This window comes from Coffea eugenioides, chromosome 10 (assembly GCF_003713205.1).
Source record: "Coffea eugenioides isolate CCC68of chromosome 10, Ceug_1.0, whole genome shotgun sequence".
In the NCBI taxonomy this organism is placed as follows: domain Eukaryota; kingdom Viridiplantae; phylum Streptophyta; class Magnoliopsida; order Gentianales; family Rubiaceae; genus Coffea; species Coffea eugenioides.
This window is the reverse complement of record NC_040044.1, coordinates 33,812,702-33,884,790: the sequence shown is the minus strand read 5'-3', so window position 1 is coordinate 33,884,790 and position 72,089 is coordinate 33,812,702. Positions and strand designations below refer to the sequence as shown.

Genomic DNA, 72,089 nt, shown 5'->3' with positions numbered 1-72,089 from the left:
AGACCCATGTTTTTCATTTTCTTTTTAAATCAAAAATTCATTTTTCAACCAAAAATCAAATTGAAATTCACTTTTTTATAAACCATTTATCTATTTATTTATTTTATAAAAAATGGGGCGCGACAGCTACGTTGTAGAAACCAAAATTTCAATTTAATTTAATTCAATTTTAGCTTTATTTTTTTATTATTTATTCTTGTTTTATTTTATTTCATTTTCGCTGAGTAAGTTTGCCAAGATGATAGTTAGTCTTTATTTTATTTATTTTAGTAAATTAGGTTCATCATTTTCTTTTTAAAACATTTTTGCATTAAACTTTGGAAAAAGAAAATTCTTACAAAAATTCCAATCTTTTTATCTTTTCAATTTTTTGTAAAATAAAATAAAATGAATTTTTGCAAAGTAAAATCAAAAAAAGAGAAGGGGGAATGTAACATTTGTTATTTATCCTAAATTTGTTTTGAAAAACAAAAAATTAAAAAGAAAAAATATGTGGAACACATGCATAATAGATAGGTGGAGGCCATACAAACTAGCTAAGTGTGATGGATAGGCATTAGACAAGTGTCCTTATTTTTTTATTGACACCACAACACTTGCTCGATTAGGTGGCAAGACACTTGTTGATTTGAGAAAAATTTGGAGAAAAGCTGAAAACAAAAAAGGAAAACAAAAGGAAGAAGCTACGGGAAGGGGAGAAAAAGAAGGGGTTTTCGGCAGAGAGCAGGAAAAAGAAAAGAAAGGGAAAAAGAGAGACCGAGAGAGGGAAAGAGGGGAGCTTCGGGGAAAATCTAGAAGGAAAAGAGAAACCAAGAAAGAAACAAAAAAGAGGCTACGGGGCTGGGAAGAAGAAAAAGAGCAAAAAGAAAAAAAGAAGAGGAAAACCGAGAAAGGAAAGGATATTGAGAAGGGGTTTTTGGCGGCTAAGAGAAAAGAGAGCTAGGGAGGATGGAGAAGGAAAAAACTGAAGAAACAAAAGGGAATATGGAAACAAGAAACAAGAAAAGAAGGCAAAACTGCGGGCAACAAAGTAAAAAACGAAGGAAGACAAAAGAGGGACCGAGAGCAAGGGAAGAGAGGCTGCAAAGGAAGAGGGTTGGAAGGGAAAGGAGGAGAGCATTTGAGGAGAGTGAGAGAGGAAGGAGGAGACCGTGGGGAGAGTCTGAAGGAAATCTGGGAAAAAACAAAAAAAGGGAAAATAGGGTTTCGGGCAAGAAGAAAAAAGGAGAAAAAGGGGGAAGGAAAAAGAAGAAACCAACAAAGAAAAACCTGGGGAGAGTCTGGAGGGAATCAGAGGAGAAAACAGGAAAGGAAATGGTGGGCAAGAAACAAAAGAAATAGAAAAAGAGGGTTTCTGGGGATAGAAAAAGGAAGAGGAAACGGGAGAAAGAAAAGAAAGGAGAAAGAGAGAAGAGAAACCAGAAAAAGCGAGGAAAAGGTCTAAAAGAGAAAGGGGATGGCGGAGAGATCAAAGGGAAAGAAAATAGAAAGAAAAGAGAGGAGAAAGTGCAGGAAAATTTTCTGCAAAAACTCTAACCAGGCTGACGAACCAGCCTTCTTTGGGGCTAGATTTCTGCTTCGATTGTAGTTTTTTGTGAGATCTTTTGGCTTCTGCGCTTTCTTGGGAGTGACCGGAACAACTTTTGTTCAGAAATTAGTTGAAGAAAACGTCTCGAAGGTGATCTAACCAAAGCCCAAAAAAGCGCAGTCATCAGCGCTGCTCCATTTGTGGATAGTTTCTTGGCTTCGTGACCAACACTCCAGGTGGCATCTCTTCATTTTCTTCACGCAAATCCAGTTCCCAACTGCTTTCAGGTATGGTTCCACACAAAAGCTAATATCATCTGTTCTTTGTTGCTCTCTTCATCTGGATTCTCTCTGTTGGATCTGCTAAAGATAGACGATCATGCTTGGGTTATGTTAAAAATGATGAGTTGGGGTTTATGTGAGTTTGGTTGATAAAATAATGGGTTTTGTTGGAATTTTTGTATGAAATGTGTGCGTGGGATTGAGGTGCAAGTTTGCCGCAGAAAATTGCGAAGTTGTAGAAAGAAACCAGTGAATGAGGAAGAAAGCGCGAAGCTTGCATGCAAATTTTTAAAATTGTACTTTGACCCCTTAATTTTTATCTAATGCTACTATGGCAAAAAAATTGGAAAAATTAATCAATTTTATCCCTTCAAAATGTTATTTTTCTTTGGCATGTTTTAATGTATTCATGAGTTTTGGGATGAAATTCGAAGGTTTAATTTTTGATAAATTTATAGTTTTGATTTGGATTTTTAGTGAAATTTTGGGTAACTTTGCTGTTTAATTATAGCAAATGGGTTTTCATTTATTTTTTGAATTTTAGCATTTGGTTTTGGTAAGCTTCATCTTAAACCCTTAATTTCTTTTTTATTTTTAGACCCTTAATATTTGTAATAATAATAAATTAACCCCTCAAACTTCCGCAATTGTTTCAATTAGGTCCTTGCTTGTTTTAATTTCTTGAATATGGGTTGTTTACTTTCATTTAAATATTTTAATTGTTCAATTTCATGTTTATTTTCATCTCTTATGATTATTTGTTAATTAAACTGGTACCATAATCATTTTTTTTTGTTGGAGGGTAGAAAGAGAGTACCTTCATTTCATTAGGTCACCAATTCAAGGGAGGTATACTCTACTCTTTATTTTGATTTTACTTGATCCTATGTGCTCCTATGTGATTTTATGTGTGTAATTGCATGGTTTTTGAATACTTTTTATTTCATTTCATTTATTTATTTATTCACTTTATTTGTTTTAATTTTGTATATTTATTTTGTTATTTAATTCTTGATTATTTGAAAGGCATTTAAATGTTAAATTGTAATAGTTAGGTTATTATTTTATTTCATTTCATTCTTTCCCCTTTTAGATTGTAGTTAGGACCCCCAAAATGTAATAGTTAGGTCTTTATTAGCTTTTATTTGTTTATGTGTTTGCATGCCTGTGTGTTTATGTGTTTACTCGCTTTTCTAGGATATTTGCATCTAGATATCATGTTTATGTATTATGTGCTATATGTGATTTTTGTGTTTTTATTATGTTCTATATGATTTATTTGATTATAATAAATGCATGGCGTCACCACATTAGTCCAAAACTAGTTGTGGCCCATTTTTTCGATTCCACACTAGTCCGACGCTAGTTGTGACCCTCTTTTCCAATTTCTCACTAGTCCAATACTAGTGAGAATTTATAGACATGGACTAGTTCAACGCTAGACCCTTAGGGACCGTCCACGTGTTAGACTATGTTTGTGTGACAAATCACTACATTTCATGCATATTTTCTACTTTTTAGGATCCTTACCATTTTTGCATGATATTTCCCCCCATATGTATATCCCTTATCCCATATTTCCCCTATATATATATATATATATATCCCTTACCCCATGTGCGAAACATGACATTTTAGACGTGCATTCCATTTAAAAAAAATTAGAATTAGGTTAGATCATTTGCTTGATTAGCTAGGAAATACCCCTCGAATATGTGATATAGACGAGTATGACTTTTTAGCCTTAGCAACGCTCGTATTCCCTCTATAAAAGGAAAAATTGAGTCACAAATCTTAGCCCCCGTACCCGTTATGTTGCATCCCTCTCTTTTAGGTCATGTATATTTGTATATTATAATTTTGCTATTTTTTTTAAGTCTCATTGTTGCATATTCATGACTAATTAGGCGTCGCAATTAATGCGATTTGCACCAACTAAATTTCGAAGAGACATATTGAGCCTTCCGATAATCATTAGGTCTAGGGGTGCATTCATATAGTAACATCAAAATGTGATAAGTTTTTTAGGTTAAATTAAGAAAATTTTTGACTAAATCATGCAACTAGCCTTGGTTAGGTTGAAAGGGTGCTTTGGATTTTATCCTTGCCTTCCCTTTCTTCAACCGTGACTCCCGAGTCTTTTTTTTTTTTCGCAAACTTGGAGTCGTTTAAAAAGGGTTTTTCCTACTTTTTCTTTAAAATTAATTTTAGGTGACTTGGTACACCTTAACTCAATACCAAGTGGCGACTCCTATTTTTCATTAAAAATCCTTTTTAAACTATTATTTTGAGGACAAAATCGTCGCATTTTTAAAGTCCCATTTAGGCATATTTTCTTTATTTATTTTTTAAAAATCAAAAACTCATTTTTCAATAAAAAAATTAATCAAAAATTCATTTTTATAAACCTGTAATCGTAATTATTTATTTTTCATTCAAAAAATGCGGCGCGACATATGTGTTTAATTGTTTTTATGTAACTTATGTGTTCAAGTGCGTTCTAATTCATTGCAAGATTAAACCCTAGGGATATAATACTAATTAGAACAAATTAATGGGGCAATAGCGTGACCACTAAAAATTATTTGGCCATATTTGAATAATGTCTTGACACAAAATATATGCATTTGACAAATGTCAAGATTCTTGCCAAGAGTTAAAATTATTGCCAAATGACCAAATTGCCATGTGAATATACCTAACCTACCATGTAAGATATGTCAAGACAAAACCTCCCAAACACCAATTTTAGTTTCATTCTTGTCTTAACCACTTCCGAAACTGAGAGAGAAAGAGAGAGTTGAGAGACCAAGTGAAACCTGGAAGCTTCTTGTCTTGACCACTTCTAAAACCGAAAAAGAAAGAGAGAGTTGAGAGACCAAGAGAAACCTGGAAGCTTCTTGTCTTGACCACTTCTAAAACCGAAGAGAGACCGAGAGAAAACTGGAAGCTTCCATCCTTCTTCAACCGTGAAACGCTATCCAAGAAACAAGAAACAACTTCAACTTATTTAACTAAGGGAATCGAGAGAGAGAGACCAGAAATTTTTTTAGCCCAAAACCGTGAAGAAATAAGCAGTACTTTACTAAGTTCTTCTTCATTTTCCTTCTACTTTTAGTTAGTGATGTCTTGGATTGAATTAGAACCAATAAAAAGAGGTTTAGTTGGAGAAAAGTTCATCCAAAAGCTGGAAATTTCTGGGCAACTTGCTGCTTGAAAATTGAGAGGGAAGGGGGTGAAGCTGATTCTGCATTTCTAGCTTTTATTTGCAGGGTAAAAGAAGTAAAATTTGCTAACCACACCATCCATTCTCTCAATATACCTTGGTACGTGTTGCATGTTGAATTTGAGAGAAGAAAAGAGGAGTTTTGCTAGAGAAAACCTTACTTGAAGACTGATTTCTTGCTAGAAATTTCCAGCTTTGCCCGAGGGGAAAAGAGAGCTTAGTTTCACAGTTTTTCATTCGAAATTTTGGAGGAATTTTACTAGGAGTTCATGATATATGTCTTATCTCTTTCTTTATATGATATATAGTATGTTTTACCTTTGAATCTAGTGGAAAGTTTGTGACTTTGGATGAAAACTTGAAGAAACTTGTTGGAATTTTTTGTTGGAACCCGTGGGAGAGAAGCTGTGATTTTTCTAATTTTATATCTAAAACTTTGGTTGTAAATTGACATATTTTAACTCCATATATCTTAAAACACTTCAATCTTAGCAAGCATGTCAGTTTTTATGGTGAAAAGCTTGACTTTTGTGGCTCGAATTCTTGTTTGGAGGACTGCATGGCTGCTGGAAAATTTCCAGCTTAGCCAATGATGAATCTTCTAGTTTTGACCTGGGTATTTTGGTGGAAATTGACTGGAAGATCATGTTATGTACCTTGTGTATGCTGTACTTATAGTTGTATGCAAGTTTTCTTTGGTGAAAATTCGATTAATGAGGCTCAACTGAGGATAAAATGACTGATAAACTATATACTAGGTTGATAACCGGTCCGATGGAGCATCAACCGTGATTCTGGTCTAAAACTAGAATTTGATGAGAAGTTTTGCTGGATTTCGAAGCTACATAATCTTATTGCAATGTTTATGTGAATACATGTTGAATTTGGTTGATGTTTGATGCATTAAATCAAATATTGGTGAAGATATACGGTTGGAAACTTCAACTTTGAACCTAAGAATGCTGTTATGTTTTCCCAAGCTTAGATTTCATCTTGTAACCTGAAATTTATGTATATATTGATCAAAAAACATACCTACTCCTCCGTTGTACTCTGTACATTGTGATTGTCCTGATTTGGGAGGAAAAGACTAAATCTTAGAAAAGAAATGGGAGCAGGTTGAGCATGCGAAACTGTTTGGCAGATTTGGGTTGATTGAATGATTCCAATTGTATTCCTAAGTTTCTTTAGAAATTTTAACTCAATCTTAACCAAAAGCGATCTATAACTGAATGATCATAAAATATACATTTAGTTTGAGGAAGTTTAAGCAAGGAAATAGCAAACTAAAGTAAGAAACTTGATTACCCATTGCTGGAAAACTATTTCTAACCATTTTAAACAAATGCTTAGGTTTTGAGTTTAACTTTGAATTCAAAAATGGAACTTGAACCCAAAACTGACCAAAACCCCTTCAAACCATCTTATAACAGTTTTACTTGTGAAAATTCATCCAAAATATAGGACGAAATCAAGGAAGCTCATAGGAATACTAAGCTGCCAATCTCTAGAAAATTTATCAATTTAGAACTTTGATTTCTAAAATGATTCTTTTATTTCTAAATGATCCTTAGAACCTAAATCACAATCTTCATTATAAAATGTAAATTGCCATATAACCAGTATACCTTACTTTATTTTGGTAAAATATGGAACTTTAAGGCTTGAAAGATTAAAGCTACCTGAACTTTGAACCTTTGATGTAGTAGAATAAGATAAATATTAAGATCATCAGAAAACCCTCTATATAAGTATGCATTTAAACATCTCGAACTATACCTATATGCCCCTATATACATTTAGCTAAAATCATCAAGTGAACATTAACTTCACCATCGGGGAAAATAATAAATAAACTAATAAGTTCATAACTATCTCAGGAACTGAGAAAGAACCGGAGGAGGGTCCAAGCACCGAGTAGTGAACTCAAATTACTTTGGGTAAGTGTTCTACATTTGTTTGTAATGATTGAATATTTGATGAATGATAAATGTTATGTGCCTAGTTGACGGATACTTGTTGGAATATTGACGTTTGAATTGTTTAGAGTGAAAATTGACAATTGCTACTATTTTACTGAAAGGCGAGCGCATACTTTATTGCACTCGACTTAAGAAAATTGTGGAAATGATAAATGCCTAATTGTTACTGGAATTGTGCATGAATGTAAGCCGATTGTGTACTTTATCACAATGGTTGAACTGGGTCTAAACCCCACTGTTGGATAGTCTATTCGAGCTAGTAGCGGTTGGTCGAGTAGGTTGGAAGATTTTGGGCACTGAAATGTTTGGTATACTCGAGTATTACTCCCTTATTGAGGCGCCTATTGGAGTTACGAAGTGATTAATGATTGTAGGGGATTGTTTATTGTTCTGGAGGATATAAGGAGGAGATTGGTGGAGTGTGAAGTGATTGTAAGAAGTTGTAGAATGAATTACTGAATGGAGCTAAGTGCTACGTCTGGAAACAGACGGGAGCCACCTCTAGAGTCCGTATCAGTACTGTATCCTTTGATATTAATTGTGCTATATGTTGAGAATTATTTCATGAATTATCTTGTTATTAATTGATTGGTTATTCCTCTAATATTACTAAATGAGTGAAATTGTGTGTTTAAGATCACCTGTTTTCTTAGAACGTCACTGGGCATAAGTTCACTCCTTTAGTTTGTTTTCCTTAATAGGGGTTGGAAATGTGGAACTGGAGAATAGTGAAATCGAGAGTTGAAGCCTTGCTTTAAGTAAATTGCCATCCTATTTGTACTTAGTGAATTGATTGAATAACTTTACTTTTTTTTGGGATGTACTTAAGTAAGATAGATTGTTAATGGCTTTAGTTAATGAATTGTTATCTCTGAAGTTAATGTGAGTGAGTGAGTTTTGGCGAGAGCCAAGCAGATGATCCGCTAAACCCTAGGTTTCGCCCTAAGGGGTGGTAAGGTCGTCACAAAAATACTACCTTCATATCCAAAGGTCCTTTAAGGAAGATCGAGAACTTAATTAGTTCCTTTTGATATAGAGCATAGAAGCTAAAGCTATCATAATCATTATACTATGTGAAAGCTACTTGCTACATATTGAGAAACGCCAAACAACAAATGTATCTGTTGAACTTAAATTCCATCCATTTCAACACAGGCACACTTATAAAAAGGAAAGCACTGTCAATAATAAGCTTAGAAACACTCGTCAAAAAAGAAAAGCACAATAATAAATCTCAGAAAGCTAAATTAAGACTAACTAAAGCTACTTAACTAGGTTGACATGGGTAAAGCCCAAGTAATAGCCACCCCTTGAACTAGGTGAAGCGTGGCACAAGCACTTATGGTCACTATTTTTGAAGTGATTCAAATACTTAATGCAATAATAATTCCCTTGGCGACCATAATCCTTTCTACGCATGAAGTTAAAATGGCAAACCAGCTCCTCCAAAGTAGCAATGAGAAACCTACATGCTAACAAATATACCACTGCCCAGGTTTGTTAGGCTTAAGATTAAAAAAAAAAGGGACAATAAAATATGATTTTTCAAGTAAACACCCACAAACATTGAATCATGAATCATTTGAAGCAATACAAAAATAAAAGCATAAGACGCTATTAACTTGGTTCTTTTTTTACCATGTAATTTTATTTTATTAAGCTAATTTTTCTTGTATTTTATTTATTTGTTGGTTTTGTTAAAACACCTAAATTTGATTAACCTTGTCAGAAAAGCTCATAATCATCCCCAATCTAGTCCACTAAGATTGTGTCAAAGGAGACAACAAGAATGCTATTTTGGTTTACCTTAGCTACAAAAAATAAGGGAGGACTAAGGGAGATCAAAGGAAAAGGCAAAGCAAAAATGGAGAAGGAGAAACCACTGATCACTCATGTGTGTGAGTATTGCTCTCAAAATTTTTATAGCAAATCTTTTAACGTTTGTTAATTAAATCTAATTTTCTCAAAACCTCCTCAACTGTATCCTAGTGGTAGAAAACAAGTGTACAGTTCAAGTTAAATGATGAGATTCAAAAGTATCTTACCCATCCTTATATGATCAAAAGAAAAAAGAAAATTTTAGCCTTGTTTAGGAGAGAGTTTATAAGTGATTTAATGGTTATAAAATAATACTTTCGCTGGTTGAAAAAGAAGTTTTAATGAAAGGAATTGCACAAGCCAATTCAACTTACTTGACATCTATGTTCTTTTGTCAAATGCAACATTTGATATCTATGTTCTTTTGCCAAATGCAACATCTAAAGAGTATACTTTCACTATTTGACAATTTTGGTGAAATGACAATACTGGGAGTGATCATGCTCTATGGTGAATTAATTGAAAAAAATGTTTATAGGTTTAAGATTGTCGGATGACTCATTTTTAGGAATATTTCTACTCTTAACTTTTCTCTAACTGGAAAGCAAGGTTAGAGAATCCAAACTTGTCCCAACTTTTTTATAGTTTTTTTTTTAGTGTAAGTTGAAGCTCTCGAACCCGAGACCCCTCACTTATACTCCCTTCCTTCCCAACTTTTTTAAGGCCTGGGGAAAATATTTCTTAATCATTTTTTTCTTGCAGTTGGTGAATGTTTTGATGTTTCATGTGGATGAAAATATATTTGAGAGGCCAAAGAAGTATTAATGCAAAGTATTCCTTGGAGAATAGAAGATGACAATCAGATAAATGTTTGGACAAACTCATGGATCCCAGGACCTTATGATTTCAAATGATCACAAACATACTAGTCTTTTCAACTTATGGAAAAGTTTAGGATCTAATTGATCATGAAAGCATAGGTTGTTGGAAAACTAAACTGATTGGAAGTTTATTTTTAGGGCAAAATAGAGAGGCCGCCTATAGCATACCTTTCTGCCATCTTGGCTGAAGAATTGATAAGCATTTCAATTCTAATAGTAATTACTCAGTCCAATTTGAATAGTAGAGTCTAATGCAAATAAATCAACTTATAAATAGTACAACATCATTTTATTTAGGATACAGAAAAGGCTATTTTCAAAAAAAAAATCTCTAGAGTCTAAAATTTCCCCCAAAGGTTAAATTATTTCTTTGGAAAGGTTGTTAGAATATCTTGCCAAAAACGTAAATTCATACTAAATGAATGTCAAGCATCCACAATGATTGTTACAGGTGCAAAGGAATGAAGACACATAATACTCATTGCCTCCTTTATTACAAATTTGCAAGGACTACATGAGAGTTATTTGACAGTTTGATAATATTTGAGAGATTTTTTTTCAATTGTTTGAAAATATGATCCATAGCATTTTTTAACAAAAATGTTAAGATGGTATAACTCAAAAAAAGATTTGCTTGTAGCTTCTAAACTATAGAAAAAAAAAAGCTACTTTTGAGGGTTTTCTCATAAAGCCACCAAGACTCATATTAGGACCTATTTAGATTAAACTTTATGAAACTCAATATAAATATAAAATTCCTCTTTCTAAGAGTTATTGCAATGAAGTATGGCATCCACCTCTTTCTAAGAGTACAAAAATTCTCTAAGTTAATGTGGATGGTTTTTTTTCTTGCTAAACATGATTTTTATTGTTTAGAGCCTATTATTTAACTAGAAGAGGCTCATTTTGATGTAATGCCTACTATTATAGCATATTTTCCATAATAAATTTACTCTCTTTTCCTCAAAAATTTCTAATCACATATTCTATAGCTTTAGAAACTTTATGATTAGATTAGGGAAAAAATAAATCTTCTTAGCAAATGGAATTTGAATTTGATGAATAAAAGTTGAAAAACATTAAAAAGTCTAATTCCTACTGTTACTATCTTGGCATCCAAGGATTGACTAAATCCTTGTATTTATGGGATTATGTTTACACGAATCCAAACTTGTAAATTAAAATTTGCAAGGAATGAAAATTTTTATACACTTTACAAAAAATAAAGATTCATAATTCAAGAGACTAATTTTAAGTGTATGGTATTTGTAGAGCCACATTGTTAATGGAGTTAATAACTATTTGACAACATATTTTTGCTTGTTACAAAAGAATATATAATTATTAGGTCTAACTTGAAAGGGTTAGATATAAATGTCACATGCAAGGATCAAATTGTAAATTCTCAAACATTAAAGATTGTAAACTATATATATCTCAAACTAGAGGCACAAATATAATATTGCTAAATTTGAGGAGAGGAGAGTACAAATACAACCTCATAATTAAAAAGGTTACTATTCTTTAGACTAGAGGCACAAATATAATATTACTAAATTTGAGGAGAGGGGAGTACAAGTACAACCTGCCGTTAAAAAGGTTATCATTCTTTGTGTGTATCAGACAAATGGTTTTGAAGTTGATATCCAAAATATTCCACTTTAAAAAAGGTATCATAAAATAATTTCCTTGTTTCTTCTACAAATTCTCTAAAAAAGAATAATTTCCAAGAAAAAAGAACTCTTGTTGTTACTATTATTGCCACAGATCCATTAAACCGCTCAACTATCGATGGACTCCTTTTGTTAGGAAATTATGTTTACATAGATCTAATTCTATAAACTAAATTGCTTTAAATATTTATATTATTTTATATAGTACAAGTAATTTTATACATGTTACAAAAAAATTTATTTGTGATATGAGAGTCCAAATTTCACCATTTATTGTTTGTGGAGTTAATAACTACATGACAATAATTTTGAAGAAAAAGAAAAGAAAAAAAAGATTATATAAACATCAGGTCGTCTCGACATCCTTTAATTTGTTAAAAAAATGGATATTTAACACAATTGTGTTAAAGTGAAAATAAACCATTCAAGTGTGACATATGATTGCGTGCTAAAGTAAGATAGTATGGCACCAAATCGAAAGCAGTTTATGGTTAAAATGATATTATGTTGAGTCTAGTTACAAAACTAGTGAAAAAATGGAAGAAGTATTGTAAGGACCAAATGAAAAGTTGGTATTCTAAATTGCCAAAACTATAGCACAAGCAGGAGTGGGCGTGGGTTAGGTACCCGCCCCCCGTCCATCATTTGGCTGACTCAACCTCCATCTTGCGGGTCAATCATTTTCTGACCCTCACCTGCCCTACATATCAGTGAGTACCCGATTATAGGGTACCCGCTGAAATAGGGTCGGGTCAACGGGTATCCACTCCACTTCACTTATCATTTAAATTTTTTTTAAAAATAATTTATACTAATTTAATTTTATATTTTACACATTCATCTAGGATTTAATAAAGATTTTTTCTCAAAAAAGGTCTCTGACGAAGAAACAAGCATGCGAAGAGAATACAAGAAAAGAAAAAAATTAAAGAATTCAAAATCAATAAAAGTTTGAAATAAGTAGCATATTTTTTTAAATATATGTTCCGCATTAATTAAATTCTTTTCTACAAAACATAAGATCATGATTTCTACAAATGAATTTTGTAAATAAACTATAGTTTCGTATTTGTAATGCAATTTATTTAATGAAATTACTTATTTAGCTCTAAAAATATTATTTTACAGTATACGTATAAAAATAAAAAAATATATATCTGGGGACGAGTCAAGTATCCGCATTTTTAATTATGTGACCCAAACCCGCCCCACATCTTAGCGGGTACTCGACCCTCTTTTGACCTAATTGACTAATACATATTGGATATCCTAATTTTCAGATCGGATTGAATCGAATATGGCGGGTTTTCATATTAGTGGATAATTTTGCCCACCCCTAGGAATTAGACATATAAAGTTAATGAAAAAGTATAACAGAAAGGAGTTTAAAGTGTGGGAAGAAGAAAAGGAAAGTAAATGATGTAATAGTTATGTAGTTTAACAAGAATGTGATTAATCTCAACAACACACTTTTTTTTATTTTAATTTTTCATTAGTAGAAGAATAGTGGAATTTAAGAAGTAGAAAAAAAGAAAGGGAAAATTAAACCCGACATCAACTTTAGTCACCTTAACAACACACTTGACTGGTAATGTAATTAGAGGTAAAGAATTGAAAAAGACCTAAAAGAAACTAATATCTACACTCAACTTCTATTTGACCCAATCAAAGAGTAAGCTTAATGTGACGATCCCACCTCCCTCTAAGGCGAACCCAAGAGTTTGGCGGACCGCCTGTCAAACTCTTGTCAGGACTCACTACATTCACTACAATCAATTCTCAATATCACCGTTCAAACCTTCATATGAATACTGGAGTTCTACAATTCAACTAATAATTCAAGTTTAATTACAAACCAAAAGTAAAATGTAAAATACAACATCAAATATCCAAAATACATTCTATTTACCAAAAGTACAAGTACAAGAGGGCTATACACACTAGTTCAAGCTTATTCGCTCCGGATCTCCACTCCTGTAAGGAAAACAAACAAACAAAATGAGCTAAAAGCCCAGTGAGGTTCCCAAACAAGCAGGCATGTAGGTAAAGCACGGAAATATTATATTTAATACTTCACACATTTTGCATAGTAATAAGCAGTCATTCAAAAATTCAATCATTGAAAGGATACATGCTCACTTGGAGCCATTCATTCATTCAGTCATTCAGTCATTCAGTCGCCGTCCATTTCTCCTTATACCTCCGACATTTGAAAACATTTGAAAGTGAAAACTCTTTCAGTGATCATTTCATTCAGTCATTACATTTCATTCACTGGCTAGTACTTCATGGTCGTACTCGAGTATACCTAACACTGTCCCAAGGTCACCAGCCGTCCGACCGAGTCCGCTTCTGGCTCGAGTCAACTGGCAATGAAGGGCAAGGGCCCAGTTCAGCCAAAGACTTACATTCATGCACAAGAAACATTCAATCATTTGATCATTGAAAATTCACATTCACTTAGGTTGAGTGTAATAAAGTACACACTCGCCCATTAAAAATCCATTTAACAATCATTGAAAAGCGTTTAACATTCAAGCAAACATTCACAACATTCCATATAGTCATTGAAAGCACAACATGCAAGGAACACTCACCACTTAATCGCAATCGTTTCACTTCAACCCTGGTTCGTCCTCTTGGACAGGCTCAAATCCTATGATCATGTAATCCATCAAGAATCTAGCTACTCAAAGCCAAGATGATGAGAAAATACGAAATTCGAAGCTTCACTTAGCAATTACAGAAGCTACAGGTTTAACCCTAATATTAGAAGATCAAAAAAGCCACGGTTTCTTGTTTAAATCAAGTTCTTATCAAGTTCAAATCAAGAGAAACATTCATGTATGCTAAGGTTAACATACATTAAGTATTTCAATTCAAAATATGCAGGATTTAACCAAAGAAAGTTAGGTTTAAAACCCAGAAAAGCTTTCTAAAGTTTTCCAAGTCCCACTCAATCCATTTGATAAAATTCCCAGTTTTTGTGATATTCTTTGAAAGGTATAACTTGAGTTTCGTAGGTCGAAAAAGCACAAAACTTACACCGTTAGAAAATAGACTCGAATCACTAAGAGGTTTTAGAAGACATCTTCATGAAATTCAGTTCATAGATTAGTCAAATTTTAGTTCAAAACTCACTTCTATCACAAGTAAAGAAACAGAATAGTCATGATTTTCAAGAAACTTTGCAGATTTGTCGGTATTTATAAAAATTGAACTAAACCCTGAATTTTATACCATTGAAAGCTCTATGAGTCTAGTTTCAAACGCAACAAACGGAACGCAATTCTAACTTTTCTATACGAAGTTATAGCAAATTTTCCAAAATTGCTCAGAGCCTCCTGCGAAAATTTCCAGCAAGCAAATAGTTTGGAAAACTAGGTTTTTTCCCTCTTAAACCTCTTTGTTTTAGCTCAAAATCAAATGTCTTGAACAAGATTATGTCAAAATCACCACAAAATTTCTAAAAAGAAAGCTAAAATTCCTTCTCTCCCTCTCGGCCAGCCATAACAGAAATTTTCCAGCAAAATCTCCATCAAAAATTTCAACTTTCTTACTTAATTCCTGGCAAATGCACTATATCATATAACTAATATTAACTAATATGTCATGAGACATATTACATATATTCTTGGCAAGCAAATCCATCACAACTCCACATATATATAAAGTTTCAAGTAACTATATCAAGGTTGGAATTTTGCCTCTCAAAGCTGAAAATTGCATACCAATACTATAAATCTCCTATTACAGCTGGAAATTTACCACTAAAGCTGAAAAATCATATATAGAAGCTAGAAAACCTCATATCAAAGCTAAAAATTTCATATCCAACCTCATATCAAAACTAAAACATTCATATCAAGGCTGACCAATACATTCCAAAGTTGAAAATTGCAACCTACTAAGCAAAACCATGAATCTCCCATGAAATCCATCACAATCAAGTCATATGTTGCTTAAATTTCAAGATAAGAAGGAAAAGAGATACGTGTTAGTGATACCTCAAACTCTAAGAGAAATGGCAAGACAAGAGCTATTCTTCCTCCTAAAAAACTCCACCAAGGCTCACCTCTAAGCTTCCCTCAAGATTGATCGGAGTGGATTAGGGTTTCACGTCGATTTTCTCAAGAAATCAAGGCTGAATTTTTTTGTGGTTTTCTCCCTCTTTTCTCCTCCCCAAATTCGTCCAAGGTCAAGGAACAAGAAGAAGAAATAGTGAAATGATAAGAGTTCAAGTTGGAAAAGAAGAAAACTTGGTCTTGGTCAAACTTTGAGGGATGAGTGACAAATGGCAAGGTAAGGTTCCATTCCTATCTCTTTGTCTCTCTTGTGTTTCTAATCATATATTATACTTTTCCAATTAATTCTTAACACTTATAATCACATAATCTCTCTTGCACAACACTCCTTCTTATCCACCAAATATAACGCGCACATCTCACTAATCGGTTAAATTACCATAATACCCTACGAAACTTAACATGCATCAAAATTATAAAAGGAAAAAGAGAAAAATCTTGACTTAACCTTTAAAATCACCATCAAATTAAGGCTAGTAAATAGACAAGTAAAGCAAAATAAAAGAAAATATAAATTAACTCTTTTTTTTCAAAAATAAGACGAAGTAGAAAATAAATTTTGGGTCCTCACACTTAACAAACTTTTTTGTTGGCCAAGTGGGCTGGGCCTGGCCCCATTGATGTTCCTAATCACACACATAATATGCCATTACCTGTTGCAGCAATACCATCATCCAAAAGCAGCTCTACTGCCACATTCATCCTTTCCAATTCAGATTTGAATTGGACAAAGTAGGTTTAAATCCATTAAACTTGCACATTCAATTAGTCATTGAAAGGAAAAAAAAGCCACAAGACCATACCTATATATACATATATATATATATATTTTTTAGAAGACGATAAAATCTTTTCTAAACCTACTCCTACTCTATACTAGGGGGAGAGGGATCTAAAGAGGTCTAAGGGGAATTCGGAGGAAACTAAACCACTTCGGATTTAGACTGGTGCCTACGCACCTGCTGGCAAACTTTTCCAAAAAAATCTGAATTTTTTAGAATGCAAGCCAAGAGAATTGATCCCTTGACCTACACCCAAGTAGAGTTTTAAAATTCTTTTGGTGGCTAACTATTCTAAGAGTAGTTGGTTACGAGAACTTACCTATATGGCCAACCTGAATCTTGACCGAAGGAATTCACCCTTTTTAGTAACATTTCACTAGGCTGGTCTTTTGCTCCCCCTTTGTCCCAAACAATAGGAACATGAACTATTTTGAGTAATAGTTAAATTGAAGGAAAAGTAACATTATTAAATTCGTAAGAGTATGTTATGAGTTTACTAATAAAGAAATTAGATGCTATGCTAATTAAAATTTTATTTGTTAATAACAAGATTTTACTTTTTCTTGAGAAAATTGTCCTGAGCATGAATCCTAAAATTAGATCTCGATTCCAACCTCTTCACTTTTCCTCAAAATGTCTGAAAAATTGGCTATGCTAATTTGGATAGTCTGGGAAAAGTCCCCATAAGATTATTAAAACACATGCATAAACGGGGTTAGTTGGGTTAACTTAATTGGAACAAAATTTCTACTTTAGAGGCCTCAATTGAGATATTTTTATTTTCAAGGACTCTATTGACACTTTGGTCTACTTTTAGAGGACTAAAATGATATTTAATTGTTAGGACTAAGGATCAGACGATAAATTCCAAAACCTTATGGATTGCAAATGTGTACATCTTAATTTCGAGGGACAAACGTAATATTACTAAAGCTCAGGGAATGGAAGTGCAAATAATACCTCGCCTTTAACAAGCTTACAATCCTCAATGATTGATTAACTCTCCACGCTATTAGATCAAAGGGTTCCTAAACTCCATAGCCAAAAGCTTATATTCTGTTAAAAAAAAAAAAACAACGCCAAAACGACAAAATATGGTTGGTCACCCGTCGTTGGAGGTAGCGAAGACGGTGTTGGAAGTGGCGGACGTGGCGTTTACCGCCATGGAATGTTGTCATCACCACCACAACCACCCTAGCCACCACGACGAAACGACGCCGTCGAGCCCTCAATTGAGCGAAGAAAAATTCAAGGAAGAAGCAGAGGAATTGGAATCTTTGCAATCGGAAAATCGGCGGCTTAGATCCTTACTCGAACGGAATCTCAAACTTCTGGAGAATATCTCCCAATCCCCTTCTTTATTACAAAATTGTCCTTCCGATGTAAGTCTGTTGTATATAATTATCTTCGTATATTGAATCTTGTGTTTTATTTTTGAATATTTGAATTTTTTGATTTTTATATTTTGTTCTTTTTTTTTTTTGGTAGCTTCATGATCGAATTATATCTGCTGTGAATTCTGAAAGCTTTTTGAATAAGCTTGAATCAAAATCTGGGGGCACTGGTTGTAAATTTCCCTTCGATGAGGCTTCAGGTTTTTCTTTGTATTTTTTAAATTGAGGATTTTGTTGTATTTTTTGGAATTTTTATTGACTTTGGAATTGATTTGTTAGAGGTGGATTTGGAGGCAGCTGGGATTTTAATAAATATAGACCAGAAGGAGCCAAGTTGGTGGGTTTGGGTCACCGACGAGATGACTCCTAGTAATATTGAAGAAGAAAGTGGAATTGATAATGAGAATTATGTAATTGTTAGTGAGGAACATGTTGTAGATGGAGTTGCGAATTTCATGGCTAGATGCATTCTTTCGAATCCAAAAGCTAAGGTTTTTTAGTTAAAACTTTTTTTGTTAGAATTTTAGTTGTCGAATGGTATGTTATTTGATGGTACAGTTGATTTTACTTGTTTTGTCTTGCTTTGAATTGCAGGACTTGACTCCTCAGGAGCTGCAGAAAGGTATATTTCTGTATCCTAATTTCTATGTTTACTTGCGATTTTGCTACGTTTGTTAGTTGTTTTGGCTCAGCTGCTTGTCATACTATGCATGTGTTCTTGCCATGATTAAACATGTAGGAGTCTGTGATGAATTTATAGCTATTTAACTAAACCTTTAACTGGTGACTTTTTATTTGTTTGTTGAACAGTAGGATTTAGGGCATTGGCAAATGTCTTGATTTTGTGTATTAGCCGTCTGTTGAGAATGTATGTAAAGCATTTAAAAAGAATAGATTGGCCCTGAAAACAGCTTTTGCTGTAGCTGTTGAAGAATGAAAAGCTCTTGAACTTATTTTTTTTTAACTTTTATCTTTGGTAGAAGAATGGATGAAGTTATTCTAAAGGGATTCAACACTGTTTTCTAATTGGAGAGGGCAATAGATCCAGGAAAAGTGAAAATAAAGAACAATGAGTTTGCTGACAAGTGCTGAGAAAGACTTGTGTAGTTTGCTCTTTTCAAGGACAAGTGATAGATGCATGTATCTAGTTTAACCATGAATCATGGCCTTATGGAGGTTTCACACACTGTAATATTTGCTAGGTTAATTTGAATATAGGAAGCAAGTGGGATTGTAGACGTTTCGGTTGATTAGAAGTATTCAATAAGTTGACCTTTGTTGTTTCATCTGTGTTTTATTTGCTTGTGAGTAATTTTTTCGTCTAATGCACCTTTATTGCTGTAGTTAGTTGTCCATTCTCCTTGTTAGTGGGACTGTAGATGTTTCAGTTGGTTAGAAGTATTCAATCAGTTGGCCTATGTTTTTTCATCTGCATTTTATTTGGTTGGTAGTAATTTTTTGTCTAATGCACCTTACTGCTGTAGTTTGTTGTCCATTCTCCTTGTGCAGTAGCTTGATATTTTGATGTTTATTTTTGTGGTCCTTTCGTTATGTATATTTTGAATCCCTGTCCTGATTTTGTCATTTATTGTAATTTTCAACATTTTGCTTCAAGGTCTTCTTTTTTGTCTTGCTCCCCTCTTGGCCATTTGCTATTTTATTTGTCAGTAACAGCTGCCTTTTTGTGGTTCTCAATTAACTACTTGCAGCCCTCACAAAAGCTTTGGGAGGCTTCAACAAGGTGGATAAGATGTTACACATATGGACTGCGGCAAAGATGTTTTATGCCCTCTCCACCTGGGGACTTGCTCTTGTAGGGTGAGGTCTTAATTAGAATGTTAATCTGTCTTATTTCTTTTGTTTGTGGTTTTCTTTTGTCCACTTTCAGGTCAGCAATTTTTTTTTGGGGGGGGGGGAGAGTGGTTGTGATCAGAATTGATGAACGGTTCCGGTCATGAAGTTAGGCTAAATAGCTTTTCTTCTCCTTGAAATTTAATTAAGCATTATTGGGGGGAATTACTCAAATATGGTTTGGGGTTTGGGCTGTATGGCATGGACTCCTACCGCATTTTCTATTAAATCAACAAAAAAAATTGTCGGACCAGGGACTTTAGCCTAGCCTCCAGGTACCTTGGCAAACTAAATTTTTAGCTTAAGAAGATCGTAGTCTATCTAGTTAAACAATTGGCCATCTGAACATCTTCCTTAGACCACTAACCACTTGCATTGCATGTCTCATTCAGCCAGTTTATCGCTGGGTGCGAGTCCCATCTTTCCATCTGCTTCATGCATGTTTGCCATTAAGGGTATTAAGGATTAGTTTTGTCCTCTAGTAAATTTCATGTGAAAGTCAGAAAAAAGTAAATTGTTTTCTTTTTGCTTCTCAAAGGCTGGTATGTTTACGTGTATGTAAATCAATTGATTGAAGTCTGCCACTCACAAATGCTGTGTTGATTGTGTATATCATGGGCACTTTTATCTGCTGAAGTCTTATGATTCTTGTATATGGCATATATGGTGGCCCATACTAGATATGCTATTTGAACAACTGGAAGTAACTTTTATGTTGTGGAGGGAGATGTGCTCATCAGAACTTCTTGTAACAGGTTGTACAGAACTCGAGCTGTACTAAAACTAGCTGCAATGGGGGTTCACACGACGAGCAAGGCTGTCCTTAAAGCTCTCTGAAGTTTGTTTTGTTTCCTTGACTTTAAGGGGAACAGAATCCGCCTTGGATTTGCTTTGAACAACTGTAAATACAAGGAACTGATCATTGGCTCTCTTCAATTGACTTTGAAAATGTAAATATGTTGTAAATTTGATTGCTTCTGTAAGTTTGCAATGTTCAATGTCATTTGGCTCTCTCTTTATTGTGTCAATGAACCGTCATGGAGAAATCTACATGGTTTGTCAGACTATTCGGGCTCCATTTTGTGCGTGTGGATGTGAAATATTTACTATAAGAATTATACATCTGGATTTCGAGACACTATAGTTTGCCTTGGCAGTATTTCTACACGTGGATCAGCTGGCCTTTATGAGGAATAGTGTTAGCGGAGGGAACAATTTGACAAATATTTCTTTACTTGTTGAATCTTCAAAGTAAGATTTACCTAAAAAAATGTTTAAAAGTAAGAACTTAGTCCTAGAAAAAGTAAAAATAAAAAACCTCAGAATGCACATAGCCCCATTTTTCTTGTTTGCTCAGGCAGAAGCAGACTTCATTCTGCATGTGCAAAGGGCCCCAAATCCATTGATGTAAACTAGGAAAAATAGTTTTGTATGCTTCATTGCTGCTGGTAAGAATACACGGAGAAAAACATAGCTGGTGTCTCCTTTTACCGCGATGTCTTTGAAATAAATCATTTTGAGACTCATAATTCTGATAACTAGTCATCATTATTATTATGCTTGGTTGAAAGGAATATATGCAGGATACTAGGCTATGTAAATAATAGATTAGTTTAGCTAATTCTTTATCACAAGATCGTCCTTTCTCGCACATGGGATCCATAGTTTAATGGAATTACTCGTCGGGTGTGAAAGATTCATTCAAAATAAGGAAGAAAGTTCCAGTGGCCCTCAAACTATTAGTCGGATGAACTTTTGACCCCCAAACAATTAAAAGTAAACTTTTGGCCCTCGATCTATCTAAAGTACAAAATGTTAGACCTTCTGTCAAAATTAGCAGTTAATACTGACGGAATCTACGACCACGTGAGACGCACGCTGAAATATGAAGGGCATTTTTATCCACAATGACCTGTGTTCCACTCGGTAAAATGGAACTCCTTCCCGAACTTGAACAAAGAAAAACTCCATTGCAGCCAAAAAAGTTGCTGAACTGGAAGCATGCGAGAAACCAACAATCCGCCTTTTCCATTGTATAGGTGTGAGAAAATGTCGAGGGTCATGCACGGATTGTGGCTGCTGGGCAGAGATTTGCGGTATACGCGGATGGTGGCTGCAGATTTTGGCAGTGGATTGACAAGGAGATGTGCAGCCAGTCAACGGAGGTCATACCTGAGCTTCTGAAAAGAATTAATGTAGCTGAAGAACAAAGAGATGCATATGAAGAAGAAGAAAGAAGACAAGAAAGGAAAGTCGCTGCAAAATGGAGAATTGCAGAGACGGGTGATTGATTGTCTCTCCTCAATCCTTAGTAGGCCCCCACTTCCCAAAGTGCAGCAGAGTCGACTAACAGAGCATTTCTTTGCTCTACTGCTACTGTAACCGTATCTCTCAAAACAAAACAAAACTCACTACCGCCACCGACCGCACCAGCTCTCTCTCATCGGGCAAAAGAGTAGATTGCAGCCACCGGAATTTTATCATCCCTATAAATGGACCTGGAGAACCAGCAGCAAGGCTTGCTTCTTCTTCAGAATGGCCACAGCAGCAGCTCCAACAATAACACAAGGGCCCCCACCAATATAGCCACCACATTCTCCAGACTGACCTCCGCCACCTTGAACCACTATAGGATTTTCTTCAATGATTACGATGATGATGATGAGGAGAAGGAGAGAGAGGAGCATGAGGATGACCGTGGCCGTGGCCCATCACTCCCAGTAGGCCAAGAATGTCCATTCTCAAGGCCCTTCGTGATTCTTGATTTGATATGGAACTTGGGGTTTGTGTTGGTGGCTGCCTTTGTGCTTTTGACTACTGTCACCGAAAGACCCACCACCCCTTTAAGGCTTTGGATTGGTGGCTATGCTTTGCAGTGCCTCTTGCATGCAAGCTTTGTTTGGCTTCACTCTCAAAGCAGCCATTTTTACATTCATCATTTCCACGGTGCTAGTAGTCGGGAAGTTGCAGCAGTAGCCGATAATGGCAGACAGAGGGAGAGATAGTGGTGAAAGTAAACCGTTTGGTCAAAATTATTTTTTCGCTCCATTTTATCGAGTGGAACACAGCTCATTGTGGACAAAAATACCCTTCGTATTTCGATGTGCATCTCACGTGATCGTAGATTCCGTCGATATTAACTGCTGATTTTGACGGAAGGTCTAACATTTTGTATTTTAGATAGATCGGGAGCCAAAAATTTACTTTTAATTGTTTGGGGACCAAAAATTCATCCGGCTAATAGTTTGAGGGCCACTGAACTCTTTGCCCAATAAGGAATGACATCAAATTTAGAGGCAGTCAAGTGTCATCCACTAGCCAGCTAAATTGCTCTTTATAAAGAATGGTAATCAGCGTTCCCTAGTTTTTGGACAGTGTAGCACGCCCGGTTCCTCTTCCGGAAAAACCAACACCCTTTCAAACAAGGAAAGGGAAAGAATAAGGAAGGATGGCTCAACTTAATTTTCGTTGCTGCCTAACATCAAAACTATTTCCCATTCCAGTTAATATGGTCAAGAAAAAAGGGGGGGGGGGGGGGGCGCGGATGAAGAGATTTTATTGGTCTTTTGGTAGAATGGCAAATTATACTAACAAATTGCACTATTCTACCAAAGGACAGAAGAGGAAATTTGCAGAAGACCAAGACAAGTGTTGGTTTTTCACCAAACATTAGAAAGCCAAATGCAGGATCAAATACAAGATGTTCAGTAATTTGGACTCGGCTCCACAGGCAATAAACAGAAATGTTCGCCAATGGACCATTGGAATCAAGAATACAGAACGGACTGTTCTTCATTCCTCGGTAATACACTCAGGATCGAGCAAACTGCACATTTTTAAGTGTTGGACTCTTTGGCGTTGAGACCTCTGGTACAAAAATGGAGAGGATTATAGTGAAGAAATGATGCCATATGAGCATGTGTTCAGGCATATCGGATGTGTACAGGCATGTGTTTAGAAAGGCCAATCGTTGCACGTTCATGGCCAAGCTTGGACTTTCTCAATGCACCTGGTTTAGTTGGGATATTTTGCTTAGGTGATGTAAGGGGTGCAAAGTTTCCCAGAATAACTTATTTAAATCCTGTAGTTTACTTGTGTATTCTCTTGCCCTTCTCCACCACCCCAAACCCCCCCCGCCCCCCAGGGCTCCCAAAAATAAAAAACAAAAAACACACACACACGACAACCCAAAAAAAAAGAAGAAAACAAAAAAAGAAAGCAAATGTCTGATGAAAATCATGTCAGAAAAATGGAAAACGCTTCTAAAACAAACACAAGCAGTTAATAAGACGCAGCTTAGTCTCAATATACTACAGTTGAATAAACTAAGAGCCTGTCTGGTCGAAGATTTCAACAACATATTACGGCAAGAGCAACAGCCATTCCATTAAAACACTCAAATAGATATAGATAAAAAGCAGGTAAAAAATTAGAAATGCCAGAAGCACACTGGTCATTCAAAAATTGCTGTTTTACTACAAAGAAATGGTTTGAGTAAATGTTCATTGGATCTCACAGTGCATTAGACAGAAAAGATAAGATCTCATTATCTCATAGCTCATGGGTGGAAAGAAAATTACAACCCAAGTGGCAACGAATTCCTGAGATACAACGCTAAGAGAAATGTAATAGGAAAACCTGCTAAAGGATTCACCACCGAGGAATCAGAAGTAGCACTTCCAGCACTTCCAGCTGGGCCATTAGCAGGTGGAAATTGTATAGTAGAGCCAGTAGAAGGCACCACTGAAGATTTTGGAACTGTTGGAGCACCTGATATTTCAGAAGGTGAAGGAGCTGGTGCAAATGAAGAGTCTTGGCCAACTAATGATGAGGGATCTATGATTGGTGGAAATTGCTGTGGTCCTACATGTTAGGGAACCCAAAAGAAGTAAATGAAGTATGCAGAAGGAATCATAAATATAAGCAGAAAAATGTAATTAAGCACCATACAATCAACTAACAAAATGATAAACATTCTATTAACAGTCATGCTGTTTGTCATACGGTGGAAATTACTGTTTGCCATAGGGAGAGCCGTGGCTATGAAAATCACAGTGAATGAAAGAATTTGTGCAAAGTTCTGTGCACTGACATACAAAACTGGACAAAAAAACCAAACCACTGCAAAGCAATAGGGTATCATATCATTCTATACCTGGGCAACGAGGCTGAAGGGAAGAGGACAATCTGCCAACAGAACATAATAGAGGGAATCAAATAATTATAACTACAATTTTACAATCTGATATAAAAAAGCATGGAGAATCAGAGAAAAAAAGAAGCGGAAGGTATGCTCCGAAACGTGGAGCCAATTGAGAGACATACATGGTCACAATGCTTCCATTTACAAATCCTCCATAACTGCAAGTAGTCACATTGCAACCAGCACTAGTCTGTTGCATTGTTATATTTCCAAGCATGAGGTTGCTGTTTTTGCATTGCATGCTTGAACAAGAAACTGCTAATGAAGCTGGCGTGCAGTATAAACTACAGAAAACCCAAAGCAAGAAGTTGATTCATGCATAAGCAAATCAAATCACATTCCCAGAAATGGCAAAAGATATTCAGTTATGTCCCATAATCATTCACTCACTTGCGAGTCCCCGGTCCACAACTGCATTGAACACAATGGCTTGCAGTAATAGCATAACTCCCGTTAGGTACGGACAGGGCATTATCCGATGCGTACTTTGGGAAACTAGATGAACAAGCTGAAAGCAGTAGCTTACCATTGTCATAATTATAAAAGATTACAAGGATTTTTTTTTTTTTGCGGGGAGGGGGAGGGGGGGGTGGGGGGTGTTCGGGTGAAGAGGGGTCTTACCGGGGTGCTCCATGCTCATACTATGGGATATAACTTGCAACAAATATAAATAACAAAACTACAAGAATATTAGGGTAGGGGGGCACTCATATTACATAAACAAAAGGAAAAAATCCCAAAAAAATCTATCCTTAATTGGTCATCCAGTAGTTCCAATACTAATCAAGAAGATAATAACATCATAAAACCCAACTAAAATTTGACAAAAAAAAATAGACATAAAGGACATGAAAGTCGCTAACTGAACACCAGTTTAACACGAAGACACTAAATTCCCCATTTAGAGGTGCCATTCCTCAAGCAAAAAGTACAACATTTTAAAGGTTGTACCTAACGCTTTAAAGATTGTACATTCACTTGTTCTCCCCACATGGTCCTCACTTCTCAGCATTAAATCCCAGATAAAAATAGCTCTAGCCCATTTCACGTCAACCCAAAAAAGGAAAAAATACGAAAAAAATAAGAAATAGAAAAATGAAAATGAAAAATTACAGAACAACAAAATCTTTACCAGATAGAGGAATTGCAAGAATATCGCCATCCTTAATAGATGGACTGCCCAAAGCATTCACATTCATGAGATCAGTCAGCGTGGTAGAGTACTTGGACGCAATTCCGGCAAGGGTATCCACCGGCCGGACAACATACGACATATAAACCGCCGGAAGATTGTTATCCGTCCCATTGAAACAAGTACAAGGCAATGGAATCACAAGCGAAGTCCCCACATTCAACACAGAAGGGTCAGAGATGGAGTTAGCATTAGCCTCCTTGATCTGGTCGGCCGATACCAGCCCACCATAGATATCATCGGCGATGTTGAAAAGGGTGTCGGAAGGGCGAGTCTTGTAAATGGTGGAGGTGGATTTTCTGATGCCGTCGACGCAAGAGCAAGTGATGGGGACCTTGAGGAAGAGCTTCGCCGGGAGGATGTAGTTTTCGACGTCCGGGTAGGAAATGTCGACGGCGTTGGCCGTGAGGAGGGCAATGGGGTCGACGTGGAAGAGGGACGCGACCTCGGCGACCTTGAGGTCGGTGTAGAGCGTGTAGGCGACGACGGCGGAGCAGGAGTCGAAGTTTGAGCAAGGCTCTATCGTAGACTTGGAGGAGATGAGAAATGGAAAGGAAACTAGGAAGATGAAGAGCAGAGATGATACGGCGTCGTACTTGGGCTTCTTCGTAGGCATTTGTGGAGAGTACTGAGTAGTGGTAATATTAACAGAAGAGCTGAAACTTGAAACGACGTCGCAGCCTGTAAAAATTATTTGAAGGGCGAAAAAGGGGGGAAAAGGAAAGAAGAGATGGGATTTTGGAAATTTTGAGTTTGATTTGGCTTCTTTTCTTTGGTTTTGTTAGAATGGTAAAATGGGTTTTTGGTTGGTTTGAAAGGGCAAAATGGCTTTAGGAAAGTGTACTAAATTTGAGTGCTGTTTTTGGTTGTTTTGGTATGTATTGGTTCTGGAAAGGGGATGTTACTTCGTGGTAGAGGTCAGGTAGATTTGGTTGGAGACTTGGAGAAGGGAAGAATTTGTGCTTGCCTTCGTTTTCTTTTTTCTCTTCAATTTTCTTGGGGTGGGTTTGGCTATGGGGAAAGGAGAGGGGCAGAGGATTTTGGGGGTTTTTGGCTCAGGGGATGTAATGAGTAGGAGGAGGAGGAGGACGAAGAGGAAGGATACAAAGGAAAGTTGGGTGGAGGGGACAGTGGTCAGCTGTCTTCGGTCTCGATTTCCGGGACATGGTCCTACTCTTTGGCCCTTTTGCTAAGGCTTGTTTGGCCTAGCTTTTCTTGGACGAAGTTGATTATGGAAGTACTACTTCAAGGAACATTTTGGACTTCGTTCTTGGTTTGATTATTTTAAGTGATAATAAATTTTAATTTTGAATAATCAATTTTTGTAATATTCTTAATTATTTTTATATTTTGATTATTGATTTTTTAATGATTAAAAAAATTTAAAATCTATAATAATCCAAAGAATAGTTTTTGTTAATTCTGATTATCTCTATAATTAGATTTTATAAAATCTAAAGCATTCGAGAGCAATGCCTTTATTCTTTTCTTTTTTTTTTAGATTATTCTTTTCTTTGGTACTAATTATATGTATTTATAAAGTGAATCGAGCCCATCTAGATTGCCATTTTTGAAGTTTTTGTAAAAAAAATATATTGTACCAATTTAATAAATGTGAGGTAAAAAAGTAACTAAAAATGAGCTCGCAAAACACGTAAAAAATTTTTTGAAAAAAAATGATAATTCAAAAAAGGCCAATTAGGCATTCCTTTGTAAGAAAAGGGAAGAATTTGACAAATGTGCATTTCGGGAGTATTTTTATATGTAGGCAGTATAACTATATTGATGGACATAAAGTGCCTATAATTAGCTAAGGGTTGTTTTAACAAGGCTTTAAGGGTGATGCATTTTTCCATCCATAGTGCACATACTCATATTTGTGGCTTCTTTTCTATTTAAGACTTTTCTTTACTTAATTTCATTTTTACAACAAAAAAAGCTAACTAGGACAATCAAATCAATTGTTAGATTTTTCTTTTCCAATACAATAGTAAGGAAAGGTGAGAGTTAAGAAGTAGGGAGGAAAAACAGGATATTTGAATTTAAAATCTTTAATTCTTGAGATATCAATTTTAGTCATTAAAATAAGGCTTCATCGGCTAGATAAATTCATTTATTAATTATTAATATTATTCAATTGCTTTAGTAAATCTTAAATACAAATATCAAAAAATTAATTAAAAGATCCCTTTTAGTTATCTATGAACCTGTTCTCAATTGATTGGTTAGATCTGTTCTTAGTTCATGACACTAGAAAATTTATTCTCTACTACTTTTCTTTAGTTTTCGACTTTTCTTAAGTTTTGGCTTTTCAAGAATCATCTTTTGTCAAAATCAAAATCAATTGAGAACAAGCAAATTGTTTATCCAGCAAATTTCAGGTAATGTACTCCTCAAAAGTTTGAATTTCCTGAAAATTTCATATAAAGTTATGAAAACATATGTCATGCCTTTTTAATGAAACACTACATTAATAAAATGCTGCCAAACATTACCTAAGATGTCCTCCTCGTCGCGGTTTTCCTCTATGCTGTACTTTCTATAAACGATGCTAAAGGCAGACAGTGTGATGAACCGTGGTACGGAGACATGAAAGTAGAAGTCCAATTACTCGAATAGGAACCAAAAATGCCTGAACCAAAAATGCCTGAATTGTGTTGGTCAGGGTCAACATTCAAAAACCAGTGGGGTTGATTTACGGTCCCCCATAAAGTTCTTCCCCCTACCGGTCTCACAATGAGGGAGGGATACGATGTATTTTTTTTTTGCACAAGTGAAAGGATTTAAACTTTAGATCTCTCATTTATACTTCTTATTTTTAAATTATTCAATCCATCTCTCCTCAAGAATAGGGAGGTTATTAAAAAAATGAAGGTTGAAAATTCAAAAATACATTTTTATTGCTAGGTTGAAAATTTTAAATTTATGTCATCAAGAATATATTAAAATCTGAATCCATTAAATTTAAGTGCTGAATTGAGTTATCAAATAGGGCCTTAGTTGAGTTTAATTGTGCTCAATGAAGCTTAATCGAGTATAAATGATGTCAAATAATATTCTAAATAAAATTAAACAATGGATTAGATATAATTTGAGACTAATAAAGATAAAAAATAAAAAATGTAATTTAAATTTGCAGCATGATTGAATTGAACTAAGTTCAATGAGTTTTTGAATCTCACATATTAGATTTGAATTCAAACTTGTCAGGACTATTCTTTAACTCAAGCTTGAGGTCAACATGAACTCAGACTTTGTTTGATAACCTAATTCAGTACTTATATTTAATGGATTCAGATCTTAATATATTCAAACCGTTTGATAACTAAAAATTGAACATCTGAATTAATTAAGTGACACTGAATTTTCTAGACAAAACTTACTCTCAAAATTAAGGGTCTATTTGATAATATAAAAAAGTGTTGAATCTGAACTTTTTCAGACATTAGATGTTTTGAGTGTTTGATAAATGGAAATTCATCTGCTGAACTTGTTAAGCAGTGCTGAACTTGTGTGTATTTTTTTCAACACAAAAATCCTAACTGAATGCTTAATTCTGATAAGAATCAATAGAATTATTTCAACTATCTTATCTTGTCTACCAAATCTACCCTTGTTTGTTAATTATATTCAAAATTCTTATCTAATTAAACAATATGATATTTTCTATCTAACAGTTTTCGGTATACCTTTTCTCCCTTTTTAATGACTTTCACTTCTTCTCCATATTCCTCATAAAATATATTGCATCTTTTATATTAATTTGATTTAAAAATAAATATTGTCATTTTCATACTTAACAATTTTAAACTAATTAAATCATAGGTTCTATTTCTTTTTTGAATGAAAAAATATAAGGGCAAAATTGTCAACTTAAACTTATTAAGCATTCAATTATAAATATTTATCAAACAGTATAAATAGGTTTGTATAAAAATTCAGACATTCATATATATCTTTTCAGTGTTTAAAATTCAGTAAATTAATTGTTTTAGTATTCAGATTTCAGAATTCAGACTTCAGAATTCAAATTCAATTTTATCAAACAGAACTTAAGTGATGTTCACTTATCACTGAATATGATATACTCTCAAATATGTTAGATTTAATACTTAACAATTCAATAACCTAATGGATTCAAATTTCAGATTTTAAATTTCAGACTTCAATTTTATCAAACACATCCTCAATCTCGAGGTTTAACTGAACAAGATCACGAGTAGCTCGATTGAATTCAACTCATTTGCATTCCTTATTAATGATGACAAGAGATCCCAAATCTTAGTAGAGTACTTAATGATGGCAAGAGACCCCAACTTTATATGCAGATATATGATGGTGACAAAAGATCTCAATTCCTAACAAAACTACTCATGTCTAAAAGTAATTTGGGTGGGACGGGCTTGAAATTTATACGATGGGACCTAAATCTAAATGGGGAGCTAAATCTAAATCCAGTTATTCCGAAAAAAGAAGATTTAGCTAGGCACTACTTGGGAAATTGGAAATCCCATGGGACCCAACTTATTTGCTTTGTCTTTTACGAGTCTAGAAGCCTTATTAATTAGTGGCCGAACCTATTTGGTTAAGTTAAGTATCTCCATATTTCAAATAGAATTTTTCTAAGAACACCTATTAACACACTTAGCATTCACGTAACCTACTATATATATACACATACTAACAATTATCATCTTCTTTTATATTTATATACTTTTTAATTAATTTTATATTTTCAAAAATATAATACCTGAAATATATCTTAATGATCACCATAAGGCATCCATTAGACAAACCGTTTTAAATATTTTAGAATGAGGCTGTACATGCAGTTTGTAGTAATTTTGTCCAATAAGAAAAGGAAAAAACAAGACTGATTCTAATAAGGACTGTCAATGGGGTTGGGCCAGCCCGAACTCGGCTCGTTCGACCCGACAGAAAGCCCGATGAGCCCCGACTATTTAGTGAGCCGGTCTGAGTTTGAGCCTAAAAATTAGACCCGAATTAAATATGAGCCGAGATTGGGCCTTATTAGGCTCAAACGCGATATAGGCCCGGCCCTTTAATCACCTATATATATAATATTTATATTTTGATATTATGTATAATTATATATCCAAATATATTATTACTAAATACTAAATATATATATAAATTACAAAACACAAAAATACATCTAAAGACTCTTTCATGAGCTTTCTTGAGAGCCAATATTAGTATTGCATAACTAAATCTCTAACTTTTCTTACTGGTTGAGTAAATTTTTGTATTGGCATAATATTGGTTGATTTCTTTTTAGTCTACAAACACAAAAATCATCAAGCATATTTGGATTTAAATCACAAGATTATAAAAAAAGTTGCAACTTTTAAAGATGTATTGGCTTATGATCGCATGTTTTATTACTATTTTTCATGCATTTTGAACGAATTAAATATAAATATTGTTGAAAATTTTTTTGGTTTATATACTTTTTAAGAACTATTATTTGTTCATGTTTAGTTTTAATATTATAGTCTTGTAAATGTTAAATTAGTTTTACAACTTAATAGTTATAGTAATTATATTAAGAAAATTAAGGGGTAATAAGTGAGCTTGGACTAAGCCCGATTAAGGCTCACAACCCGAATATTATGTGAGCTGAGTATGAGTTTTACATTTATGAACCCGAATCTCATAGCCCGAAACCCGAAAATGTTTCAAATTAAATGAGCTGAGCTTGAACTCCTCAAAGCCCGGCTCATTAGGCCTGATTGACAGGCCTGTCATATCTATTGCTACTATATTAATGGTTGCTACTATATAAGAAATCATGTAGATCATTGCAACTTCCCAACAAGCTCTCCATGATAATCTTTACTACTTTACAATGCGTAAAAATAGCATGTCAGCTCACCAAACACAGTTACCAATTTTTATGAATTATAATTTAGTTGTACTCTTTTTTATTGTTTAGCATAGGTTCCCTTACATCAGCCTATAGATTAACATCTATATTAATCTTTGGGATTCAATGAGACAAGGAAAATGATGAGTGAAATTCAACACAAACATTTACTTTGGAACATATACATAATGAATAAAGAGAAATATAGAGCTTTTACAAAGCAAAAAAAATAAAAATAAATAAAACATTGTTAAAAAAAATAAATTCAGGGCATTAAGAATAAACAGGGATTAAAAAAAAAAGATGGAAGTTCTTGGGTATTTGAGGCAGTATCAACATGGATTTAGCCCATATTAATTCCACCTATATTAGTCATGGGATTACATCCTCCACATTTTCCATCTATATGGCATGAAAATTTTTTATAGTAACGTAATTCATGTGTGAGAAAACACTACTTGATTTTTTATGGTTTTTTTTTCTTCTAATATTCTTTTCCAATTTGTTCTGGTTTCATTTGCACCCATGGATTTGTTCATTCTAGCAACATTTCACTGAATCCAACTCCAAGGATTTATTACAGGAAGGAGATATAATTGTTAGGGGCATAAATTTGATTTTCAAGAGAAATCACCTATCCATGGAATAAAACTACTAGTCTGCCATGATTAAGTAAATTCTCATCATTAACCATTCTTGTGATCTTATTTGCCTGAAATTCCGAAGTGCAATATTCTCACGTGATTATGAGCACACAATTGATTCAAGTATTTGGACAGAGTAATGAACTAGGTCTAATAGCCTAGTAATCAATATCAACACAAGCCTAACAGTCATTCACCCCATAATTTGTCTTGGAGAATTCAGCACATTGTATATTCGAGTAATCATGTTGCTCTTGGAAAGAAATGTTGAAGATAGCAGATGCAAAAGGGGGAAGGGCTCTTGTCCCACTATCAAGGGAAGCAAGGTCGTCACGAGACAACCATCCATATGTTAGTCTCCATGGCCGTCGATACAAGCAATTTAAAATCAAAACTGAGATGATGTCCCCTGTATTCTTACAAGGTTGACATGCACCGATTCAAGTGAAAGGTTGTTTGCACTGATTTTTTTCGACCTCCGAATTGTTGCCAATGAGCATGTTGTCAATTTTTTTTTTCCTATAGGCGATAACTACTAGATAACCTATTTATTCTAAACTATAAAGGAAGGAGAGCCTAAAGAGACTTTGTGTTAGGGGCTAGTAGGTACACAGACCTTATTAGATCAAGGGTGTGCTTTGACACAATTTTTGGATTTTTTTTTTTCTGCAGGTGGGATTTGAACCTTCACCTACCGCCCAAACAGGGTCTTAAGATCTTACTTGGGCTGTAGGTGGAGGTTCAAATCCCACCTGTAGCAAAAAAAATTCAAGGATTGTGCCAAAGCATTTTCTTGGTCTAGCGGTTACCAATGAGCATTTTGTCGATCGCGTACCACCTGATTTATGCTAGAAAAACCTTATGAACTAACTGATTTTAGTGAAAATGAGAGTGCGCTGATTATGCTGACTTCTATGACGATTACTGATCGTCTCGTCTTGAATGGTATCAAGGACTTGAAATTCGTGTCAAGAGTAACCGATTAGAAAGATGTTGATGATGAAAGCTGATAGGTAAATTAAAGCCGAAAAACTATAAAATATAGAGTATGCTGGTGAAACTCGTGAAGATTGCTTGGAATAGGAGAGAATTCATATATAACCGAGGAAATTTACGGGACCTAAAATTGATTTGGTTAAAAACATTGAAGTAGAAAGAGATGATTGCATGAAAATAAGAAAGCTTTGAGAAATCCTAAATCTAGCTATGAGTTCTAGGAGATAAAAGTAAAGGAAGACAATCAAATTTTCTGTAAATGCCTGGTAATAGCATCGTCTAGTCTTGTTAAGACCACTCTGTTAGAAGCGTTGACACTTTTGATGACGTGAATCTCCCCCAATCCTTTATCATCCTCAACTGGGTCTTGAAGCTTGATCTCCATAGGCTGTCCCTTGTGTGAATCTAATGTTATCTTCTGGTATTTATAATGGTAAATTTCCTCAAAAACCAAGAATGGTTTCTTCTGATGAACTCACCAGTTTCATGGTCCACGTCATTCACCTTAATTCCATCATGGGATTTTAGGGATAATGTAACCATCACTTTCCGAGAGGGATTTTAGGGATAATGTAACCATCCCTTGAGTCTTTCAGAGAGGGAGGATAGCTTTTATTGGCAACCAAAGGCGGGAGGGCAATACACTGTCAACTCGGGCTACAATCTCCTGATGAAGCAAAACAGAAAAAGAAAAACGGGCAGCCCGGATGGAGCTAGCTCCAGTTATGCAGAAGGTAGCCCTCAAGTTATTCAAATGTGGAACACTCTGTGGAATTTAAATATTAAGCACAAGATCAAGTTCTTCATTTGGAAATGCATTCAAGGAGCTCTGCCAGTGAAGGAAGCTGTGAAGAGGAGAACGGGCCAGGGTGATCCTACTTGTACAATTTGTGGAACTTCAGAGGAAACAGTAGAACACCTCCTGTTAACCTGTCCTCATTCGATGAACATTTGGAAGGCAGCTCCTATTCAGTGGGATGGGGCAAAGGATCAACAAGGGAATTTCAAGAGATGGTGGCTAAGGATTTCAGAAGCAAGGCATAGACCAGAGGGGTTGGAACATATTGGTTTAACTGCTAACATCCTGTGGCAGGTGTGAAAAGGAAGAAATAAGAGGGAATTCGAGAAGTCAGATATAGTTACACCTTTCAAAACAATAGCAAGTGCACACAAGGATTGGATGGAACAGCTGCAGGAAGAGGGCACGAAAGGTGGAAAGAGCTCAGAAGAAACAGTCCCTGGACAAGATTTGCAAGATCAGAACTATACAAACGAGGGAGCTGTGATAATGGAAATAGAAACAACAAAGAAAAAAGGACAGCACAATGTTGGGATAGGAGTCACAGTTAAGGAATATGCAAGGAATAGAATGACAGGGTGGATAATGAATGAGATCAGTCTGGGAAACAAAGTCCTAGATGATGCACTAGCTCTGAAATTGGCCTTGTGCAAAGCTGTGCATCGAAACTGGAGTAAGGTTAAGCTGAAGTTCTGTAACAAGGAGCTGTGGCGACAAATCAAACAGCAGAGCCCTGCGAACATTAAGATGGCAACAGTACTGGAAGACATCTCTAAATTACAGAGGTTGTTTTGCATGTGCTCTTTTGACTTGTGTAGACAAGAACATATGTTAGTTAGCAAAAAACTAAGTGATGATGCTTTAGGCGTTATTGTTGATGAGGAAAGACTGTTTCCTCAGTGTTCTTAGAACACTTTCTTGTATAGCTTCTCTCGAGCCGTTGCTCGTATATGTACTCTTTCTCATTAAAGCAATGAAAATAGGTACTCTTTCTCATAAAGCAATGAAAATATCCTATCGTTTCGGAAAAAAAAAAAAAAAGTAACCATCACTTTCCTAACTTGTAGGGCCATTCGCCGATGCATACATCCTTCCTCTGGCAACAGCTTCGACAGCTCTTTATAGGTACTTGATTGATCTTATCAGACTCTTTTTGTATTGGTAGCTATGTCGATGAACATGTGCCACCACGCCTTTGCACGTATTGATGAGCATATAAATATTGGTCATCATCGTCGATCTCTATTACAACCCTTACCACTCACACCTATCAGCTTTCTCAACCTTGAGCAAGCACAGTGGCCGGTATGTTCTTGATTGTCGATTTACACCTTCACCTGCTACAGCTCATGAGTTCTTTGTGATACAGCCGACTATTTCCATGTCGATTATTGATTGGCCTCAAATGAAATATCACATTGTCTGCCGATAAGCTATAAATTGTACCTATCAGTACCATATGGCCAATTATCTCTTTGCCGATAAGTGATGTATATTGCACCAACATATATCAATAAATTTAACCTTTCACTTCAAGTTATATATATTCTATAAATAGTTTACAATAAATTATTATGTATTTCTTGATAACACTTATCCATTCCATCCTCAAAGATGCTATTAGTTCAAAGCATTTCCAAGTCTCCAGAGCAACTCGGTTTAAAAAAAATATTAAAAAAAAGGGTCTCCAGGGCAACAAGTAACGGTGCTAGTCTATCGTCAATTCCGCGGCCTGCGAATTCATTTGGGACGGAAATGATTTTGAAATAAAGGAAAGAAAGACAAAACGAAAAGAAAGGTAAAATAACCAAATTACCCTATTAAATTAGCATCAACACTTGCATGCAGTCCATTCTCAATTAGTTTAGATGATTTTCATTCCACATTAGTTCAAAGCAGGAGAAGGTTCTTAGAGGGATTTCGTAACTTTCGAACAAGCCACAAGGATACTTTGTGTATTTTTCCTCGTAATTACATATTAATAATGTAAATTTATAATATACTAAAGAATTTTAAAAATTTTATTTATCATTTTTGAACTTGAGCAGAGCCCAAAATAAGACCCAAACCCAAACATAATTGGAAATTGAATATGAACCTAAAAGCCCCAAAGCCCAAACACTGTATCAATTTTTTTGTGAGCCAAACTCGGACTTGCCAAAAATAACACACTCTTTCCCCCATGCAGATAAACAACAGCCCCCCGGATGAAGAACCATAGAAATATGCCAGCACATTAACAAGAAGCCAACTAAAGCAAGCACGTTTCCACATACCCTCTTCAACAACACACAAATTTCTTGACCAATACACTGGAAAGATAAACTTAAAAATCCTAAAGCAGATATCTAAACTCTCGATCAAAGGTCACCTGTTGCGAAACCTGAAACTAACTTAGAGCAAACATTAACGAGCAGATAGGATACTCCGAGTGAAGGAGAGGAGCAAGGCCAATCATCAGTTGGATGGCTCTGAATAATGATGCAAAGTATTTCACACATAGTAAAGAACAATGCACAAGTTGTACAAGCTACTGAACTTGGTCTAGATTTCGTCACTTTGATGAGCCTTAATGTTCTCTGTGAATAACTGTATACACAAGTACATCACAACTGCACATAAAAGAAGGATATCGGGCCAATCTTGGCCATAACTTACCACGAACAACTATTAACCATTGTTTGTTCCCCTTGATCCTCCTAATTCTACAATCTTCAGCTCTTGTCAGAGTTACATACAGGTAAACAATGCCTATTCAATCGCTGTCCTCATCACCTGCAAGTAGCAAATACAACACACCATATCAATAAATGGTATTGTTTCAAATTTGGTTAATGTCTCGTGCAGTTCCCGAAAGTCTTTTCTAGTCATATGCGCAAATGGTCTTATCTTGTTAAATCATTGCCATATGAACTTAATGTTTATTCTTATTATTATTGGACCAGAGACGCTCAAATATTTTCCACATTTTTGCACATTAGGAGCCAAGAACGTGAACATGCTAAGAACACACAGGAATAGAACATGTGGGAACGAAAACATCACAACTTCAGGGTGCCAAAGCTAACAAGTTAAAAAACCTCCAAGGAGTTAGTTCTAATCTTTTGCTATACATGTTTTTATAAAATAGACAAGCATATTAATTCTGGTTCGACTTCTAAACACAACTGCATGTATATAATAGAAGAAAGATATAGAAGTATGTCATCCAGTACATTCCCCAAAAAGGATATAGTACGGCCCTCATTTCAATAAATTATCATGTTTCCTTACAGGTGATTAAGATTAGAACATTTTTACGGTAAGTGCAAACTTATAGTGCACTTACCATGTATTTAGATGACAGTTCCACTTTTGTTCGAAAACCATAAACTTTCTACCATGTCAAACATCAGGACATTTTTTTTCTTATTTTGCTCTTGTTGACAGCCTGATCTATTGCATCCAGAGTAAATTGCAGTATTTCCAACATAAGCAAGTAACAATTTTATAGCAAGGGCTTTTTGAAAGATTCGTAGCCAAACTATAAATCTGACAAATAGAGGAATATGAAAATACCTCCCCACCTATTACGTCATTGAGCTACATTCAGCACCAAAGACACAAAAGAATCTCATATAGCCAATTGAGCATACCTCCGTTAAAATCTTCGCTTTGACTGTCATCTCCATCTTCTTCTCCTTCTTCATCATCAACTTCTTCGTCTTCTTCTCGTTCTTGCTTTTCTTTTTTCTTGTCATCATTTCCACCATCCTCGTCCTTATCAGTGCTAACAGCATTATCACCATCTTTTTCTTGTTCTTGCTTTTCATTTTCATTGTCATCACTTACAGCATCCTTGTCCTTATCAGTACTGACAGCATCATCTCGACCTTTTTCTTTTTTTTGGGGTTTAGGAGGAGGCAAAAAGCTCATGGCTGACCTTCTTCGCGAACTAGTAATAATATTGCTAAGATCAATACCCTCGAGCTCTTTTGCTCTTTCCTTTCTCTTTCTGACTTCTTTGATTTCTGCAACAAAATTCAAACGGTGTAATTGGAAAGTTAAATATAAAGATCCACTAATTATATTTAGAGTAGCTTGCAGGTCATCAACTAGAGACAAAAGTCAGCATAATAAATAAGGAAAAAGACCTTAAAGGTCCAACTGTTACAGCAATTTTCTTCTAGTCACTATTTATTGTAACAAATTTACCGTCTAACTTGTAAAATTTAGTATATCAGTCATCCTGATAATCATCTTCATTAACCTTCCTCTTTCTGCTAAGTTTAGGGGCAATACGTCCATCATTAAAGAATCAAGTGAGCCACTCTTTTCTCAGTTTTCATTTTTTTTCCTTCTCTATGATGTATCTTCCACTTTTTCCCCATTTTTGTAGTTTTTGCTCTTTCCTCAAGTCCTCAGCTCCTCACAGGTGTCAAACTCACTTTCCCCACAACTCTTGTAACCTCCAACTATCCCCTCCTTGACACAACCACCCAACGCAACCTGCAGCTAGCTCCCTTTCTCCCTGTTTTCAACATATTCACCTTTCCTGCAACACTCAACCCTGCCATTCAGTCTCGTACAGGTGATCCCCCCCCCCCCCCCTCTCTTCTCCTTGGTTTTTCCTTGACAGAAAGATTCAAAGTTGCAAACTAGTAGGTACATACAAATCACAATCTAATGTTACATCCTCAAGGTGTGCTTTTGCAACAAATTCAGTGATGATGATGCTTGATGACTTCAAACATAAAAGCTGATTTTGCATGTTCAAGTTCTGCAGCCAAAATACCTTAAAAGATCTTTCAAAGAAATCTCGTATGCAAGATAATAACCAAGGTCAGTAAGAAAAAAACTACAAAATTTCACCTTTTTCAGAAGGATTTTTTGATAGCCCTTCTTTTGCGAGAATGTCCTCCAATTCCTTTATCAAGAAAGCCTCACGTTTGCCATCAGGTACCTGCTTTGCTTTCTTATAAACTGTAGGTGCAATGCTTTTTAATTTGGATGGGTGGCGGGACCAAGAAGGAGGGGAGTTCAAGTTTGTCAGAAGTTCGTAACAGCATTAAGAGTTCAGCTAGACATGGAAATTAATCTCAATCTAAACATTATATCTACCTCATTCCACAAGCTTTAATTACTGATTTTAGATGCTCAACATGTTTCCCAAATGTAGGAGTTGATGCTTCTTTCTTCTGCAAATAAATTATTTTTTGATATTATGAAAATTATAAATTTGAGAGCACAAGATTATTGAAGTAAATGCATATAAAAGAGGAGGGAAGCCACCTTTACAGATTTTTTGGCAGATTGAGATTCACCATCATCAGACACATCTCCTTCATTGTCAGCATCGCTGCTTTCCTCTGAATGCCTTTTCACTAGCTTACTCTGATTTTTGACAGCAACATCAATTTTCTTCTCAGGTCTTTTACGTTTCTTTTCCCTGTCAAGTTTTTTAGCTTCAACTCTTCGAACGGTTTTTCCACTTGATTTCATTTTATGCTGTTCATCATCATCGTCATCGTCTATAGAGCCCAATTTTCTTTCACTACTAGTGCTTTCTGCAGCTTTACTCTGACGATTTCCAGAACTTTTCCTCTTAGCACTCATTGCTGATGTTGAAACATCATTAGCATCAAAAACCTATAAAATGAAGGAATTCGGTGAATGGGGAGCCCAAAAATGCACAAAGCTTGAGAGGCATTGAAAAGATACCAGTACCTTTTCTATTTGCTCACGTATAATCTTTTTGAATGGGTCAAGAGCATTTTTACTAAGCTTGAGATCGTCCTCCAAAAACCGGCGAGCTCCAGCCAAAGTAAGTTTCCTAGGGAAGTGCATCATTGACATCAATCAACAAAAAGGAAATAGAAGTGCAGAGTACAGCACAATAATCTACTAACTTCTATACTCCATTTGGCAATTAGTGCAGAATGGGATACATATCCACTTATTAAGAAAGATACATACTCAGACTGTGATCTAATATAATCTGCTCTTTCCCAAATGGCGTTCTTTAACATGCTCTCACTAATTTCAATGCCTTGAGAGTCAACCATCTCAGTTTTGGGTGTCAAAACTCCCATTATTGGGGAGTCTTCTTCCTTTTCTGCCTCATCACTAGGGCTCGTTCTAGCCAAGTCTTCTTTTTCAGGAGATTTTGTCGCTTCTCCTACAGATGAATTGGCTTCTTTTTCTGTGTGGCTATCTGAATTCTTGGTCTCATAATCATCATCATCATTCAAATTCTAGCATTTTAACAGCAAACAAAATCCTTCAACAACTTTCAATTTATACAAATTGACATAAATAAAACACATTCAATAGCAATTAAAACAATTAAAGTCTGAGGGCAGCAAGGCAGATGAAGTTGCTAATATGGTTACTAGTCTTTTTAATTTTATCTATCTATTCTTTTCATGGTGGTCTTTTTTTTTTGGCTCTAGCTTAAAGTTCTTTTTGTCTCTCTCATTTTGTTTAGTTTGAAAGAAGTACATCAAGAAGGAGAGTCAGCTAAGTTACATACACTCTTATCCTTCCCATAGTACCATTGTTGGATCAGACATGACACAGGTTGTCAGGAATCTCTTTCTGATACTTCCATATGAAGTTTTGCACATGTCACATGCAATGAAAACAAAAGGGAAAAAAAAAGAAAAAAAGAGAAGGGTGCAAAGGTTTGAAACAACTGTCCATGCAAGAGTTAGAATTTAATATTGATTAAGGCTATATCTGCATCTCTTTTGCTACCTTGGCTTGTAAGCACCTCTTCTTTTTGTACACTTAAAATATACCAATTTACTTTTAAACATCAGTCATAGAACATTTAAAGCTAGTTGTATGTCATCATATTTGCATAAATGTTACTCGCAAATAAGAATCCAGGACATACTCCAATACCCATTCCCAAGTTGTGTTACAGTCATCACATCCTAATTTAAGAAATTTAATGGATTTGACACCTAGAGCATACCCATTCTCAACACCATATTCAAGGCAATGTAACACGGAGTAGGGGAAGTGGAAATATTGATGTCATAATAGGGCCAAGCATACTTTGAAGAGAATGCAGTAGCTTAAAATGTTTTTTGTATATCCTCTTACAAAGGAGGTAGGAATCAAGCAAGTTTATGAAAAAAATCTGCCAATGGAATTTTAGGATTTTGACAATTGACGTCTGGGTCCAACTATTAGTATTTAGAGTATTCAAGTCATCAAATTAGAATATTTAGATCCAACTTTAGCAATAACCAAGAAAACAATTCTAAATAAAGGAAGTTACACAATTGTAGCAAAGTAGGAAAACATATAGTCTTACACTTGGAATTTGCTAGGTCACACGTAGCAAAAGTAAAGAATCACTCCTTAGAAGAAACGGAATCTAAACCAAGTCTTAATTCAGTCAAAGTTCTACTACAATAAGCTGTGTCTCCTTTTATAGAGATGGTGTACATTGTAATGCACTAGTCAATTTTACTTCACAATGAAGTATATTCCTAGGTTGCATCACCTTGGTCATTCAATAGAAAGATCTTCACCCTTAAGGTTACCAAGAAATCTTAGAAGTAACTACATGTGCTAACAAAGTGTGATAGCAAATTGAACGACAAACTACCTTTGCAGTTGGTATTAATGTCAAAGAGCTTTGGCCCAATAGATATTTTAATAAGGCTCAAAGATTCTGCATCAAGAATAGAAACTTGTAACATATATGACATAGATACAAAAGCAGAAGATTTTAAGGGTTTGGTTCAATGAGTTTATCTTTATACTTTTATTTCATTGTTACCTTTTCCCACTCCCAAACACAACCCCCCCGCCCCAACAAAAAAAAGGTAGTTAGTCTAATCTGAAACAGAGGTCATTTTCTCATTTTTCAGTTTCTTGTTTATTCCATTTACAGGAGTCACTTACAGGGGGTCAAAAGTCATTTGCATAAACTAGAGGCCCTAGTTACAATGCGTACATAACATGGGTAAGATGTAATTAACACTGGAAAGACTGGCCAATTGCATACGGAATTTGCCCTAAGGATTGATTAGTGTAGACTGTTGCGTCTAAGAGAGCAGAAGGGTATTTTTAGCTAGCTCTACTTGAAGAATAAAACAGCTATTAGGAGGGAAGCAGCAAGAAACTTTTGATGTAATTCTATTTTTATATTCTGCAAGAGTATGGTTATGTTGTTATATAGATAGGGAGCAAGAAAGAGGTGGACACATTCAAGGCAAATTAAGAGAACAATTAAAACCTATTAACCATGCGCAGAATAGACTGAAAGGATTTCAATAAGTAGGAACAAGAGCAGACAATAGAGGTAAAAAGCGGAATGCACAAATGGTTGTTTGTTAGTGCCAACTAGGACCTTGGAGTCCCCATTTTCTTAGACTCTTGGTGCAGTTCATCATTAACCATAAGCCAAACCAACCACCTCTCCTCTCTGACCACCCTTGTGGACTTAAACAAATATACATGTAAACTCTGAAAAATAAATAAATATAAACTAAACTAGAAAAGCCGAAAATTGACGTTTTGACATACTGATGAAATTCGCACTAATAGTTCAAAGACGCAAATAAAAATGCTTCCAACCAATATTGCTACAAACCTCCCATGAAATTCAGTTCAGCATAACGCACGAATAGTTAACAGATAACAGTTTGCCGGTTACACCCCAATAGGGTAGTATAGATTTACCTTCTCAATGAACTGCTTTATGAAACTCTTATGCACATCCAATGCATATTTCTCAAACCCCAAGTCTTCCTCTAAAATCCTCCGAATACCCGCCAGAGTTAAGGAACTACATTTACAAAAACAACAGAATAATCAAGCAAAAATTTCTAACTAAACGCCTAATGAGATTAATACTAAATTCTGACAACCCAAAAGTCCTCCTAATACAAACAATTATGTCAACAAAAAATGACACAGCATATCATTAGAGAGAGAGAGAGACCCTTTTTACTTCAAGTAACAGTACAAGAACCAGCTAGCATATTTGATGAATTCGAGTAACGATAAGCGCTAAATAAAAGAAACCCTTTTATTTTCTTGAACATCACAGTCTACAGCAAGCAAGATGCTTGACAAAGAATTAGTTTCTGATGCGTTTCTACGAGTTTCAACGAATAAATATATGCAGAGAAAGAGAGATGTACGAAGCGTTGTCTCTGAAATGCTGAAGGCGGGATTGAAGACTGCCCAGTATACGAGCCTCCATGTTCGCTTTCTCCTCCTCCTCCTGCTTCTCCTTTGCCATTGTCGCCGCTAATATATACTCCCTCAGTATCTATATACAAATAAAATCAACAGAAAGTGAACCGGATAAGCTGAAGGATGAGGAACTAGAATTAAAAAGCTAGGGATTTGAAAAGAGGGATTCAAGAAATGGGGCGAAAAAGGGTAAAGAGAAGGGTTTTACTTGGGGATTTAGCGGGGAGACTAGACAGTAGAATGGCTGTTATTAATTTTCTTTTCTTTTTAATTTGTTAGGAAATCAGTCAAAAGAGCGCGATTAATAAAAGGTCGATTGGGGAAATTTTGGGGACTTGTTATTAATTTTCTTTTCTTTTTAATTTGATAACTAGGCTTGGTGCCCCGCGGCTTCCGCGGGGTGTCCATTATTAAATATATTAGGGTAATGAAAGATTTATTTAATAGTATAGATTTATAGTATTTTGTATGATAATGGAGTTGGAAGAGTGGTTAGAGTATTGATATATTGGATTGATTTATTGATAAATAAATATAGTAAAATTGGGTTGATTAATAGAATTCGAATAAATAAAGGATAATATTGATTTTGAGAGTTGAGAGATTTGATATATTAATAGTTTATTGGTGAATGGATATTATTGAAGGTAAGGTGATGTGTATAAATTTTTATATAAGAAATAAAAATTATTGGATATGAAAATTATAGAGTTTAATTAGTGGTATTTGAGTAGAAATTTTTTTTTTATGAAAATAAGACAATAAATTGAATGAGTGGTTTATAATTTTGGAAATTAAAGAATTAGAATATCGCTTTAGTAAAACTGATATCATTGCTTTTTGTAGACACCAAATTTTTGGTGTTTATTATTTATTTATTTACTATTCATTTTTTTTATTTGTTCTATTTTTATTTGTCACAATTAGTTTTATTTACTTTTAGTTTTAGTTATTTTAGCCATTTTAGTGTAGAATTTCTCAAAGGAAAAAGAAAAGTGTTCAAAAAATATGTTTTAGTTGTTTTGGATTTAGTTTCATTATTTAAAAATGAAAAGAAAAATGAAAAAATTGAAAAATGGAAAATAAAAGAAAAACAAATTGGAATTTGCACTTTGTTGTTTCTAGTTTATTTATTTTTCATCCAATGTTAATTAAATTGTTTTTGTTATTTATTTTTACTATTATCAATTTTTTATTAGTTTAAAAAAAAAAAAAAGAGAGAGGTTTGCGGCATGCAAGCTGCTTTTTGTCGCAGCTTGCAAGAAAAGGCTGGGCAGCCCCTTGGATGCAAATACAGAAGAAGTTGCTAAGGGTTTTAGGGTTGGAGATTCTGGTATAAAAAGAAAACAAACCAGCAGCCGCAAAGTGGGAAAAAAGAAAAAAACGGAAAGAGAGTTTGAGAGAATAGAGAGCTGGGGGGGTGACGGAAAAGGAAAAACCAGCAAAGGGTAAGAGAGAAGACCGGAGAGTGACGACGGCTGAGAGTTTTTGGACAAAAAGGGAGAAACACAGAGAGGACTGGATGACGGCTGGGCTGTGAAAAACAGAGGGGCTGAGGGTTTTCATCAAGAGGATATGAGGTTGGCGGCTAGAAAAAAGAAACCTATGGGTTGAACAAAAGAGGGAAAGTGACGGGCTGGAATAAGAAAGAACTACGGGAGAAGGAAGGAAGGAGCTTTCGGCTGAGGAGAAAGGGAAGCTACGGACTGAAGGAGAGACTAAGAAACTGGGAGCCTCACGACGGCGGCAACTCTAAGGATCAAGCAGGGAGGAGGTTGCGTTCCGGCAGCGAAAAAGCTACGGAGCCAGTAGCAGCTACGGAGTGGAGAAGAAACCCAACGCCGCCATCATCGTCTTCAAGCATCACTGAAAAGCACGGATTTTTGCAGCAAGTGACCCGCTGTTGATCCTCCCTCTCTATTTGGGTAAAATTTCTCCTCTCCTGCTGATGTTTATGCTTCTTGCTTCGTTTGTCTGTTGCTGATGTTTGTTTGCTACGATTTCTGTTTTGGTGAGCGAGGCTTCGATCAATCCCAAACTGTTCGAAGCCTATGAATGTATCCATTGCAGTCCCATGACCTACTGTTGTTATTTCTTTGCATTTTGCTGGTGCTGCACAGTCCAAGCTGTTTCATTTTGTTGTTTATTTGCTGGCCTGTTGCTGTCTGATGTCTTCTCCTCTGTTGCATTTTTAGTCGTGTGTTCATGATGTATGTTGGACTGCAAGTTTTCTGTGATTTCTGGAAATAAAGACCCAAGTGGCTGAACACTTTCCAGATTTTCATATCTTTTGTTTCTCGGTTTTTCATGTTCAAAACATAGGATAGTGGGATAGTGGTTTAACAGAATAAAAATTGTAGCATCTCTCTCGGTTGCAAGAAGCTCATTCTTTGCATGAAACTTGCATGAAAAATTCCCTTTTCCTTTGCTGTTGGGCCACTTAAATGTTTGGTTTCAATTCTGCAACAAGGGTCTGCGTTTCATTTAGTCAGTAGTTGAAGTTTTGGAAGTTGAACTCACTTGCATGATGAAGTAAAAAGAGCCTCGGCTGGGAAAAATTGCAGAAACTTGCGGCATTTCTTCTCTTTCCTTGCAGAACAGTTTTTTTGTGTAGCTGGTATGCATGTTGTCATCAGATTCCTTTCTTTCGTTGCTGTGGTATTTTGTTGTGGTGCAAAAACATTTAGGCGAGTAATCAGAGTTGCTTTGCTGAAGTCCCAACCATTAGGAAAGTTGCATTAACCCAGATTTTTTGCAGAAAGTTTACTCTTTTCCATAGCTTACATGGGGTTGGCCTAGAAACCTTTCCCATTCTGTTTTTGTATGCATGCTAAGTCTAATAAGAACTTGGGATTGGGGTGGTTTGAGATGATTGAATGCATTTGCCATGTAAGGGGCTGAAGCAAAGATATTTGCTAGCTGAAGTTTAAAAACCATTTTGCCGAAAGTTTCTTTTGCTGCTGGAATGTTTTCTCAGTTGTCACATATAATTTGCGTGCAAACCTTTTTCATTCTGGTTATGGTATACATGATGAGTTTGGTAGGAGTTTGAGGTTGGTTTTGGGATTGAAATGGTTGTGTGAATTTGCCGGCAAAATTGCTGAAGTTTTGAGAGCATAAGAAATGTTGCAGAAACGTTGTCTTCATAGCATTTGCATGCATTCTGCATGAATAATTTCCAGAAAATTGCATCCCAATCCCCCAAGTCTCTTCTTGTTCCACTAGGACCCAATCAATTAAAGAATTTCATCAAATTGGTCCTTGATAATTTTAATTTGCGCAACTTCATTGCTTGTTTGCTTCAATTAACTACTATGCTTTGTTTAAATTGCACTTCATGCATGAATTTAAGAGCTTTATGACCATGTGAGCCCGTGTTTGCATGTTTTCTTTAATTTTTACAAATAAATTGGTACCTTGACCATTTCTTTTATTTTGGAGGATAAATAAGTGACTTCACCTCATTAGGGCGTCAATTCAAGGGAGGTACACTCTATTCCTCATTTGCACTCCATTTGACCCTACGTGCTCCTACGTGTTATGTGAATATGCCTGTCTACTTCGCTTTCCTTGCCTTTCCTTAATTCCTTGCATTTATTTCATTTACTTGTGCTTTTATTTAAGTTATTCATTATGGGGTATGTGTACACCTCTTGGCTTGTAATAGATAGGGCTTGGCGAGCAATTTGGTCCATTTCCCCTTCCCCTTTTGTTTTAGTTGGTGAATGTAATATGTTCATTGGCTTGGTTGCATGCCTACGTGTTAAGTGTTACTCGTTTTTTAGGCTCTTGCATCTAGTCGAGCATGCTAAATGTTACGTGCTACGTGTTTATGAGTATTTGGTATGTCTACTTGCTTTCCATAGTGTGGATGAATGGAATGGATGAATGTACGTCACCACACTAGTCCAACGCTAGTTGTGGCTTCTTTTATCGTTTCCACTAGTCTAATGCTAGTAGGAATTCATAGAAAGGGCTAGTCCAACGCTAGACCCAATAGAATTTTTCCTTTGTTTTTTCATTAATGCATTATTTGCCTGTTCACTACATATCATGCATTTTTCCTTAGTTTTATCATTTGGCATGCTCCTCGATTCCCCTTTCCCCTCACTTTAGGTCTTGCATCTCATGCTAGTTAGGGTACATTTGCCTGAAGAGTCCCCTTCTGATAAGGGAAACGAGCGAGTGTGGCTACTCGATAGCCTTAGCACGCTAGTTCCCCCTTCTAATCAAAGGGAAAATTAAGTCACAAAGTTAGGACTCCCCGTTCCCATCTTGATGCATTCCTATAGGATTCATGCATTTTTCATTCACGATCACATACACTTACTTTATATTCTCTCTCTTTTTCTACATTCTCACTTCACACTACTTTTACACGTTTTCATTCAACTACTCACACTCTATACCATATCACTCGCACACATGCACTTTATGTTATTTCCACATTATCATTCTTTACTCACCTTACCTTGTAAATACATTTGCACACCTCCACTTACATCTTATTATTTTTATCACTTTTCTCACTTCACACAAACGCACATTTTCACATGGCATGCATTCCACTCATTTTTTACGTCATTTAGGATTATGTGTGACCTCTCCAAAGGATCAATATTGGGCTTCACAATTAATGTGACTGGCACCACTCAACCTTTGAAGAGAAATTTCCCCCCATGTCCCCCTAGGTCTAGGGTTTTGCATTCATATAGTCATATCCAATATGCGATACATACCTTGGGTAGAAAAATTAGGAAAGGTGGGGCTAAATCACGCAACTAGCCTTGGCTAGGTCGAAGGGGTGCCTTGGATTTCTATCCTTGCCTTCCCCTTCGTCAAATGTGACTCCCGAACCTTTTTCGTTGGTTTACGTGGACTAGGAGTCGTTTAAAAGGGGTTTCTTTCTACCTTTCCTTTAGAAAAAACACACTTTTTGGGTGACTTGGTACACCCTAACTCTATACCAAGTGGCGACTCCGTTTTTCATTCAAAAAAATCCCTTTTGAACTTTATTTGGCCAAATCGTCGCATTCTCAAGTCCCATGGCCTTTTACTTTTCATTTTACACACATTCACATTCCACTACTCACACACCACACATCACCACAACATTCAAAAAGTGGGGCGCGACACTTTTAAAGTACAACTAATAGAACAATAGTGAAAAAAATGAAAACAAAACAAGGAAAAACAGAAAAAAGTACTACTGGCTGAGAATACTAATTCAAGTATTCTAAAAATCAAAAAGGAAAAAAAATACATGTAGTTGGTATATATAGTTGGTATTGAAAATAGAGAGGATTTAAGGGATATATAGTTGGTATGTGTAAGAAAGTACAAGGGAGATGGTTAATTATGATTGTTGGATAAAGTCTCTACTGAAGAGTTGGATATCATAGTTGTTTTCGTTGAGTAGGGTAAAGAGGATAACGCTTCCTTCGTGCAGGAAGTGTTTTTGTGCGAAGTCTGGCCAGCCTTCTGTTATTTCTATTCCTTCGATCTGAAAGATCCATCGAGTTTTAGCATGATAGCAGTTGATGATTCCTATGTCATTTGTTTGTATGTGCGATGGTATATCGCCAATAAGTACCTGAGATAGAAAATAGGGGAAAAATGGAACTGAATATGAAATGAGAGGAGTAGTATGTTGTATGTATTATATTGAATGGAATGTAATTAGTATGAAACTAACCAGAGATTCGAGATCGTTTGGTGTTAGCATTATATAAAATGAGAAATGGGTCATTAGTCTCTCCTGTTCGGTGTATAGTTCTGTAGTTATAAGAAATGGAAGGGTCAGTGTGTTTTGTAAGAAAGAGGTAAGATTGTTTTATGGAAAAGGAATTGCTTACTGCATCCAGTGGATGATTGTGAATGATTGAGAAGGATGTTCCATTCATGACAAGCTAAGCAGTTATTTTGATTATAGATGGCAACTCTGAAGACCATACATCCTATGTGCAAAAGTCGAAGAATGGAGTGATGTTGTAGATTGTGGTCTTGTATGAATTTGTTCCATCCAGATAGTTGAAAGCTGGTATCCAGTTTGATGAACCATGTGCGATTTCCATTTCGTATAATCATTAAGTTTGTTTGGGCAAAGAAAATTTGCAAGATTTATTTCAGATTTTATTTTGCTTGCATCATACACACAATTTCCAATCACCTTTTTATCTCACATACATCACATCACAAAAAGTACTACAGTAACTGGATTAAATAAATCATCCAAATAAATTCTTATCCAAACAAACTCATTGTGTTTGTCCAGTAATTTCTTAAATGTGGATAAAACGATGGATTGATTCTCTGCAATGAATAGAATTGGTTATAGTATAAAATATGTGGAAATTAAGATGTATAAGTATGAGGCATATTAGTTTACCAATCCTTCTGGGAATGCTTGGTTATATTCGATGAGAAATGAGGTTGGCGGTGAACCTGAGATTGTGATAGATGGATATTTTATTGTTGGTCAGTGGAAAATAAATGGGCTATTTATTAGTGAATAGGGAGTTAAATATACAATTTTTGAATATAAAAAGAAGAAACTTACTTGATATCAATTCTGTTGGTGGATAGTCAGATATGAACGATGCAAACCAATTTGCAGCGTCGAAGTGTGACGACCAATGTTGAAGAGGGGGTTCAATGAATCTGGAACCTATAGCTCTTTTGAAGTTGGGACTTATTTGATATGTAAAGATGTTATTGGATATTGGGGTGGCTTGGATTACTTGAAGTGCTTGTTCATTGATAGTATGAAGGTAAAATAAGCAAGTTATCAAGTGATCATTTTCTTCTATTGTTTCTATTGTCCAATCTATAAAAGTTGGTATTGCCATGAGTTTTTTGGGATTTTGGGGCTTTGGTTATGGGTATTGATTATATTTATAGTGATTGTTATTGGTGTATAATATATTATATGAGTGATGTACTTTTTATGTTAGCTAGATATGTTTTTATGTGTTAGTTGTCAGACATGTGAAGATACAGTAATATGTTAAAAGAAAACAGGAATTTTTTATTTTGTGTTGGTAGTATTGTGATGAAACTGTTGTCATGTGAATACATAGTTATGGTCAGATGCATCAGACGTATTGGAAGTAAGAAAACTGATAAGTTAATATAAGTAGGGTGCTATATTGATCCTGGAGTTTTACATGTGGTTCATGCACTATCAAACAAAAATATATGTTGTTTTTTTTGCTTTAGTTTGTACATAAAGTAGATGACAACAAAATATGATTGATAGCTGCAGGGAATCAAAAGTATGGATATGGATGGAGAGTTGGCTGGAGGCAGTTGTTTGAAGACCATGCGATTGCTGAGATGGTGGAATTCATGTGATCTTCTGATGTTTAGATTCGCTGTCAAATTGTTCATCTAAGCTGCGTTTGGCAGATGGTGGTGTGACGCCCCACTTCTCCCAAGGGCGAACCCAAGGGTATCCGCGAAACGCCTGCCTAGCTCTCGCCAGGACTCGAGACAAATCAATTCAAACTTAACAATATATAACAATTTATACCAGTCTAATAAGGAAAAATCGCTTCCATAATCGAATATCCAAGTCTTGTACCACGAGTTCAAAATACATCCGTTATCCAATTTTTACATCAGGATCCAAAAGATACATCAATTCCCAATTATATACAATAGCCAAATTGTCTAGTCAATTACAATTGAAACCCTAATACAAAAGTACATCCAAAGGGTTCCAACGAGTTTCACTCCATCCATTCCTGTTAAGGAAAACAAATCTACGGGGTGAGCGAAACGCTCGTGAGGCCAAGAAAACACACATGCAAGCACGTTGTCCAAGTAACAACCCCAATATTCAAGTAATTTACAATTCAAGCGAGAAAAGTAAACAGAAATAATTCAAGGATATAAGAGCTCTCAGGAGCTATTTTTCACTTGTTTCGCCACAGCTCGATCCGATACCCCCTCGTGATAACACTCCGTTATCCGGGTGGGTATTTTATCCGTAGAAACTTCACTTATTACTTCCTCCGGCCAACATTCCACCCTCTCGGATCCGAAACCAAACACGCACGAAAAAGGTGATACTCGTCGAGTATGCCACACGAGATCTCAAGAGATCAAGTTTTGATTTTTGAACACGCACGAAAAGGGCGATACTCCACGAGTATGCCGAACAAGATCTCAAAAGATCAAGTTGTGTTTTGTTACTCTCTTGGTTTATCAAGCTTCTCGACCAAGCCCATGCCGGCTCGAGTTGCAAGATTGGCTAAGAGAATTGGGCATCCCCATAAGTCGAGGAGGTTCACTCCACCCGACAACAAGACACGCACGACATACACGACACGCACGGCAACACGACATGCACACGAAAACGGGTATATTTTAGTCGACGAGATTCACTCAATCGACTTTGAAAACCAAGTTAATACAAGTAAAGTTCAAGTAAAGGAGAGCGAGTGCGATAAAGTACACACTCGTCTCATCAAGTGATATTCACGTATATAAGCAGGTAAATCAAGTAAACACAACAAGTCATGCACTTGACACTCACCATTTCAAAAGTAATTGAGCGAGAAAATCTTTAGTTGTCCCCTTCGGGATTCTCTTCAAGACTCGCTTGAGCACCTGAAGCAATTAACAAGTATTTTTCACTCACAATCACGTATTAATCAAGAAAGGAGTTACGCTCATTTGGACTAGTCAATACCTCAAACCAAGAACCTTAGCCACTCAAAATAAAGGTTCAAAAGTGAGGTTTTATTAACACAAGAAAAACTGATTTCCTTTATGAAATCAAGTTTAAAGTGACCAATTATCATCAAGAAGGAATAACGAGTTTTCAAAATTTCATTTTCGAAGAAATCGGCAAATTTCAGCTTTGCGCGTCAAATTTAGAAAAATCAGATTTTGCACTCAATAGGTCCAAAATTAGAAAACTTGGTACCGTTGGAAACCTCTTAGAAAGTACTAAAAGTTCTTAGAAGACACTTTTCCATGAATCTAAGTGGAAGACATTCAAAAATGGGCATGAAGTTGCTGTTCCAGAACACTCAGAATTGAGCCGGGGTTGGTTTTTCGCTAACTTTGGAAATTCGGAAAAATTCACACGTTGCGAGCTAGCCTCTAAAATTTGTAACTCAATTAGAGGTGTAAGTAAGGTTTAGGGCAGAACAAGCGGATTGAGAATTGGAGTTTCGAGCACCGAAATACGGTAGCTCAAAGTTAGGAAAATTCAAGTCTGGTGAACAATTTCCAGATTTGAGTTTTCAAAATTGGAACCTTCGCTAAGAGTCAAAACGAACTTGGATTGGTATAAAATTTTGCAGTATGTTACTCCTATATGAAAGGTATCTCTCTATCAAATTTCAGGGAAAAATACCCTCGGGAAGGTAGTTAATTAATCATCCAAAGTTCCGGAAAATTTCTAAGGCAATCTGTCTTTTGACTTTCATTTCCCAATTCAAATCGTTTAACCAAGAAAGCTATCCAACCATGGTTTATTTGTGAAATAAAGGTCTAAGATACATCCATGATACCTTTGGTAAGTGTTTAGCAACAAAAACTTCAATTAATAAGATCACTCCCGGGTTTTGTCCCAAACCAGTCCAAATATTACGGTTTTTCCAAAACAGGGCAGTCCTCTTGTTTTGGTCACAACTCAGTCAATTTAACTCAGAATAGGGAATGGTTTATGTCGTTGAAAAATACATTCATAGGGCTATAATATCACAGAAGAAATCATTTCAAAATTTGGCACCCAACTAGTCCAAAATCGGGCATCAATTTGCTGCCTTATCACTTCATTCCAGTTGAACAGAGCAACATGACAGCGATCTTAAAACATTTGGTTCGACTCACTCACAAAGAATCAGAACGTGCATTTTATCTCAAATTAAAGCCTGGAATGTCTAGTTTTCAACGCCACCAACGGCACGTGATTTCGACTAGGGATGGCAATAGGGACGGGGGGCTCTCGGGGCGGGGGTTGGGGCGGGGGCGGGGGGGAATTTTTTCCCCGCGCTTAGAAACGGGGCGGGGGAGTATACCCCCGCCCCATCCCCCGCCGCGCCACCCGCAAAAAAAAAAATATAATTATATATAATATGTAAGTTAATTAGTTATAAACTTATGATAATGATATTATTAGTTAGATGTATTATATAATGTATATTAGTTTATGTAATATAATTGATATTATCAATTATATGAATAATTATACATGTCTACTAATAGAATTTATTAATTAGTTATACTAAATTTACTAATACATTTATACTAAATTTCTAATTACACTTAATAGAATAACACTTTTTTCTCAAAAAAAAGCACAAATACAATAATGAATTAGTGATTGCATTTGTACTAAAAGTAAAAACTTGACTATTTTAGTTATATTTATTTCATCATATTGGATTGTATTCAAATAACTTCTGTTTGATTGTTTTTATGAGTTTCAATTGTAAAATTACAATGAATAATAATTTGGTGATGTGTTGATATTTTAGTACTTGATTATTTATTAAAATTTAATTATAATAAAATTATATAATAAAATTATATTAACCCCGCGGGTGCCCCCGCAGGGGAAGCGGGGCAAGACGGGGCGGGGGACGGGGCGGGGGACGGGGGGAACTAATAGGCAACGGGGCGGGGGGTGGGGGAGGGGTCCCCCGCCCCAACCCCGCCCCATTGCCATCACTAATTTCGACATCCGAGGACGGAGTTATGGCCGAAACACCACCGCTGGTCAGAGCCATACGTGAACAGTTTCCAGATTTGCTAGTTTCACAAAAAAAATTCGTTTGCCCAACCAAACCTCATTATTTTTCAATGAAATTTTTCACACATCTAATACGTCATATAAACATCAAATTTAAGCCATTAGATCATTAAAAATTGGCCTTAAAATGGCCGAACAAGGCAGGGGCAAAATCAGAAACTTTTGCTTCTTGCACCCAATGAAGTTTCTATCAATTACACACCATTAATCCATCATTTTAACCACTAAACCAACAATATATCCACCATCAATCATCAAATCAGCAACAACCCAAGAGTGGGAGTTCATAGAGCCCACTTTCACATTTTTCCAACAATATCTAGTCATCTACTTACATGCAAGTACTTAGAGATGCATATCTACTACTATAAATCAAGTTTAAGGTGATGGATCATGTTATACCTTCTTAATGTACTAGATCAGAATTTTTGGCCCTTGAAATGCTCCAAGAAACCGTGATTTCCAGCACCCTTTTTGCAGCTCAAAATGATCTCCTAGTGTTAAGCTAAGTGTGGTGCATGTTTGGTTGAATTTGGAGATGTTTTGGTGGTGGTTTGAGTAAGATTTGTGAAGTAAAATGAAGAACAATGGAGCTTAAGAGAGAGAGAGGGCTGGTCGGCAGTCTTGAGAAGGAAGAGAGAGAGAGTGATCAGATTTTTAAGCTTCCAAGAGAAGATACTAACTTGTGGCCACAAATCACCCATTAGTCAACTCACATTAGGGGGCGTTTGACGCGATTAGGACTCGATTTCTCGTGCGGTTGGTTCACTAGTGCACTAAACCTCTAATGCATTTATTTTCATGTAAATATTATTCACTCTTAATTGTCCCAAAATAATGGTCTAAAGTCCCTCAATTAAGCGCGCGCGTGAAAACGCGTATTTCCAATTTGGGCGCGATAAAGTGAAACGTTCGAGAAATTCTTATAACGATCGTACCACTAACTATCACTTGAGTACTTAAACCTAAATTTACCTATTTTAAGAACATTGTACATGTCTCCAATTTTCCGAGTTTAATGTACTCTTAATTGGCTAAAATTTCTCAAACACGTTTTCACTATTTTCATTAATCGAGCTTCCAAAAATTAATTTTTGAAACGAGTCACTTTAAAATCATAATGAAGCCATAATTCCATGTATTTAAATCTATTAAGGTTAGAAAATAATATTCGAGACAATTGACCAAATAAATAATTAAATGAGCTCGAAATAAGAATTTAAATAAGAAATTTTTTTTTGCGAGTCCTCACATCCTCTCCCCCTTAAGAGAATTTCGTCCTCGAAATTCACACTTAGGATAATAGTCATACCCCTTAATAGTCACACTTATCAAGTCAAACAATAACTTACACTCTGCAACCCATTTTTCACAATTTTTACTCACCCAATTAGTAGTCAAACTTTGATTCTATCTCATGAATCTAGGGTTTTGTAAAAGTGTGCGTCGTACTATAGTCATTTAGAACCTTAATTAAACAATAGGAAGCAAAAATCATACCTTCAATGACCTTAACGGGATTGGAAACCTGTTGATAGCCTAATGCATAAACCCTAGCTGGTGCTTTAGATCGACTTCCTCCAGCACTAGACTGCTTTGCGGTTGACTTTTCAAGCCTTTGAGTACTACCTCCTTCATTCGGTATACTTGGACAGTTCGCGATCTGATGCTCAGTGCTGCCACAATACAAACACTTTCCCGATTTCTTCCAGCACTCATTCTCTGTATGGTTAGGCTTGCGACAATAACCACAAATAACTTGAGGAGCCACAGGCTGACCACTTGGAGGTGTCTCCCTCGGTTGATCTCGTCCATTGTGGCCTCCTCTTGATTGAGTCTTTTTTTGTGTACCAGATGTCTCTACTCCTCCCGTTCCTTTTTCCTTTTTAGAAGGTGGGGCACCCTTATCTGCTTGTCCAAGAGGATGACTAGAAGTGCCTCTTTTCTTGGCATGAAAATCCTTAACTTGCAGCCTTGCACTTTCTACTCTCTGCGCCTTCTCTAGGGCTTCAGTGAAAGTAGAGATTTGGGCCGCTGCTAACCCCTCTTGAATCTCCACGTTAAGTCCTTATACAAATCGCCTTATCCTTCTCCTCTCAGTGGCTACCAATTCTGGGGCGTATCTAGAAAGTTTATTAAATTTTCCTTCATACTCAGCCACACTAGACGCCCCCTGCTTCACTTTTATGAATTCGTCCTCCCGTTTCTCTTGAACTAAGGGCGGAAGAAACTTCTCATTAAATTCTCCTAAAAGATTTTTCCAAGTCCAAGGGGTTTGTGCTCTTTCCCATTTTCCCCTTATCATATCCCACCAAGCACGTGCTGCACCCTCAAACTGAAAGACAGCAAAAGTTACTCGTCTCTCCTCCGCATAATCTAGGGCTGTGAAAATATTAGTCATTCTTTCTAGCCAATTCTCCGCTACCTCAGGATCAGGCTCACCAATGAACTTAGGCGGGTTAAACTTTAAGAACCTCTCTAAGGCTCTATCTTCTCCTCTATCCTGGCCCCCAGGTTGGTTAACTGGCACTGGTCCCTGTCTCTCAGCTAATCGTTCTAGGATGTCAGTCATCCTATTAATGGCAGTAGCCATTTGGTTAACCTCTATATTTTCTTGTCCTTGGGTCGGTCTAGTTGCCGATCCTTGTTCATCCCCTTGAGGTTGGGTTCGTCCAGTCCCTCGTCCACGGTCTCGACCCCTTCTTAGCCCTTCCATAACCTAAGTATGCCTAATGCAAGAAATAAATCAATTACGCGAGAAAATACTTGAAACAAGGACCAATTGCGAAAACATTGAAAATAATAATAATTTACATTCATTAACATGTCAAAATCCATACAATTAGCAAGTCAGGGGAAAATCACAAAAATATAGTACACAGGTGCCACAAAAGTACTTTTAGTCACAGAAGACTAAAGTCAAACAAGTGCCCTAAAAGTAGGCCATACAGTCATGCAAAATACAATGGCCTCAACACTTAGCATCACCCCTGACAATTCTAACTACATCAGTCAAAAGGGTCTAGTTTTTTTTTTCTCGTTCATTTCCCATAATGGAGATCTCAAGTCCAATACAAAAATCCTCCGGGCTCTGACCTTTGCCATCAGAACTTATCTCAAAATCACTTATGATTTTTATTCACACTATAATATACGAGATTATGTCCCTTTCGAAGTCACAAGTATTCTCTCAGGAAAAGTATTTAGTACTCAAGTACAAGAATCCAGAACTAAGAGAATTTACAACTCAGGCCGTACGCTCCCAAGTGCAAATTAACAAAGTTTAAGATCCCTACCTGACGTACATATCTATCTACCTCAAATAGCATGATAAAGGTTTTACACTTACCACTTTCATAATTCACAACTTACGCACAAGAAGAGTACTTAGTCTTTTATACATATTCACACAATTGGGACCATATCACGTCTTGGCCCAAACTCACTCCGTGCAGAAACAACGCAAAGTTACTCTGATTTTTTTTTTCCTACAAGTAGTCACTTAACTTTCAAACCAGTCCCACAGTCCGGTATCCTAAACTTTTAAGCCTAGGATACACTACAAAGATCTAAAGCCTAAACTCTGATACCAACTGTGACGCCCCACTTCTCCCAAGGGCGAATCCAAGGGTATCCGCGGAACGTCTGCCTAGCTCTCGCCAGGACTCGAGACAAATCAATTCAAACTTAACAATATATAACAATTTATACCAGTCTAATAAGGAAAAATCGCTTCCATAATCGAATATCCAAGTCTTGTACCACGAGTTCAAAATACATCCGTTATCCAATTTTTACATCAGGATCCAAAAGATACATCAATTCCCAATTATATACAATAGCCAAATTGTCTAGTCAATTACAATTGAAACCCTAATACAAAAGTACATCCAAAGGGTTCCAACGAGTTTCACTCCATCCATTCCTGTTAAGGAAAACAAATCTACGGGGTGAGCGAAACGCTCGTGAGGCCAAGAAAACACACATGCAAGCACGTTGTCCAAGTAACAACCCCAATATTCAAGTAATTTACAATTCAAGCGAGAAAAGTAAACAGAAATAATTCAAGGATATAAGAGCTCTCAGGAGCTATTTTTCACTTGTTTCGCCACAGCTCGATCCGATACCCCCTCGTGATAACACTCCGTTATCCGGGTGGGTATTTTATCCGTAGAAACTTCACTTATTACTTCCTCCGGCCAACATTCCACCCTCTCGGATCCGAAACCAAACACGCACGAAAAAGGTGATACTCGTCGAGTATGCCACACGAGATCTCAAGAGATCAAGTTTTGATTTTTGAACACGCACGAAAAGGGCGATACTCCACGAGTATGCCGAACAAGATCTCAAAAGATCAAGTTGTGTTTTGTTACTCTCTTGGTTTATCAAGCTTCTCGACCAAGCCCATGCCGGCTCGAGTTGCAAGATTGGCTAAGAGAATTGGGCGTCCCCATAAGTCGAGGAGGTTCACTCCACCCGACAACAAGACACGCACGACATACACGACACGCACGGCAACACGACATGCACACGAAAACGGGTATATTTTAGTCGACGAGATTCACTCAATCGACTTTGAAAACCAAGTTAATACAAGTAAAGTTCAAGTAAAGGAGAGCGAGTGCGATAAAGTACACACTCGTCTCATCAAGTGATATTCACGTATATAAGCAGGTAAATCAAGTAAACACAACAAGTCATGCACTTGACACTCACCATTTCAAAAGTAATTGAGCGAGAAAATCTTTAGTTGTCCCCTCCGGGATTCTCTTCAAGACTCGCTTGAGCACCTGAAGCAATTAACAAGTATTTTTCACTCACAATCACGTATTAATCAAGAAAGGAGTTACGCTCATTTGGACTAGTCAATACCTCAAACCAAGAACCTTAGCCACTCAAAATAAAGGTTCAAAAGTGAGGTTTTATTAACACAAGAAAAACTGATTTCCTTCATGAAATCAAGTTTAAAGCGACCAATTATCATCAAGAAGGAGTAACGAGTTTTCAAAATTTCCTTTTCGAAGAAATCGGCAAATTTCAGCTTTGCGCGTCAAATTTAGAAAAATCAGATCTTGCACTCAGTAGGTCCAAAATTAGAAAACTTGGTACCATTGGAAACCTCTTAGAAAGTACTAAAAGTTCTTAGAAGACACTTTTCCATGAATCTAAGTGGAAGGCATTCAAAAATGGGCATGAAGTTGCTGTTCCAGAACACTCAGAATTGAGCCGAGGGTTGGTTTTTCGCTAACTTTGGAAATTCGGAAAAATTCACAAGTTGCGAGCTAGCCTCTAAAATTTGTAACTCAATTAGAGGTGTAAATAAGGTTTAGGAAAGAACAAGCGGATTGAGAATTGGAGTTTCGAGCACCGAAATACGGTAGCTCAAAGTTAGGAAAATTCAAGTCTGGTGAACAATTTCCAGATTTGAGTTTTCAAAATTGGAACCTTCGTTAAGAGTCAAAACGAACTTGGATTGGTATAAAATTTTGCAGTATGTTACTCCTATATGAAAGGTATCTCTCTATCAAATTTCAGGGAAAAATACCCTCGGGAAGGTAGTTAATTAATCATCCAAAGTTCCGGAAAATTTCTAAGGCAATCTGTCTTTTGACTTTCATTTCCCAATTCAAATCGTTTAACCAAGAAAGCTATCCAACCATGGTTTATTTGTGAAATAAAGGTCTAAGATACATCCATGATACCTTTGGTAAGTGTTTAGCATCAAAAACTTCAATTTATAAGATCACTCCCGGGTTTTGTCCCAAACCAGTCCAAATATTACGGTTTTTCCAAAACAGGGCAGTCCTCTTGTTTTGGTCACAACTCAGTCAATTTAACTCAGAATATGGCATGGTTTATGTCGTTGGAAAATAAATTCATAGGGCTATAATATCACAGAAGAAATCATTTCAAAATTTGGCACCCAACTAGTCCAAAATCGGGCATCAATTTGCTGCCTTATCACTTCATTCCAGTTGAACAGAGCAACAGGACAGCGATTTTAAAACGTTTGTTTCGGCTCACTCACAAAGAATCAGAACGTGCATTTTATCTGAAATTAAAGCCTGGAATGTCTAGTTTTCAACGCCACCAACGGCACATGATTTCGACATCCGAGGACGGAGTTATGGCCGAAACACCACCGCTGGTCAGAGCCATACGTGAACAGTTTCCAGATTTGCTAGTTTCACAAAAAAAATTCGTTTGCCCAACCAAACCTCATTATTTTTCAATGAAATTTTTCACACATCTAATACGTCATATAAAAATCAAATTTAAGCCATTAGATCATTAAAAATTGGCTTTAAAATGGCCGAACAAGGCAGGGGTAAAATCGGAAACTTTTGCTTCTTGCACCCAATGAAGTTTCTATCAATTACACACCATTAATCCATCATTTTAACCACTAAACCAACAATATATCCACCATCAATCATCAAATCAGCAACAACCCAAGAGTGGGAGTTCATAGAGCCCACTTTCACATTTTTCCAACAATATCAAGTCATCTACTTACATGCAAGTACTTAGAGATGCATATCTACTACTATAAATCAAGTTTAAGGTGATGGATCATGTTATACCTTCTTAATGTTCTAGATCAGAATTTTTGGCCCTTGAAATGCTCCAAGAAACCGTGATTTCCAGCACCCTTTTTGCAGCTCAAAATGATCTCCTAGTGTTAAGCTAAGTGTGGTGCAAGTTTGGTTGAATTTGGAGATGTTTTGGTGGTGGTTTGAGTAAGATTTGTGAAGTAAAATGAAGAACAATGGAGCTTAAGAGAGAGAGAGGGCTGGTCGGCAGTCTTGAGAAGGAAGAGAGAGAGAGTGATCAGATTTTTAAGCTTCCAAGAGAAGATACTAACTTGTGGCCACAAATCACCCATTAGTCAACTCACATTAGGGGGCGTTTGACGCGATTAGGGCTCGATTTCTCGCGCGTTTGGTTCACTAGTGCACTAAACCTCTAATGCATTTATTTTCATGTAAATATTATTCACTCTTAATTGTCCCAAAATAATAGTCTAAAGTCCCTCAATTAAGCGCGTGCGTGAAAACGTGTATTTCCAATTTAGGCGCGATAAAGTGAAACGTTCGAGAAATTCTTATAACGATCGTACCACTAACTATCACTTGAATACGTAAACCTAAATTTACCTATTTTAAGAACATTGTACATGTTTCCAATTTTTCGAGTTTAATGTACTCTTAATTGGCTAAAATTTCTCAAACACGTTTTCACTATTTTCATTAATCGAGCTCCCAAAAATTAATTTTTGAAATGAGTCACTTTAAAAATATAATGAAGCCATAATTCCATGTAATTAAGTCTAATAAGGTTATAAAATAATATTCGAGGCAATTGACCAAATAAATAATTAAATGAGCTCGAAATAAGAATTTAAATAAGAATTTTTTTTTTTTGCGAGTCCTCACAGGTGGTGCTATTGGAGTGTCAGATTCAGGATAACCTGTCGCTTGAGATGTAGAAGATCTAGCTGAAGTAGTGTTTTTGTAAATTGGAGAGGGAGTGACAGCAGGTGGAGACTGATCAGTTGGGGTGGTTGGGGTTATAAGTTCCTGAGATGGAGCTATTGTGTGAATCAATTCTTCTGCTTCTGATTGTGGTGTTTTTTGCTCAGTTATGTTATGGAGAAGAGGATGGGCTGATGATTTCTCAGGAAGAAAAGCTGTGAGAAAATAGAGGGGTGTAAATTGTCTGTGAGATGGTAGATATGATCTTATCTCACAAAGCAATGGTTGCTGCTGAATCCTTTCATTGATAACGTTAATAGGAATTGGGATTTTCTGCATTATTGAAAAGAAATGTATACTGAGTAAGGAAAAAAATGAAGCATATTAAATGTTTTGTTTATAAATAATAATGATTTGATAGATACTTGGATATATCTGTCATAGATTTCAGTAGCAGTCATGTCAAGGAGAGTTTCTGCATATTTTTCTTCGACAGTAACAGTTAGGTAGCCGGTGTCATCGTGTATGTTGAGCTGGAGCTTTGCTCTGTAAAAGTGAGAAGAATAAGATTGAGATGCTGTTTATTGGAAGCAATGTAAAAGAACAGTTATGTAATTGATTCAAGTGAAATGGATACTTTGGTTTTGGCTTTTTGTCCTTTGTTTCACAGAAGCTGCAGTCAAATTCAATATCCATCATTGCTCCTGTTGATTTGCTACACGTAGCACAGCTAGGAACAAAAAATTTCTGCTCAAAGTTGGCTATCAATGGAGTTCCTTTGATCCAAAAGTTTTTGATCTATTTAAAGGCAAAAAAGTTGCAAATCATGATTTTTGTCAGTAAATTATTTATGTAAATTTTTGGTAGCAGAGCATGGAATAAAAAAATGTACTTTACCAGTTCTGAAGAGCCAAGAATTTGTGAGATTGGCCTTATTTGAGTGTGCACTGGAGCAACTACTTTTTGATTCATTTTTTCATAGAGCCTTTGACTGATGACTTTTTCAATATATGCTTTATTTTCATCACACCTGTGATATTTATGGAATTTTTTGGAATGGTTATATTTATTTGTGAATGTGAAAGTGTTTGTGTCTAAGAGCAGGAAATAAAGGTATACATACCAGACTTGGAGTGATGCTGCCTCCTGTAGTGGTGGATTAGTGACAATTGTGGTATTGGGACGAGTAGCAATGTCAATTCCTTGAGTTGTTATTTGCAGAGAGGTCAAAATAAGACAAAAGAAGGTATTTGATTAGATAAATGATTTTGTATGAGTTAATTAAGTTATGATTTTAATGAAAAGCAATAAATTAACCATGATATGTTGTGATCTTTGGCCGGACAAGCAGGACTATTGGACATGTATGAATAGTATTCATGAGCTGAATTCCTTCAATATAGACATATGGTTCCCACATGGTGAAGATCATGGGTCTACATCTGAAATATATAGATATCAATGTGCAAGAGAGATAATTTATTATATGGATAATTAGTCATGTGAAAAACAGAGAATTTAGTATATGGATAAGTGGTTGAATGAAGATATGGTGTATGTGGAAGCATGTTGAAGAAGAAAAAAAGTTGGAAATTTACTCAGCATTAACAGCGACAAATCTGCGAATTGTGCGTGGTCCTTTTACTGTTGGTATAATAGATTCTGGAAATCCTTGAATTAGAGCACAAAGAAGATCTGCAGAGATAAAATGATTTGATAAATAGAGAGTGTAAATGCAGAAAAAGTTAAGGTATATATGGTTGTATTGAATGAATGATAATAGTAAATGTATGTTTACTGAATCTGATGGAATGATTGTTTTTATGTTTGTCAAGATCCCAGAAGGAAGTTAATGGGAACCGATTGTGGAGGTTCAGCTCATTCTGTTTCTGTGCTTGCTTGATGAAAGTTGTTTTGCTGATGGTTAGTTGCCATGATATAGATCCAGCTTGGTTTCTTTGATCAGTGATGGCTGAAATAGCAGCATTGCCAATGTAATAGGTACGGTAAAGATCAAGTTTGGTATCTGCATAGTTCACATCTCTGGTAAAAGCAATTGCCTGGATTGATTCATTCTGGAAAGAAAGCAGTGATCAATTGGTTAATAAGTTCCTGATAAATGAAGTTAAAAATTGATAATAGATGAATAGGGAATGGTATAGTGATATAATTGAAAGTGTTTGTTAATTTCATGGATAATTATCATAGTAAAGAGTAATGACAATATTTAGTTCTATGGCTGATATGTTTTTGATGGAAGGAATTTGTAATATGGAATTCACCTGTTCATCTGCAAACATGAAACGCTGGAATGTGTTTTGGTCTTTTCCTCTGAAGATGTTTGTTTTTTCAATAAGGATGACTTTTATGATCCAGTCATTTGATTTGTCTGTCAGGTTGCTGATAGTAGTGCACTTGTCTTCCATATCTGTAACATGAAATATAAAGAATATATTATTAGCCATAGAGATATGTAAATATATAGAGTAATAAATATAGGCATTTGGAATTAAAGACATGTAAGTTGAATACTTAATCATGAGCTGCAGCTGCCAAAATTTCCTGATAAACTACATTGCGTGTGCAATCATTCGATAGAGAATCAGAAGAAACAGGTCTAAGCAGAATTTTAACATTATCAGCACTTTTAGCTCTTGATAGTGCAACATACAATTGACCATGTGAAAATACTGGTTCTTTCAAATATAATCCTACAAAATCAAGTGTTTGTCCTTGTGATTTGTTAATTGTCATGGCAAAGCATAATGAAATTGGAAATTGAGTGCGTTTGAAGGGTATTGGGTATGATTCATCATTGGAGCTATGTAATGGAATCCGGGGAATGAAAACTTGTTTACCAGAATGAATTCCAACATAAATTTCAGCATGAATAACATTTTTGTTGAAATTCAAACAAATCAAACGTGTTCCATTGCATAATCCTTCTGCAGGATTGAGATTTCTTAGGAGTATAACTGGGCAATTTCGCTTCAATATCAGTTCATGTGGGGGTAGTCCTGGAGGGTGAATAGTATTTAAGAAGTCACCATGATCGGCTTGCTTGCTTGGATCTATGGTTTGATCGAAACTGATGTATTTGACTTCTTCTCCAGGGAACTTCTGGATCAACATTTGATTGACTTCATGTACAATATCATTTGTTGTGCTGAGAATGACTCTATTAATAACTGTAGAATTACCAGGTAGAAAGCTGGACAAGGATGGATAAACTGCATTGATGAGGGTGTTTAAGGATGGCTGATCATCAATAAAAGGAATGATCATATGAGAAGGCAACTTTACTTTGTTATCTACAATGACTGGCTGTGTGCCATTTCCAATGTTTAGAAGAAAATCTGAAAATGATGGATCCAAAGATGCTCTCATATTCTCAGTTAGGTGGATTTTTTCAAGCTGAGGCCAGACATATGAATTGATAAGTGATGCAGAAATGTAATCTTCCTTTTGACCTTTCCTTACAACTGGTAGAGTTTGTCGGAAATCTCCGCCAAAGACAATGATTTTTCCACCAAAGATCTGATCACAATTCAACAAGTCTCTGAGTAATCTATCAAACGATTCAATTGCATATTTTTTGGCCATTGCTGCTTCATCCCATATTATGAGTTTTGCAGTCTTGATTAGCTGAGATACGGCACTTTGTTTAGAAAGATTGCATGTGCTGTTAGCTTCATGATGGAGTGGAATCTTGAAGCGTGAGTGAGCAGTACGACCTCCTGGAAGTATTGATGCAGCTGCTCCTGATGTTGCAGTTGCTAATGCAATGTCACCTTTTGATCTGATTGTTGCGAGCAGTGCTTTATAAAGGAAAGATTTTCCTGTGCCACCAGGACCATCAATGAAGAATGCAGCTGATGTATTTGCATTGACTTTTTGCATTATTTTGTCAAATGCAGATTGTTGTCCAGGATTTAACATAGAAACTGCTGCTAAATCTTCTGTGGAGACAGGTATTGCAAGCTCAGCTTGTATTTCTTTAGCAGGATTGATGAATTCAACAGTGGGAATAAAATCTGAGAAACTATAGGTCTTTATGCTTTTTCCCATTATTTGCAAATAGTGATCAATTGAAGCAAGGACCTTTCTGATAATTTCAGTTTCTGATAATGATGAGTCTGCTGCGATATCTTCTGATAAGAATGGCTGAAACTTCGACCATAGTTTATGTGGATCAGCTGGTGAGCAATGGACTAAGATCACTGCAAATAGCTGTCTTAGACATTGTGACATTTTGTAGAGAATAGCTTCTGATAAGCATTCTTCAGCTCCATTGTCTATATGAAGCAATCCTCGTAATTCTGCTGCTTCTTTAAATGAAGATGCTAGATAACCATTAACTGTTTTTAGATCATCAAAGGATGTTGGTGCTCGAACGTGCATGAGCAGTATTCTGAGATAATATCTTTCTCCTTCAATTGGATGTGTTGTTGTTACACGACCGATGACCTGTCCTCGTTTTCTAGTATACCATATTCTGTCACCTTCATCCCAGACAAAATTTTGAGGAAATTCCTTGTAGAGAAGATTAAGATTTTCTGCATCTTTATTTGTTTGATTCATTGAAAAGAATTCTGTCAACATTGTTCGTGAAAGTCTGTCATCTTGAATGACATCTGTTAGAGGCCGATTCTCATCGAAGCACATCGATTGGTAGTTTTCAAGGTGTAGTTGAAGCAAAATAACTGATGGACTGATAAGATTGAGATCAAAAGCATAAATCCTCCACATAGCTTCAGGAGCACATACCCACCTTGCAGACTGAAAATTTTTTATCTCATCAATAATCTTATCTGTTTGATCTGCTGTCAATTGATACATCACTCTGTCATGACCCTTGTATATATATTTATAGATGTACTTTACAGCTTCAATGGCAGAACATATTTCAACGTTGATGTGACAATCGTATTTTGCAAGAAGATATGGATTGTAAGGGACAATCCATCGGTTATCTAGCTCATGTTGTCTGATATAAACTTTGCTTCCATCATCTCGTCTCCTATATATAGGATAGGAATTTTTTCCATGCTTTGTATATTCTGAGAAATCCTTTGGATAGTTGTTTCTGCACTTGTGATTTTGTCGCATGCATGGATTACTTGGATTCATTGATCCACAAGGGCCATGAAGCATGTGCATTATCACCAGAGAATATAGATATGGTGATTGATGTCTATCAAGAAGCTCTGCACAAACAATGTTGTCATATTCTTCTGGTGAGAACATCTTTGATTGTTCCTTTAGAATGATCAGGAAGTGAGCATGGGGCAAACCTCTTTTTTGAAATTCAATGACATAAGTGTAAGCAGCAACATGACCGAAAAGATGTTTCTTGAAAAGATCTTCTTTCAATTGTTCAATTTTTGCACGAAATACCCGTGTAATCAAATCAGGTCGGTTTTGACACTCATCAGTTTCAAGCAGATGGTTCTTGATCTCAGGCCAAGATGGATTGCAGGTCATTGTGAGGAAAATATCTGGCTTTCCATAACGTTGCACAAGGGTCATTGCATCCATATATCGGCGTCGCATATCTCTTGGTCCTCCTATAAAACTTGCAGGCAGAATGATGCGTTTTCCGACATTTGATGCATTTGTGGATCCTTTTGCTATGACATCAAGTAATCCTTGATAAGCCTCTGTTCTCAATTTGTTTTGTTTGCCTCTGTGAAATTCAAGCCGCGATGTCTCTAACTTGACATAGGTGTCAACAGAATATTGCTGCAATAGACGACCGATATGCAGCAAGTTTGATTGATCTCCATTTCGCATTTGAAATTTATAAGCATAATATTCTCTGCATGAAACAGTTGGTCTCTGTCTTTTTTTCTTCTTAGCAGCTGTTAACAGAAGGAAAATGTAATAATGAGGTATTATATATTATAGTAAATAAGAAGGAAAAAATGTGAATGTTTGTAGATATATGTATACCTGTTTGTTCTGCAATAAATAGTTGTTCTATATCAGTGCATTGATCAATAGAAAGCAAATTTTCTTTCTCACAAGTTTGATCAGGTTGCTGAAGAATCTGAGTTTTGGTCTTTCTAAGAATTCCAGGATGCCATCCAGTCTCTCCAGAAGGAAATATCAATGGATATTGTAATGTGTCATAACAACCATAATGTTGTTTGACTATTTTTCTGCTTCCTGTTTTTGTACATATTTCAATCTCTCTTGAGCTGTCTCCATTAACACTGTCACTATCCAACCAAACTGCTGCAACTTGAGATACTGAAGGAATATTGAACACACGTTGATCCAATCCAGGATTAGATTTGAGGAAAATCCTGTATTTATCCAGGTCTTTAATCTCTGCTAATCTTCTAATAAAGACAGAATAAGGATTGTGATCAAGAATAGATTTTAGCTGCTGAACAATTGACTCCCTAAATTTGCTTGATAGAGCCATTCTATTTTGTACTTCATGCTCCGTATCATAAAAATAGAGCTGCAGATTTGATGTTTTTTCACCATCAGAAGGTTTCAGTGGATTGACAAAATGATAGATTTGTCCTTGAACTCGAAAAGTATAAATGCCTTTATTTCTTTTGCTCAGCTCCCTGTCATAGTGGACTCCTAATGATGTGAAGGCAAACATATTGTTGTAACTTCTGATACACTGCCTAAATTCAACAGCTTCAGGAGTGTTTCCTCTATAAAGTTGCAGCAATCTATCTGTCATTTTTGTTTCTGCTAGACGAATCTCTCCGGATGCACAACAAAATTTCGGTGGTTCCATATAAAAACGCTTAGCATGACAATGTGGACAATCTGGAACAGATGGTAGGATGGTTGGCTGTAATGGTATTTGCTGGAGCAATGGTATATTTTTTTTGCGACGTGTCGGGGCTAGAAGCATTAAATAGGAATCTGTATGAGTTATAATTGGAAGATGGACAAACTGTTTGTTATATACAAAGAGATAAAAGGAATGGAAATATGATTAATATCTGTTGGCGCACCACTTTGATTTTGGATGGAGGAGGATGAAATCAATGGTTCTGTCATTACCCTTGATTGTGCTGAAAATCCGTTATTATAATTTCAGCTATAATATTGATAGAAAACCGCAATGCAGTATCGATATCTATTATAATGATACAACATTCAGTGTTTTTTCAGATTATTGAAAGAGATAGAGAACGTACAGATATCAATGGGACAATTGAACCACTGAGTGGTAGCATTAGGCAACGATGAAGTGAAAAGATCTTGTAAGACATGATCATTTACTACAGGAAGATGGTCTATATGCATATACATAGGAATGGAGAAATTTAAAATTTAGGTACTGTTGAAATGAATAATAAAGGAGGAGAAAAAATAAATGGAATGACTAAGAAGCGAGTAGGTACATGGATCAATCTCAGATATAGCCGATGTAGATAAGCTATCCACTATATGAGAAAGTGGCATAGTTGAGAAAGGAAAGCACGAGGAGGCACTTTGAACAAAAGATGAAGATGGGAAAAGACCATATGGACATTGATAAGGCAAAGAACTGGTAGCTGTTGATGTAGCAGTATAAATAGGGACATCAATTAAATGGTGTTCATCTTCTAAAGGATTGGCAACAGGAAGAACATCTGCAACATTAACGTTGCGTGTTTGTTGAAGTGTAATAGAGGTTGTTTTTTTGCTGTCTATCTGAGCACCATGCTGCTGACGATTGACTATCTTGGCAGCATATCTGTCTCGGCGTCGCTGATTATTTTGCATGCGGTATTCATCTTGCGAGCAAAGTTTACGCTTTCGAGGCATACTAAATAAAAGTAAGAAACATAAAGGAAGATACAGTATAATTAAGGGTATCTATAATTATATAGGATAGCTAATTAATGAGTCGATGCTGGAGGAAAAATGACAGAGCGTAGGAATCACAATTGTTATAGAGGTAGGAACAAATATAAAGGATAGCATCGCAATAAAAGTATAGGAAATTTATATGAGCCAGGAAAATATGAAAATCAGATAAGATAGTAAGTGCAATATAAAAGAATATAGATAGCGTTTTACCTGATAGGAAAGAGCCAGAAAGAAATGGAACAAGGAGGAAAAGACAGAAGAGCCTGGAATCAAAATATACAGAGATTTATAATAATTCAAAATAAAAAGGAGAAACAATCAAAATCAAGAAAAAGAATTGATAGTAAAATCAGATACAACAAAAGATAAAAGCATGCATGGAATGAAAATGAAACGTACATAACATGGGAATGAGAACAGTATAATGCAGTGAGTAAAAACATGGACAAGGTTACTAAAAAAAGGCGTAACCAAAGGAGCCAGCAATCTATTGGAAGAAAAAGACATGCATGAGAGATTAAATGCATCATCATAAATAGCAGAAGCAATAATATATAATGACATAAATGCATGGCTGATCAACAGCGGACAACAACAAAGGGCAAAGTTGTTATTAATGGAGGGGGAAGACTGGTGGAAGAGATATATAAAACATGGACATAAAAGGAAACCAAACATGAAACAGGAAGAAAAGTTGAGAGAAACAAAACAAAGAATTAGAAGGTAATTTACCAGGCAGAACTTGGAAGAACGAAGATGCAGTAAAGCAGGAGAAAATAAGGATGAGAGAAAGATACAGTAGAATAAAAGGTGAGAAACTCAGTTGGGAAGTATATTGTGATGAAAGGAATGGAAATAAGAGGTCAAATAAAAGTGGGAAATTAGCGGTAGTACAAATCGCATGGATAGCAGACTGGAAGGAATAAAAGTAAGTAATTAAGATAGAATGAACAGCTGTAGGAAAGTGTAAGTACCAAAAAAGTAAACAGATGCATTTAATGTAGATTAGACAGTGAAAACCAATTGATGTGAAAAGGATAAAGACAAGTACCACCAATGCAATTGGATGAATAGCACGTGGCTATAAAGCAGGCTTAATATAGAAAACGACATGGGCAGACTCAATATTGATTAGACAATGGATATGGGATGATCAAGGAAAAGAGATAATTGTAAACGGATAACTTTATAGAAAAAATATATAGCACAATAATAATAATTTATTGATCAATAAATATTACAAAAGTAATATTTATGAAATAAGGGGAAATGATCCCATTATTTTTGAAGCAGTTATCTAATTAATGTAGAGAATAAAAACGATGTTCTAAAGGAATATGATAAAAGTAATATTTTTGGAGCATAGGGAAATTATCTTACATTTTTCAGAATAAATGTGTCATTAATTAGGAAAAAGCAAAAACGGAAAATCTGTACTGACTAATAAATAAACATGTAATTGATTATTATTTTGGATTTGTTATATTTATTTTATGTCAGTTAGTCTTAAAATGTCAAAGCTTTAGACTAATAATTCTACAGACTAATAATTAATCAGTAAAAAGAAAAAAAGGAAAATTGTATTGACTAATAGATAAACATCTAATTAATTATTATTGTGTATTTGTTATATTTATTTTAAGTAACTTAGTCTTAAAATGCAAATATTGTAACAATAGTATTTTTTATATTAAAACCGATACAATTGATTTTATTCAGTAAATCGACAAGCGATTGGTTTTGTTACAGAAGCGAGGTTTTTAAAAAATAGAGGGAAATTATGCTTTGATTTGCATTCATCAGATGCGTGCAGAATTTCGTTGCAGATATACATGCTGCAGTGAATTAAATATTTCCTGGGATATGGACGACTGGAGACAGGAGATACAGCAGCACGGCAAGGTACAAAAAATAAAAGGACAAAATTGACACCGGAATTACAAATAAACCTGGACAAAGGGCACAATCGGAATAGATGGCAAAAGCTAAAAGGAGAAAAGAAAGAACAATAGACAAAGCTGCTCCATGCGGGGGCAAAATATAATGTTGAAAGACAAAGTAAAAGACACAAAAAGGCAAAATCTGCAGTGAATTAAATATTTCCTGGGATATGGACGACTGGAGACAGGAGATACAGTAGCACGGCAAGGTACAAAAAATAAAAGGACAAAATTGACACCGGAATTACAAATAAACCTGGACAAAGGGCATAATCGGAATAGATGGCAAAAGCTAAAAGGAGAAAAGAAAGAACAATAGACAAAGCTGCTCCATGCGGGGGCAAAATATAATGTTGAAAGACAAAGTAAAAGACACAAAAAGGCAAAATCAGCCGGAGAATCACATTGAAACCAAGACAATCAACTGTAGCTGGAGCTTCGCCGCTTTATGTAGTTTAAGATAAGATAAAAGGTCAATCGGGGAAATTTTGGGAACTTATAAAAGGCACGTTTCACCCCCCGGGCTAGATCACGCGGTCTGTGGCTGCTTCCGGCACTCGCAGGTCGTGGGGTCGAATCTCACTTAACGCCTGGGTGCGGTTGGGGTGGTGCTGTACTCCAGGCGTAGGGGATTAGTCGGGCCGCCTTCGGATCTT

General features: G+C 35.9%; 3 protein-coding genes across 5 annotated transcripts; 1 reads left to right on the top strand and 2 right to left on the bottom strand.

Moving 5' to 3' along the window:
- Positions 1-17,256: 17,256 nt before the first annotated feature.
- LOC113749019 lies at positions 17,257-20,547 on the top strand. The gene is made up of 6 exons (XM_027292645.1): positions 17,257-17,638; positions 17,745-17,850; positions 17,930-18,141; positions 18,245-18,272; positions 19,360-19,468; positions 20,257-20,547. Exons 1-6 carry the CDS (start codon positions 17,351-17,353, stop codon positions 20,336-20,338), a joined length of 825 nt encoding a protein of 274 aa, XP_027148446.1. The 5' UTR covers positions 17,257-17,350; the 3' UTR covers positions 20,339-20,547.
- A 3,376-nt stretch (positions 20,548-23,923) lies between these two features.
- LOC113749018 (lysM domain-containing GPI-anchored protein 1-like) lies at positions 23,924-26,957 on the bottom strand. The gene is made up of 5 exons (XM_027292644.1): positions 25,837-26,957; positions 25,095-25,212; positions 24,827-24,988; positions 24,657-24,688; positions 23,924-24,364 (listed from the first exon to the last, which is right to left on the bottom strand). The coding sequence occupies exons 1-5, from the start codon at positions 26,510-26,512 to the stop codon at positions 24,078-24,080; spliced, it is 1,275 nt and encodes a 424-aa protein (XP_027148445.1). The 5' UTR covers positions 26,513-26,957; the 3' UTR covers positions 23,924-24,077.
- A 9,696-nt stretch (positions 26,958-36,653) lies between these two features.
- LOC113748626 (high mobility group nucleosome-binding domain-containing protein 5) lies at positions 36,654-43,678 on the bottom strand. 3 transcript variants are annotated; one of them, XM_027292116.1, is made up of 10 exons: positions 43,629-43,678; positions 43,366-43,496; positions 42,902-43,007; positions 40,178-40,455; positions 39,929-40,034; positions 39,494-39,850; positions 39,323-39,399; positions 39,074-39,198; positions 37,858-38,232; positions 36,654-36,997 (listed from the first exon to the last, which is right to left on the bottom strand). In XM_027292116.1, exons 2-10 carry the CDS (start codon positions 43,464-43,466, stop codon positions 36,978-36,980), a joined length of 1,545 nt encoding a protein of 514 aa, XP_027147917.1. In that variant the 5' UTR covers positions 43,467-43,496; positions 43,629-43,678; the 3' UTR covers positions 36,654-36,977. The 3 variants fall into 3 exon arrangements, with proteins under 3 accessions (XP_027147917.1, XP_027147916.1, XP_027147918.1); XM_027292115.1 differs by having other exon boundaries at positions 43,366-43,668; XM_027292117.1 differs by having other exon boundaries at positions 39,323-39,396; positions 43,366-43,668.
- Between the last annotated feature and the right edge of the window lie 28,411 nt (positions 43,679-72,089).

Bases quoted from the DNA above. Each gene is read 5' to 3' on its own strand.
- LOC113749019 (XM_027292645.1), top strand. From the start codon at position 17,351: ATGGTTGGTCACCCGTCGTTGGAGGTAGCGAAGACGGTGTTGGAAGTG. The intron at 17,851-17,929 runs GTTTTTCTTTGT...TTGATTTGTTAG, and splicing joins TCCCTTCGATGAGGCTTCAG to AGGTGGATTTGGAGGCAGCT. The intron at 18,142-18,244 runs GTTTTTTAGTTA...TTTGAATTGCAG, and splicing joins TTTCGAATCCAAAAGCTAAG to GACTTGACTCCTCAGGAGCT.
- LOC113749018 (XM_027292644.1), bottom strand. From the start codon at position 26,512: ATGCCTACGAAGAAGCCCAAGTACGACGCCGTATCATCTCTGCTCTTC. The intron at 25,213-25,836 runs GTAAAGATTTTG...TACTGCTTTCAG, and splicing joins TCTTGCAATTCCTCTATCTG to CTTGTTCATCTAGTTTCCCA. The intron at 24,989-25,094 runs GTGAGTGAATGA...GGTTTTCTGTAG, and splicing joins TGTGGACCGGGGACTCGCAA to TTTATACTGCACGCCAGCTT.
- LOC113748626 (XM_027292116.1), bottom strand. From the start codon at position 43,466: ATGGCAAAGGAGAAGCAGGAGGAGGAGGAGAAAGCGAACATGGAGGCT. The intron at 40,456-42,901 runs GTAAATCTATAC...TTAAAATGCTAG, and splicing joins TAAAGCAGTTCATTGAGAAG to AATTTGAATGATGATGATGA. The intron at 39,400-39,493 runs GTGGCTTCCCTC...ATTTATTTGCAG, and splicing joins CTGCCAAAAAATCTGTAAAG to AAGAAAGAAGCATCAACTCC.